General features: G+C 44.3%; 1 protein-coding gene across 3 annotated transcripts; it reads right to left on the reverse strand.

Moving 5' to 3' along the window:
- Positions 1-701: 701 nt before the first annotated feature.
- PTCHD1 (patched domain containing 1) lies at positions 702-58,728 on the reverse strand. Of its 3 annotated transcripts, XM_044235119.1 has the most exons (4): positions 58,681-58,728; positions 57,910-58,261; positions 19,394-20,054; positions 702-7,580 (listed from the first exon to the last, which is right to left on the reverse strand). In XM_044235119.1, the coding sequence occupies exons 2-4, from the start codon at positions 58,258-58,260 to the stop codon at positions 5,926-5,928; spliced, it is 2,667 nt and encodes an 888-aa protein (XP_044091054.1). In that variant the 5' UTR covers position 58,261; positions 58,681-58,728; the 3' UTR covers positions 702-5,925. The 3 variants fall into 3 exon arrangements, with proteins under 3 accessions (XP_044091054.1, XP_044091056.1, XP_044091055.1); XM_044235121.1 differs by lacking the exons at positions 57,910-58,261; positions 58,681-58,728 and adding an exon at positions 22,412-22,476; XM_044235120.1 differs by lacking the exons at positions 57,910-58,261; positions 58,681-58,728 and adding an exon at positions 20,632-20,756.
- Positions 58,729-72,089: the final 13,361 nt, after the last annotated feature.

Consider the following 72,089-nt stretch of genomic DNA (forward strand, 5'->3'; position numbering starts at 1 on the left):
TATCTAGCTTATGGCTAGGAGTCAAGAAAACTGGGCTTCTATTTGCCTATCTGTGTCCAAGACACACCTGTCCTTAAATGTAACCATATGTCCATGGCCATGATTTCCTATTGGCCTGCTACAGATAATCGTGATGAATGAGACACATGCTCTCCCTGTTTGTTGGTGAGGCAGCTGCTCCAAGTGTGTGCATGCATGCCTCATGTAGACATCTCAGAATTGCCTGGGAGCAGCCCTTCTAAGTATGTGGTATATTGCTGCCCCACAGCTGGTACCTATATAACTTGGAAGTAGGTTCTTCTGACCCTGGTTCATTGACAGGACCTACTTTCATATGATGGTTTCGTTGGATGCCCCCTCTGTATATGTATGCGTGTGGACTGTGCTTACTGTAATTTTGAGGCTACAAATATGTTGTTGCAATAGTGAGAATGTAGTAGCAACCTGGTATTCTTTCTGTCAAGAAGAGCACAGGCAGAAGGGTCCTTTCCTCAGTTCTTCCCTGGAGAGTACGTTTAGCTGCTGCTGGAACATAAATATGCAAAATAAATAAACAAATGAATGAATGAAGAATAAATGAATGGAAGTAGGCACTTGGATGGGCATGAAGGTACCAATATTCGGAAGTAGTTTTGGCTTCTTGGAGAAAAAGTGGTTGAGGAACTCTTGATTGCCCATTAGCCAAAATGAGGACACCAGAATCACACTCCCATTGAGGTCTTTATTAATTTAGGACAGTGGTTCTTCACCCTTTTTGGGTCACGGACATCTTTTAGAATCTGATGACAACTATGAACTCTCCTTTTAAGAAAATGCACATATTAAACATATACACACATTTTTGCATATAATTTAATTTTAGGGAGTTCAGAGTCCTGCCCTCCCACCAACTCATTCATGCCCCCCAGGTTAAGACCCCATAATTTAGATACATAGAATTTGGCAGTAAAGTGGCAGAATGGAAAAAGGACTGAGGCTAGGAGACTAATTATAGTCCTATATCTGCTTCTAACTAGCTCTGTGCACGTCATTTCACTTCTCTGGGTTTCGGTTTTCTCAGGTGAAAAATGAGGGAGTAAGTGTAATTCTCTCCAAAGATTCAACTGGTGTCAACATTCTGGAGGGGGAAGAGGCTGGCACATTCCACAGCAACAGCATTCCTTCCACCAGGGTTCCTCTGTGGGCTGCCTCCTTGGTATACATTGCTTTTATTGTACTTTGAGAAGAAGCCTTCTTTTCCTACCCAGTAAGCTCTTCTGATTGCTTGTGGTGCTAATTTTAATCTAACTTGAAAATCTGCACAGAGGCCATAGCTCTCTGGTTGCCTCACTTCCTCTTCCTTGCATGGTACCCTTGTAGATAGCAAAGAGGACTTCAAACAGATCACCTGGGCAGAAGGGGGGCAGGGGAGGGGGAAGACTGGGGAAGACATCCTGACACTGCCTATTCAGGTGAACGGATTCTAGCTCATTCACTTTCCTATTTGCTAGCTCGTGGACTGGCAGGAAACAGAAATCAACAGTTGTAACCACCACAGGGAAGAACTCTGCCATGTGCTGGCTGCAGCCATCCTCAAGTCTTTGCCAGAGAATCCACTAATACTAATTTAATATTTTCCTCCATGTCACAGCTTTACCATGCTTTTAAAAAGTGGGAAGTTTTTCTTCAGCTACCTGGTGCTTTTTGTGGAGAACAAACTTAAAAGCACATTTCCCAGCAGGAGTGTTCAAATATCTTCAATCAAGTCAGGCATAGTAATTAAATAGCAAGTGGCCTTCCCTCCCGACTCTTACCCCCAAGTGCCTATATCCCATTTTTTTAAAGGATTACAATCCAACCCCAACATCCAGAGCTTGTGCCCTCTTGACAGTTGCCCCACCGAATGGTGATCCAGCCAAATTTTGAATGTCCTGAAATGACCGGGAGAACTAATTGCATCTTCATATAGCCCTAGTTCTGTGCCCAAATCTGCAAAAATTTACTTCTCTGAGCTTTATTTACATCACGAGCCCTAGGCTACTGTATGGGATAGAGAAATTATAAATAATATCTTGAGTTTCTTCTCTACACCAGCCCTTGCCATGAGCACTTTCTCAACATCATCTCCCTTGACCCTCACAGTAAATCAAATGTAGACTCTCTGAGGGCAGGTTTACTTTATCTGTTCACTGCTCTATCCCCAGTCTCTAGAATAGTATCTGGGTGGTATTAGCACTCAGTATGTATCTGCTGAATTTAGAGACAGTTCCTGTTATTATCCCCATTGAGAAAACAGATTCACAGAGTTCAAACACTATTAAAAGCTGCAGGGCTACTTTAATAGGATCCAAAGGAATAAAGCCATTATGAGGAGGATATCATTTGTGTTCAGGAGGCTCTGCCTCTGCCACACCCCCAGTGTGGCTGTCCAACCCACCTGTTCTTGAGATAGACACAGCCACGCTCCACTGCTGGGGCTGGAGGAGAGTGGTACTGGGGTCCCGGAGTGCCACTTAGAACAACTGGGTGGTGGTTAGTTAAAATAACAGGGTTATTAAGGGCCTCATTTAGAGTAGCATTTTGCATAAATAACCATATCCATGGAGGATGGCATCTGATTATCTCTCTTCTGAGTGAAGATTGAGGGGGTGAAAATGGTAGGAAAGACGGGAGCAAAACAAGGAAACACAAACAAACACTACAAACCAAAGCAAAGCAGAACAAAACCCAAAACTCCAAAACCAAACCAAACCAAAACTTAGGAGCTGGAACAATAAAGAGGGAGTTTCATGAGGGTTTTTGTCTTGTTTTTTTTTTTTTTTTTTTTTCTGTGGAGAAAATGGCCTTCTTTTAGCACAAGGAGCCCTCGTGGTACTTGTTGGACCATTGGTATGGGGTTAAACAATAATACCATGTTTCAGTATCATTTTCTTTGTTGCAAACCCCAAGCTTCTTGTAAATTTACATATTCTGCAGAGCTCTATTCAATGAAAGAATATCACCCTGACCCTTTCCTTTTCTTCGTTATGACTGGTCAAGAACACCCAAGTATCACAGTTTTTTAGTTGACCAGGAGAAATGTTTTTGATGAATGGAATATTTTCTTTGGTAAACAAACACCAACTCAAAACCAACCAATAAGTTTCTTTGGTAAAGTGAACATTAATGTCTTGGTTGGAATTAATTGAAACTAAAACTTTTGCAAGTGTTTGCTAGGCTTGTTCCTTCCCTCTTTATAGCAATTGAAAAAGAAAAACTTGATGAAGTAAAGATAAAGACTTAAATTTTATGGGGATGTGATTTGGAGTTGCTTCTCAAGTGTCTTCTCCATGATAGGGTTAACCCAATGCTGTCAGAGCAGTAATCATTAACGAGTAAATAATAATTAATGATTAAATAATAATGATCTAACAATAAACAATAAATCTTGGCATGCAGAGTCCCCTAGTAAAAAAAAAATCATTCCATAGTCAGAATTCCATAAGCCTTGATTTCAAGTGCTGAAAAGGGAAGTCGACAAGGTTGAAAATGCCCTTCGTCTAAAAATACAATATTCCAAGGTATACAGAGACTCAGTCAAGTTGGGAAACTACTATCTGTCATAAAACAAAGTTCCACAGCAAGTCATTCTGTTTCATCAAATTGAATGATTAAATTCTCAGCAAAATCCATTTAATTGGTGTGTGTATTTTATCAGTGTTTGTGGAGTCGCTTTAACCCGAGGTGCTCCACGTGGCCGACACTAAATCAATGGCTGATTTAGAACACACTGCTCAGAAAATGATTTAGCAACATATGATTTAAGAATAAAACCAATCCCCTCTTCAGCTGTGTTTTATAAATAATAGCCTAGTTGCAGGCCCCTTGGAGAGAGAATTGATCGCAGATCTATTATGCGAACTTGCCCTTTTTCGAGGACTGTACTTGTCCTCAGATTAAAGCTCATTATCTTCTAGTTGAGTGCATAACACGTTGGTATGATCGCTTAGTGTGTCTGCAGGAGAGACTGAACAAATGTGTAATGCACTAGCTACGTATTGAGAATTGAGTGAACGACAGTACAGGAAATAGAAAGCACAGGTTTGCACTTGGTGCATTTACACTGGAATTATTTGGGCATTTTTGCTGTTTGGAAAGACAATGGCAAACCAAAATCCCAAACATTACCCAGACATTTAAAAAAAAATATATCTGCCATGTGGCCAATAAAGTCCTATGTTCTTTTCCTTGGAAATGTACTTTGAAGGGAGTAATAGCCCTCTTAAGGGAAAATCTTAAAGTGGCTTGCCCTGTCTTAGGCATGCTAAAATGATGGAAACCCTCTAGTGGTGTGACCCTGGCTGAGTCGCTTTACTCTCCTAGGTCTCAGTTTCCTCCTGTGCGGAGGATGGGGAAGTTGCACAGTACAGAGAGCAAAGGTGCTTTTGGGAAACGCTTCCCACTATAGATGTCTAAATAAGCTACATCTCTAAAAGGGAAAAATACTGTAGACATTTGCCTCAAATGTGACCAGGAAATAGCGTCATTTTTATAGACATAAAGAAATGCAGAGGTCTGGGGCAACATACACAGCCTCTTCCAGTCAAAGTTGTTTCTGTTTAGAGCCTGTAAATACCGTGACCAACAGTATAAACATCTAGGCTCGTTAATGTACAGAAGGGCCGTGCAGTGCATTGGACGGGCACCAGCAAAGGTATGGGGGGGCGGGGTGGGGGGCACCAGGATGATGAAAGTGCAGCCAGCTTAGCAGAAACGTTTGACCACCATCACTGATAAACGTGTATTGGTGATTACGTCTTCCAGTCATTTCCATCTGTCTCCCCTTCAGTCCTTCATCTCCCTGCCTGCACTTCTATGAAGCTTCTCAGTTTCAGGACTTAGAACTCACCAAAGAACTTCCTTTTCTCCTCTGTGTCTCTGAGCAGCCATGACTTGAAATGTTATGGCAGATGACCATGTCAGTGTTCATTTCTCCTTCCTCAGCTATGCACAGGCAGATGTTGCTTCTGGGCAGCCACACAAACACTGCATGTAGGGTCAGACCACAAACAGCTGTACCAGTTGGCCATATTTTTTGTTAAAATGGAGACACTGCCTCTGGGTTCAAGTAGACACCTGCTTTTCCTTCATCCTGCCAGGTATTTGGGATTGGCTCTGCAGCTTTGGGTACCCGGAGCCTCCTGCCAAGAGCTGTAACTAATAAAGCAGATCCATTTGGTGACAAGCAACAAGATATTCCAAAATAGAATTGCTCCAACTCTGCAGTGCTGGAGCTGTCATTGGTTTAAAGGTGTATTCACCAAATCATACACATGGTCAAAGTATGCTGATGGGGGGCTATGATTTCTTCATTCTGCACAAAAAACTGCCTCACCTGGGCGAATTTGGGAATCACTCAATTTCATTCCATGGGTGATGGCCACTCTACCATGGGTCACTTCCAAGGTTGTGGCTTGCCTTTGCTGGCTAGAACTTTTGAAAGCATCTCCTTGGGGTGCTGGGGAGCTAGATGAGACAGCTAAGATCTCAAACCACAGACTCTGCCCGGAGCTACTGCTCTGCAGAAGTTCTGGAAGCTTTATTGTTTGAACAATGCTTAAAGCTATTTCTGCTTTGGCAGCTGACCTTTCAATCAGTAGGTTTTTGTCACAATACCAACAACATCTGCAGTGTGAATAAAATAGGATTCTGCTTGCTAATAAGCTTTCTTCTATTTGATCTTAGTTTAAGAGATGTGTCTGTGTGTGTATGTGTGTGTAAATTCTTTCTGGTAGCAGTCCTTTTGTTTAAAAGACTGAAAATATGCAATGCCCATTTTCCCCCTTGTCCTTTACTTTGGCAATGTCTGTTTCTTAAAAAAGAAAGAACAACTTTGAATTTGTTTCATTAACATAATCTCTTTGCTCTCGATAAGACCTAGGGTGAAAATATAACAAGCAGACTCTATCACACTGTTGTAATTTGGTCAACCACTCGGGTACTGTCAATATCCACCATTTCCACACATTCGATTTCCTCCCGGTTTTCAGGATTTTTCTTCTCTTTCCTTTTTTTCTTAGAGGGTGGCAGGAAAGTCAGTATCACAGGTAAAATGGCAAAGCAGTGAAAGAAGGTGACAAATGCTATTAAAAACAAGCACCTGAACAGTGTACAGGTCAGATTTGAAGGCACAGCTGCGAGAGGAATCAGACCAACGATATAGCAGAGGTAGCTCTGTAAAATTGCTACCCCGTGCACTTCCAGGGCATTCTTTACCCATTTAGTTCTTGTGAAATCCTTGCCCAGAACAAAGGTGGATAACAGTGGAGCACAGTTGTCAATTGTGTAGTTAATTCCATAAATTAAGCATAGCACAGAAATGCAATCCAGTTCTACTTTCCATAAGGTCATGAAACCTATAACTCCAAACTCCACGGACACAACCGTTAGAGTGAGCCAGACATTAATCAGAGAGTCTGCCACCAGGAATGCCGAGAAGAAGAGCAGGAACAAAGCACTGATGCAGGAGTTGTGCAGGGGGGCTCCCAGAGAGGAGGCATATCGATCCATATACACGAAGGACGGGTTGAAGACAATGAACTTCACCTTAGAGGTGACAGAAAGTCTCCTGAGGGTCTCCAGGAGATCATAGAGTTCTTCTCTGTTAGTTTCCATGGTCTTGGCCACCAGAAACATTCTGGAGGCCACTACATCAACCTCATCATTGTACTTTTTAGAGAAGATGATGTCCTCTTGAAAATGTGAAAATTGGGGAGCTTTCAGGAAGGAATTCCTCAACATGTCTGTGAAGTTTTTCTTAGGCAAACCAGTGGACACATTGAGTTTCCGAAGGTAATTTAAATAGCTCTCAAACCAGGATATCCGCACGAACCCCTTGGTGTATTCTAGCACATCTTCTTGGACACTAGTGTTCCAGTATTCTATGGACTCGTATATGTAAAACCCAATCACCGGACTGTAGTTACTAAAGTACTTTTGCTGGGCAGTAGTGTACTCAATGGTTTGCGTCGCAGTTGCTACGATGTTACTAAGGTCTGACCCTTCACTGACCTGCAGATAGCCCATTAAGGCAAAGGAAATATAAATAAGGTAAAAGAGAACTACAAAAGGCTTGACATAGGTGTTGGTTATCCAGTCACAGTAATAGCGTTTGAGGAAACATACCAATAGGTGACTCTCGTAAGTGTTCGCTTCCTCGCCGTCGGTTGTGTCCTCACTGAATCTGGCTGTCAGGAGAAACCTGTACCATGCCGGCTTCTCCTGCAATGCCTCGGGCTTTGGGACTTTCCTACAGAAGATACTATGCTGGTAATTGTTTTCTATGTAGCCAGTGAATACCAGGCTGGAACCATAAAACGAGAGTACATAGAGGTAGTTGAAGAAGATTGCAATACAGGAATTGCAGCAGAAAATCCTGGCTGCCTCAATGTTCGTGAAAGGGCTGGCCCCTATGCCGAAGGTGACCAGGTACATGGCAGTGGTGAGAGAAAAGGAGAGCATGGAGTCTGCATAGACTGCTGCAGTTCTCTCTTTAACATGTTGGTCTTCTCTAGTTTTCCTCCAGGAGGATAACATTTCAAAAGTCCCATACAATCCATGACCTGAGGGGGCAGAAAAAGACCAGATCAAAAAGTTTAAAAGACTAACCTCTTTCAAGAGAGGAACCGACTTGGTCATGGGCAACTACCGGGTCAAGGGGAGTACAACCAGCCTTGGTGGTGACAGATTGTGAATGCCAAGAATTTCTTCCGTGGAAGAGAGCCCTGTCTTTTAGTGAATCCTAAATGTTAATGGCAAGTGAAAGATAAGGAGGAGCTAAGATCTCCATTGCTCCTTTCTGGCTCAAGAATGTGGGCTAGACTTTTGCCTATGGAAAGCCGAGTAGACTGGCATCTGTCTCTTGGGGATTATATACATCGAGAGGTTAGGGCTGTTGGGGCAGCTTGCAGAGTTTTTGCTTCCCTTGCTTGGTGGAACACTCCAGAGAAAGCTCCTGGCCACTCATCAGTTGGCTTGGCATCCCCATAAGTCTGGCTGGAGGTCAGCACAGAGGAAGGCTGTGGGCAGAGGGTTCTGAGTTAATGTCTCATCATCTCGTCTATGTTTGGCCAAAGGGAGGGCGTTAGGAAGAGAAAGAGGCACTGTATTTAATTTGAGTCTTGACGGGAACCTAAATCACAGCCTCTTCCCCCCTCCCCCACCCCCAAGTATCAGTCCAGGGAACAATAAATCTGAGACACAGAGGGAAGCACAATAAGTAGCACTGGGTTTCAGTGAATAGGAAAGATAGAAACTGCAACACGGTTCACATGATCTCTCCCTGCCTCTGATAAAAATTAAATTTCTGCTTGTAGATGTATAGTTTGCGCTTTGTCTTTAGGGACCTGTTTGACCAATTTTGCTTGTTTGTAGATGACGTATCAAGCAGGGGCTGACCCTGCTGGCTTCTCTGCACTACTGGGCAATGGCCTCTGAGGAAGAGACCCAGATCAATAACCCTTTCCTTAACTACTTAGTGCCTTGGCCTCCTTGGTTAGTACTCCAGAAGCACGGGAATAGCAGAGGTATGGGAAGTGCCCATGTTTTGATTCCATTCTCCTGCTTGAGACTAGATCTAGCTTGCCTTCCCCCACCTCTCCTGGTTGGAGGTAGACACTCTCCCAATGGTTCTTCCTGGGTTTCCAGGCTCTTGTGACACTGAAAAGCCACCGGAAGTGACCTGTTGTAGCTTTCAGTCACCCCTATCTTGGCTCTAGGATCAGCAGATCTAATTTTCTGCTTCTATGCCTTGGCATATTCAATCCCATTATTGAGGAGAATAAAATCTTTACCCACTGGTACAATAGTTTTGTTTTTAAAGAGGTATTAAAAATCTCTGGCCAAGCATAATGCTGAGTGAAGTGAGTCACCGTTATCTTGTGTGTTCAGTAACTGGGTGAACACCTTCCCTCATGCCCAGGCTGGCATTTACATCCTTATTGTGAAGTCTTGTTCGCTCTCACACCCGTTGTCCGTTTTGTAGTCGTGATACAGGCCTGTTTTCTCAGAAGGATTTGGCATTTATCTGCATTTACTAGGCGTCATTTTGCAGCCACTTTGAGAGGGCAGGTTGGGACTGTCAACCCGATAACTAGCACTGTGGCCCCCCTAAATTGGAGGCACCTGAACTCCCCAGACATGCAGCCAAAAGTGCACTCATTGACTGGCATCCTGTTAATTATGCTTTAGAAAGTCAATGTCTAGTCTCAGAAGGGAAGACTATTTATTAAGTCTGTTTCCACATTGTTCTCAGGAAGGACTGACCGACCTTTGTTCCAGGACAATGAGAGTCAAAAGAGGATTAATCCCTCCAAGGCATCTGCACCCTGGGCAGACAATACTGACCATTTCATCTGCAGCCACGTAGACTAAGTTCTCTTGGACTTAAAACACACTTTAAAGTTTCACTGAAAATGGCAAATGGAGTGTTGTTTTTTTTTAAACAGTGTTTATATGCTAGAAACAAGAAAAATGTTTTAAAACAGGGCTTTAGTACTGAGTCATTAAATATGTTAAGAATATAAGAATGCATATAGCAGGATTACAATTAGTCATATAGTAGAATTTAAATTAAATCTAAGTCAATGTGATGTTTTATAACATTATCTGATTCCGACTCCTGTTGAAAAATACCCTAAGAATCCCATTTCTCACAATGTTGTTGGAGTAGTCTTAGAGGCTAAGTGAGGAAAGGAATTGGAATTAACAAAGCTATTACGTGAAGAGTGAGGCTCGAGGGTCCAGAATGAAAATAATCAGACTCAAGGAAAGCTGGAAATAGACTGTGAGCTTGTCTCCTGAGTTCTGTTGCTGCATTTTAAATGCTTTGTCCTTCTACAGTTTGATCATTTTTATTGAGTCCTGACTCTCTTTGCATATGATGTTGTTTCTCGGGGCAGCTCCAGAGAGAATTTTCCTTTTATTCTTAGGGGCTTTTTGGAAACTATACGTTTCCTTCTTTCCTCTCGCTACAGGGGTATGCATGTAGACACTCGCAGAGGCAAGAAGAAGAGGCCCCAAGAAAGAATCTGTTCCACTTGATCACTCAGAATTTGTTGCTAGTTATTGTTGTTCTTGCTTCTGAAGGCCCCCACTATCCTTCCTGATAGGCCAGATTCTTGTTTCTCAAGCCATACCTTTCTGGCAGATGCTTACACCCTAAATTCCAAATTGGAAGTATGCAGTGTCTTTGAAGAGCTCTTTGGATTTCAGGGACAACTGCGGACACCATAACTGGGCCTCCTTCCTGAAATTCAGTCAGTCAAGAGGAAGATGAGTGCCAGCATAGCTGGACCAGCCTGGAGCACCTCGCTGTGCCTAGACCTGATTCAGACCTGATTCACAGCAGGTAATTATGTTGAAGAGGTCAGTCTGTGACCCTAAAGGAAAGCTGAATGATGGGGTATCTGTTTCCTGGCCTGGACTCAAGGGGAGTCATATTCTAGGAGTCCTAGGACACGAGGAATACCCTGCCTGCTCCCGCAGCCCCCCAGAATGCCTTCTCTGCCCATAACTATAGCTGAATTCCCTTTGGTTTTGGCCTTTGAGGGTGTTCTTACAAACGCAGACCCCTCCGGGACAGTGTACTGTGTCCTGAAGCAGCTTCCCTTCAGTCTGGGGGGGTGGGGAGACAGGAAAGAGGAAATTAGAGGTAGGTGGATTTCACAGAGACTAAATCCTTGGCAGTTTTTCTTCCAGCCAGCCCTGGCCTTATCTTTTGTAGCCCATTTCAGAAATGGGCTAGTGAAATCAAGGAAAGGCAGGGAAGAAAGGTTTTGGTAGGTTCCTTTCCTCTTCACTTTCCTCTCTCAGCAGGTGCCTCCCTACTTTAGTGTCACCATCATCCATCACCCTCTTAGCCTTGGGGCTGGGGTCCAGCAAGTAGGACTCTGAGGCCAGATCGCACAGATGTAGGCAAACAGATACTGCATGTGGACTGAAGATACTTTTCAGAGGTTTGGCTGTCATTTCCCCTATTTTTAAAAGGTGCTTTAAAAGCAAAAATATTGCTATCTTCTTAGCATTGTAGTTTTTAAATTTTTCTCTATGAAGTCCGAACTCTGTAAACCTCTCTATCAAATCTGACCAAGGGGTGTATGTCATTGGTGCAAAGCATCATTCTAGCAAGGGACCATTATCCATCTCCCGAGTTGCAAGCCTGTTCACGAGCACTCTCTCGTAGCAGCACTCATGTAGGGAGCTACCCAAACCTGAAGTTCCAAACAGACTTCGCCTTTGGTGACCGGAGGGCCTGTGGTGGTTATAGGAGGCGGGGCTCAACGTCACAATGGCAGATCCATGGCCCAAGACCCGGAAGTAAAGACTATCCTGGTGAGTACACCAGAAACCAATTGATACCCCACGGGATTCCCTCTCTTACAGTCACAGTGTTTAAGGCTGAGGAGTTGCCAAAGGGAACTGTTAAACCACACATATTGATTCTACCAAATTCTTAAGATAAACTTCTAAAGTATTCACTTGTCTTTTAAAAGCACATGCAATATGTTTGTTTCTATTTCGGTACACTGCAAGTCTGTATACTTCCATGGGTGTCAGTATGTGTCACACGTACAGGCCCAAGTTCTGATTATTCATGAGGGAACACTTTGAAGCAGTGGGGGCTTTTAGCCAGGTCTTGGGGTGAGGACAGTGGAGTTCTTTGCCAACATTGAGATATAATTTGTACCAGGAGTGCAATTTACGTTTTATTAGCAGTAGACTTTGGGACTATCATCTAGTAAAATTAAATACTAGAGGACTTAGGCTAATCATTTGTCTGCTTTTCCAAGTGATTTTATATCTGTATGTACACATGACTCTCAGGCTTTGGAGCCATGAGGAGAGAAAGCAGCACAAGTGATAAATAGCACTAATGGTGGAAAAACCCCAACTGGCTAATCTTCCAGTCACTTAGGGTGAGGCTCAGGAACACTCCCAGATCAAATCTCATCCTTACCCAGACCCTTTTCTGGAGCTGACCAAGGCCTTCAGGGTTGTTTATAATCCACTAATGCAGGAATTTACCAACAAATAGTTGAGAACTAATCCAACTTTACCCAGTAGTTGTGCTTTGGGAAAGCTATTCATAAAACAAATATTTTCAATGTATGTAATGGTTTTGCTATCAGAGGCAGTCTGGGTGATTTGTTTATTTTTTTGCCAATGAATAATTGCAAGCAAATTGATCTATTTTGTGCATCTGGATACTGTAGGGCAGATTTTTCTCCAAGCCCAGACTCTCCTGCCTTCCCCGACACACACAGACATAGCACAGAGGCTGATGCCTTTGGGCACTACTCACATTTTCATCCTTTCCATACTAGCAGGATTTCCTCATCTGGAGTTCCAGAACACAAGGAGTAGCTGAGAAGATGAGGAGGTGAAATGGGATGGCTTGCTGGTGGATGATCTCTTAGTTTCAGTGTAAAAACATTTAATATCAAGAGACAATGAAGCCGTTTATAGCATGCTTGGGCAGTGCCAAATTTCTTATGTGAAAATAAAATTACTACATTTTTCTAGAAGAACCAGAGTATGATGAATACAGAATATGATGATTTTATGTGAGCAAAATCTGCTTAAAACATATTTTACTCTTAGATGAGCCTCACTAAGTAGCTCACGTTCATAAAATACTTTTCTTTCAGTGACATACCCATAAATTCATGATTTGGGGTTTTTTTTAGAAGAAATTTAAGATGTATGAATGTCAGGGTTGAGTAACATCTATTTTCAGGGGGAAGTTCATTAATTGGGTTACATTTACACTTTGACAGTTATAAACATTTACTTTCTATGCTGAATTGTTTGGTTTATCCCAGCCTGTTTCGTGTCACAGTTAAGAGTGAGAGTTAAGGAAGGTATACTATGCTTAAGTTAAGAAGGATGTACACATCAGGGCAAACACACTCATCCTATGCTTTCTACCAGAGACTTGTCACAGTTTGGCAATTCTAATCACAGCATTGGATTTTAATCTGAGAAATGCTTTTCCTTCATTAGAGAGCTGCAAATAAGAGTCCAAGAAATGAATATGCAAATAGCTTTTCCTTGTTGAAAGAAAGGTATTTAGATACTGAGTGTGTGAGTGTGTGTGTGTGTGCACTATATGAAATCATGTCTGCAAATGGGGCCCGCAGTATATGCTGTGGTCATTGTGTAATATCTTTACATATAGGTGACATATGTAATATATAAATATATGCATATATGTCATATCCTATTCAAATGTTTTATATATATACATATAAAATGTGTGAATACATACTATATAATAGGGAAATATATAGTATTTATATTCAAATATTCAAAAAATATATGCTACATAATGTTATAAACATGTGAAATGCATATGTATGCACATGAACTTATTGCATAATGTATCATATTACATATGACATATAATATAGCTGATATGTTATATACCATGCACACACACACACACACATATGATGGATAGTACGCTGATTTGAAAGTTATTTCGCTGGTGAGGAAGAGAAATGCTAGTGCTACTATACCATCAGTGCAGAGAAGAGGCTAGAATCTCTCTCTTATGTTCCATCTACATTTTGGTTCTTGGCTACTGAAGTAGCCTAGGTGAAATTCAGAATTTCCTTGACAATGACTGTGTATCTTCTTGCATTGTGAGCTCCTATAGACCCTTTTGGTCACTACTACTTGGTCCCAGCAGTGACTTTCTGAGATGCTGGCCCAGTGCAACACCAAACTAGGTATTTTTCTCCATAGCCTGTTATTAACAGCTCATTGTCCTGCTGTTGCCTTTCCTTTGTAAAATCTGCCATTTCCCCAGTCTCTAGACTAGGTGGGGCTAGACCACCTGACTGTACCAAGACCAGGGTCAGAGAGGAGGAGTCACTGCATTCCTCTGCCTCACTGAGCTCTGCATTCTTGGACCTGACCCATCAGTCCTGTTCTCATCCTCCTTTATGGTTAAGAATAGAACAATAGAACATGTTTTGTACCATTTCCCCCAGAACCATTTCTCCCCACTCACCCTTTCATGGAATATGATTGGTGAGGCATAATAAAAGCGTGAGAACTACCCACAAAACTAGATTGCACAATCTCCTTGTAAATGAGTTCCCAAATAGCCACCGGACATTCCAAAAAAGATACCCAGGGAAAAAACTTTGAAACTATTATATGGAATTACTGTCTTATTTTAAATCACATGTAAACAAAACTGAGAATAATAAAACCCCTATCAACTAGGGTTTTTTTCCTCCAGAAATTACTGAACCAATTAGTGATTAATGCTCCAAGCAGAGCATTTCCACAGCATTCTACTCCGTCATGTAGACTGTCATATTGTTGCAGATAATGGACTTCTACAATAATGTATTAGGTTGAACCATAAGAAATTACTGCTTTTTAGTTCAAAAATGGCTGGTTATTTGTACCAATTTTGTAGGTCAAAAACAGTTAAATATTGGCAATTTCCTATGGCTCGAACTTTATAATTATCTGGTTGATTTCCTCACCCCACATGTCTCATGGCTTTAGAAATATGTCAGAATATGGGGTGCCTGGCTGGCTCAGTCAGTAGAGCATGTGACTCTTGATCTTGGGGGTCCTGAGTTTCAAGCCCCATATTGGGCATAGGGATTACTTAAAAAAAAAGAAGAAGAAAAAGAAATATGCCAGAATGCTCAACCAGAAAGCAAAACCTTTCAGGTCTGCTTGAGTTTAGAGCAAAAGTAATTAAGAATTCTGATTTCTCAGAACACAATTTCCTGCACAAGAACTTTCACCTCTTCAAAGCCTAAACTCCTTATACTGCATCATATTCCAGGTGGCATCAGATGAGAACAAATTCTCAGAAAACTGAGCCGATCTTCTGGTTTCTGTTAAATACAGATAATCTTGGAATATACTTGAAAAGAACCAAATGCCTCTGCTATTATTCTCCTCCTATCACTTAATTACATCCTTTCTTCCCTTCCTATCCTTGAATTTGAGTGGCCAGGCTTGAAAATTCAGAAGGAAGAGGGCACGCTGGATGTGGCATTTGACCTTCTCAAAAGTCCCAAACACTTGAAAGAGCTTTGAATCCCCAGTAGCTCACTGTGATCATATAGTGGTTAGCAATCTGTTACGAAACGGCTTGAGGAATATTTTTTTGAAGAACATTTTTTTGTCTCATCTGATCTCCATGGCTTTTGTATCTTGGTAAATGCAAAGCAACCCTTATAAATTAGATTACCACATACAAACTAATACCAAAACTGTCTTTCACCACAACTTCAGTTCTCTCCTTTCAGCTGGTCAGAATATACATGAGGTCACAAACCTTCCACATTAAGAAGGAAGAAACCTTCCTTCGGTTCCCTCCTATATTCTCCAACATTCCATTCCCTTCCTGATTTGTATCTGACCAGGAAAGCTGTGCAAATAGTAAGCCTGTAAGGAGAGCTTGCATGCACAAAATCTTTGCCAATTTCTTAAATCATAGCCAAGTGGAGGGCAATGGTGTAAAGCCTCATCCTTTAAAGGAAGTTCCATAACAGGTTAAAATGATGAGTGTTCGATGTTTACAAATGACAGTTCAAATACTTCAGTACCTGATACTAATGTAGTTTGGAAAGAAAGCATAGTACTTTATGAATAATGGGTATGGATGAGACAAACTCTTTTCCAAGTTTATAGTAACTAAAAAATGTCAATGGACATTTATAATGAGGTAGACCTTTAAGGATTTCAGCTCTGAATAAACTGATCTGACTCATACGGACAGGGGTTTTGGCAGAAGTGGGTTTGTCTGATATGCATGACGCTGATTAAAAACATTCTAAATCATGATGTATCTATGCTTACATCATTGTCAAAATGATTCATCTGTGTAGGATATATTCTTATTGCCAGAGATGTCACGTATCGTTTTGGCTAGAAACGCACAGTCACATCCCATTATGGCGAACTCTCAGAGTTTATCCCAATTCTTTCCTATTCTGGAATTTTGTCAGGTTAATACTGCTTGACACACGTGGTCTTAAAATTTTCCATTCTAAGTCAGTCTACTGCCATTTTGGCATTTGGCTGGATCTGGCCTTATGTGACCGGCATCACACTGAGAATGTTTAGTTTGTTGAATTTTAAATATAATGTTTATTACGTTATAGACCTGTTGTTGGCCAAGGAAATCTGTATAGAGGCTTTTTTTCCTGAGAAGCTTTTCCTTTTAAATGAGGCCACAGAGTTTTACATTTTAATTTGATATTGTATTTATATAACATGGAAAATCAAGAAGTTTTGCTTAAATCTTAGCTTAGGCATAGCCATTTTATATTATAGACAGGCAGATTTTAAAACTGGGTGAACAGTTTATTGACTCATAATGCCAAACCCTTAGCACCACATTTTTTTCTTGGTCATTTGAAATATTTATTGGTGTTTTGGGACTGGTCATCAAAAATCCAGAATTAAACATGGGCTCTTAATGCAGCATTTATGAACATGCTCTTGCTTATATTTCATTTTACAATCAAATTCTGAGAATGAAGAGTTTATCTGTGAAACACAGGCACTGTTGGCTTTATGAGCATATTAAGCACCCATTACATGGTGCAAACTATTTATTGCTGATGGGCCCCAGCTACTAAAATGCATAGCTTCTTTTGTTGTGACTAAGTAATTTGAGATCTCTTTGGGCTGAAAATGTACAGGAAGGTTGCATACTGACTGTCAGCAGGGAAAACTGCCATCAAATCAATGCATTTAACTTTCCTCACAAATTGCAAACAAGAGAGTATTGGGTACCTGCGGCGCTTGGTCTCTTTCACCACGAGCACCAGCTTTTTCTGAATTGAACTCTGACGTCAAGTTCAGTGATCCTAGGTCTCTGTGGAGTTGCGGCGCTACTATTTCTGGATTTGTTTTCTAAGGCCATTTCTTGGCTAACAGCATCCACTCTCTTACGTCTTTCCTTGCACCGATTCTAGCTGGTATATTCCTTTTTGTGCTGGCTTTGATTTACCATGTTTAAAACTTCGTTAGGAAGTACCAAAAGAAGTTTGAAGAAATCTTAAATATCATAACTTAGTTTACTTAATAAAGTTAATTTATAGAAGTTTCAGATGATCCATTTCATTTTACTTAGTGAGATCGATTTTTTTTTTTTTTTGGTGAGGTTAATGTTAAGAAGTTTTGACTATTGCTATGTTGTTTTACATTTTAAGAATTTTAAGAAGCTCTAAATATTGAAGTTTTATTTTTTTATTTTACTTAATGCAATTAGTTTTTAAGAAGCTTTAAATATTGAATCATCCTTTGGCCTCAGCAATCACAACTTGAAGTGTCATCAAACCTGGGCCAATAGTCCTTTTTCTAGCTCTGACAGTCTTTCTTCTTTGTCAGAGAGAGAGAGGGAGTGAGAGCGAGCACAGACAGACAGAATGGCAGGCAGAGACAGAGGGAGAAGCAGGCTCCCTGCCAAGCAAGGAGCCCAATGTGGGACTCGATCCCAGGACGCTGGGATCATGACCTGAGCCGAAGGCAGCTGCTTAACCAACTGAGCCACCCAGGCGTCCCTGACAGTCTTTCTTCTTGATCTTAAAAACCTACTTTCTTCAGTTCTCTGCTCTTTCCTTATTTCTGTTTTCTCTTCCTCCCGCAAAAAAAAAAAAAAAAAAAAAAAAAAAAATCACAAAAACCACTGCATTTTTCAAACAAAAAGCTGAAAGATAAAATCCAAGCATGGGACTAATCATGGGTATAACATGTTCATTTAAAGAAACCTTGACTCAAGCGTCCATGGAAGCTACTACCCAGTGACACTGAGTCTTCAAGGAACCAACATGGAGCCCACCATCGGCTCACATCGTCTTGGGGTTCAAGAGGCTAGTTATGCTGCCTTCTTAATGGACTGAATTAAGGAAGAAGTATGGCAGCCCTCTTCTGTGTTGTGTTTGACAGTGATGAGCAAAGCGACCTGGTGAATGTGCGACTTGCTCGGTCTCTGCAGTGCCCCCTTTCTCTTGAGCTACCATATACGTTTTTATTGTCCAGGTCTGTACTCCCACAGGCCTCAGAGCCTGGAGGGCAGCATGTTGTTTTGTGACCTTGCAGCCCTGCCACCTGCTTATCATTTAACTGTAAGGCAGCTGAGGTCTCCTGAGTAAATCCTTTTCTTTCCTTCTACTACTCCTGAACTGGGCATTAGGGATTCTAATGAACTCAACCATAGTTCTTTCTCATTCAATGAAAAATGCCACTTCATTTGTCATGTCAGTATCTGATTCCAAATGACATTTTAATTTTGCTAAAGGAATTGATGAGAAGTGGCCACAGAAAAGGGAGAAGCCAGCCCCTGGAACCCTTGGCCTGCAGGAACCCTGCCATCAGGCTTGCTGGGCATGCCATCTTCAATACCAGATGAACAGAGCAACTGGTGTTGTACTAGAACCACTCTGGCTTTGTTTTCACTGTGATCTCTATCAGGAAATGCTCGCAGCCCCTAAGAGAGAATATACTGGGATTCTCACACCATCATTTTAAAACATTCTCCTGAGGTTATAGCAAGGACAGGGAAAAAAGATACCTTCTTATTTATTTCTCACTCGTTGCTTTCAAAGTTCTTGTACATTTATCATGTCCCTTTTTGTGATATTCCCCTCCATTCCATCACTAGGGTGGAGAAACTGAGGGTAGCAGACCCTGTCAGTGCCCAACCCATGTGCCCTCCGATTCACTATTCCGCAGCTCACGAAGGCTTCTCGTGACAAACACCATCCACCTGAGGGGTTTTGGGGGCTGCAGGATTGTGCTCAGTCTTCCCTGGGGAGAGCTGTCAATGACTCGTCCACAGGTTTCTGGGTACATGGGCCAGCTTTCAGCTTCCTTGCCCCTCAAGGAGGACCTCTCTGAGGTGCGTTCTGTTAAGTCTCCCAAAGGTCCCCTGAGGGATTGAGCCACTGGAGCCTAAAGCAGTAAGCGGCCCATAAACACAGCCCGAGTTGTCTTCCTTCCCTGACTTGTGTTCTCACTCCGACGCCGGGGCTTCCTGGGCTCACCTCCCAAATTAAAGACTTCTATCTAAATCCTTGTGTCAGGGTCTGCTTCTGGGGAAGCCCCACCAAAGACACTGCAGCACCAGAGAAGATTCATATCATCTAATTGCCACACCGCTACTTACTGGAGAACCAGGGCTGGGACCCATGGCTTGGGACTCCTGGCACATTTACCCAATAAGGTTGCCCCTTGCCAATGGCCAGAACATTACAGAATTGGTCCCAGGACTTTGGGCAAAAGGAAGACATGATAAACAAAACAGAGTCATTAGGTGGCTACTCTTTGCCATTTAGGAACCCAGTCACCACCAGCAGCAGGAGGAAATAAAAAAACGAAGAGCGGTAATTACCTAGCATGACGAAAGGGACTCCCAGGAAGGTGGAATTGTATTTCCCACCGGTAAGATTGATGATCCCGGCCGCGGTGAGCGTGGCCAGGGTTATGGTCACCAGCCCAAGCAGACCGAGCCAGGGCTTGCTGCGGACGCAGTCCTGCATGGAGCAGCACAGGATGGCCATGGTGACCACCAGGATCAGGCTGGTGACCAGGTAACGTTCTGATACACGGCTGGTCTTCTGGAAATCTTCCCTCAGTGAGGAGGACGTGTAAGGGTACATTTTGACTTTGCTGTTGGATTTCTGGAACAGTCGGACAGTGTCGCAGAAGCTGGACTCCCACCTCTCAGCCACCATGTCATTGAGACTGTTGATTGACTGCAGGTAGTAGGTGAGCTGGACGGCCTCTGCAGATTTTACCCGGTCCTTGCTGTGCACAGTGACGCCTCCAAGCTGGTGTCCATTGTACACTGCCCTCCCGTCCTTTAAGTGAGTGATCGGGTATGTGATAGCAAAATTGGTCCGGTTGGTGGCCCGAGCGTTCTTTAGCTCCTCCAGGACATGCACTATGTCATCCACGATGCAAGTCTTATCATTATTCAGGATACATATGTGGGCGAACGTGTAATTAAAACCAGGCCTTGGGACCTGGATCCTGGTCACAGCCGCATGCAACTATGGGAGAAAAAAAAGAAAGTTAATTTATTACCAAAAATAAGACCTCGACGCATGACCTTAGCTCTGTGGATTCAAATATGTCCATTTGGGGGGGGGGGTGGAGTCACTTGTGTCATTTTCAAACTGAACAGTTCAAATGAAATGTTATAAACTTAACAATAGAAACAGGTAGCAAGGATGCAAAACCAGCACCAACACAACCCAGGAACTTGTCAGAGGTGAAAACTGTCTGGTTCCACCTCTGACCCAGTAAATCAGAAATCTCTTGGGTAGGGCCCGGGAATCTGGGTTTTCACAAGCTCTCCAGAAGATTCTGGTAAAGGTACAGTTTGAGAAGCACTGGCGTAAAGCACCAGCATTATTTCCACGTGTTCTCTTCTTTATTTGTGACTCAGTTGGTCTGTAAGTGTCTGAAAATCTCACATACGACCACCGTCTTGAAGATATAATGTACCAAGTGAACTAAGGCACAACTTCACGTGGAGGCTGATCCCTTGCTGCTGATCTCTAGGGCCCCTAAATGACTTCCCCATCCAATTCAGTCACTTGGTGCCATAAAAGACAAGAGGCTCACCTTGAGGGACCTCATATTCTCCGGCTTTCCTCATCTGCTTATATGGGAGGGGAGACAGAACTGCAAGAGTCTGGGGGGTATATACGGAGGTCATGCTAAGGAAGCACAGTGGGATTTATTCTGCACACCTCATCTCAAGTCGCATTTGCCATGTCCAAGCTCTATACACCTGTGATCAAAGTGGACACTGGGAACACAAGTGCTCATTTAAAAAAAATTCCTTATTTTTTAATTAACATATTATGTATTATTTGCTTCAGGGATACAGGTCTGTGATTCATCAGTCTTACACAATTCACAACACTCACCATAGCGCACACCCTCTCCAGTGTCCATCACCCAACCACTCCATCCCTCCCACCCCCTCCCCTCCAGCAACCCTCAGTTTGTTTCCTGAGATTAAGAGTCTCTTATGGTTTGTCTCCCTACTGATCCATCTTGTTTCACTTTTTCCTTCCCTGCCCTCCACAACCCCCTGCCCTGCCTCTCAAATTCTAATATCTGAGAGATCACATGATAATTGTCTTTCTCTGATGTACTTATTTCGCTCAGCTTAATGCCCTCTAGTTCCATCCATGTCATTGCAAATGGCAAGATTTCATTTTTTGATGGCTGCATAGTATTCCATTGTGTGTGTATATATATATATATATATCTCACATCTTCTTTATCCATTTATCTGTTGATGGACATCTAGGTTCTTTCCATAGTTTGGCTGTTGTGGACATTGCTGCTGTAAACAATTTGTGTGCACGTGTCCCTTTAGATCACTACATTTGTATTACAAGCCTTCATTTAACAGCTCCTACTATATGCCAGGCACAATTCTAGGCCTTTTACACAGATTAGCCCATTTCACCCTTATAAGAGACTATGATGTAGGTACAAGTACTAGGCTCATTTTACAGATGAGGAAACTGAGATGGTTGCTAGCCCAAGGTCACACACATAGTCAAAGAGAGAGCCAGGCAGCCTGGCTCCAGAACTTGTGCTCCTGGCCCACAACCTCAGACTTCTAGGTTAACAATGCCAGTAGTTGAATCAAAGTTCTTGCTAGCAACTAATGGCTGAATTGGTGCTTGCACTGCCCAAGTGCTAAGGTGGCCTAAAAAATCACGAGTGCTCAAGTTCAGATATGTAGGAGTATATGTATTCTACAGTCTAAGGTGAGAAAATTAGGCCTTTTCACTGTAAAATGAGCCCAGTCTACAACACAAGGCCAGTGGTAGGCATGTAATTGAGTGTTAAGTAATGAATGTGCCTGTGCCTAGCACTGAGTGCGACCTTGCAGGAGCAGAGATAGTCACTCTGTAGCTAATGAACAAAGAAAAACATTTCATATGTAAAGGGAATCAAGTTTAACACCCAGTTGCCACACCGTGACTATGCCATTGGAAGTCATTACCTTCTGAGAGTCTCCATGACCCTGATATATTTTCTCTTAAATCTGCCCAGATGGATTATTTGTGAAGATATTTTGCTGTGCATGTGCCAGGGTGAGTGGGATATTTATTATGCTTTTTGAAAATGTCAGAGGGGTACCAGCTGTCAAAGTCCTTTAGTTAGCACAGAGAAAGAGTTGTTAATCCTAATTCTCAGTGTGCCCTCCCCCACATCTCCTCATGGGCACCAACCCTGCGGTTCAGGAAACACTTCACCATATTATGTTTGGCTGAAATAATTCTGAGTTCTTTCCCTCATACACACACACACACACACACACACACACACACACGATCTCCCAGAGATACCTAAGATATTATTTTCACAAAACTCTTACCATCTGCTAAATTTTTGCTTTGGTGTTTTGGAATTAATGATGAGCAAAATGTCTTCAGTGATTTTTAAACTTTGAATGTGTCTTCTTATCCATTCTTCTCTAAGTATGGCCCACTGAATTTTGATTACAAGAACTTCTAACTACAAAAAAAAATCCCAAATACAAAGTTATTTTAGGGGAGAGAAGAACCAAGGGGGAATTTAAAGACAAGAGGGTTTTGATAAGTGTTGAAGAAAGACTTTGGGGAAAGATTCAGAATAGGCTAGAAAAGGAGTGGTATTGAAAGCATGTATATGTGTAATATTTAGTGCTTTGTTTGTTCCTACGAACAGTCTAATAAATCTCCCTTAGAATGATTACTAAATATGTCAAGAGGAAAAGATTGCCAAATAAGATGGTGTTAAGCCACAGGGCTGGACCCAGTTATAGCAAGGGGGATATTTTCCATCTAATCTCTAAGGCAACCGTGCCCTGCTGGGTGGGGAGTTAGAAACTATTTAGTGACCTGCCAACTCGGCAGATCTGCTGCTCCCATCCCTGGGACCACAGACTGAAGAAAGCGGACACTCTGAACTCCTATACCACCAGACCGTAGGAGGGAGACTTGGGAAAGGAGACCTTAATGAAGTTTTTGAGAAGGAACGTTTCTGAATTCTCAGCACCAGAGCTGCCGTGAGATGTAGCTGCTTTGAATTTCCAATGGAGAGGTGGGTAGAGTATGTGTCACTCTTGCTTCCGAGTGGCAGGGAGCTGCTGAATGACAAAGCAGCCAGAGAGGGGGCATTGGCTGAGGCCACCCACCTGGCTGGAGGCGTCTGTGGGATTCTACTGTGAGATAAGAGGTGAGAAGATAATAGGAGGGATGGAGAAAAACCAAAACACCTCAGTTCTGATCTCTGGTTCTTATGACTACATATCAAGCATACACATGTGTGTGTGCTTGGCCATGTGCGTAGCTGTCCGCAGGCACATTGCACATGCTACCTGGGTAGCACCTTGTTGGGGTTCTAGAATGCCCTGATTTACTTTCCTAAGGGAGCCCCACTGAGAACAGCATACACATTAATAGGTGTCCTTAGATATATTCCCAGGGCAAAAAGGAAGCCAGAGATTGAAGCTATGCTCTTTTTTGCACCGCCCCCCCCCGCCCCGTATACTTACTTTGAATTTCTGCACTGGGAAAGGAAGGTGAAAATGATGACAGGTTAGTTTATAGTGACTTTATCTTTGCCTTTAAATTAATGTTTTCTCTTGGGGCCAGAAAGGGGAAAGCGAGCCAGGAAAACCTTAGGTGACTAAGGTGACTAAGACACCTCTGTCCATGAAATGCACAACCTCCAGCCATGCAATATTATTATTTAGTTCGGTAGGAGACCCTCAGGGGAAAAAAACAAAAAACAAAAAACAAGGGAAAGTGACACAAAGTAATAGTTCTGACCTTAATATAGTCTGAATCTGTCATGTGAATCAACACATAATCCATGTTTCCATAACTATGTATAGATTCTAGATTATTCACTCAACACACATTCAATAAATACTCATCAAATCTGCCATGTTGCCAATAATAGGATAATTTCCCTGAATTTAGTGTGCTCGTGCTCACACATGGAAAATCACTGAAGAGATACAACCTTTGAAACAAAGGGAATATTCTAACAGTAGACAATGCCAACCCTTTGTGCTAGTAAAGCCCAATCCAATGTCAATCCTGATCACAATATTTTCTATTCTGTATTTGCTGCCAAAAAGGCCAGAACTAAATGTTAGATTGAGATTCATTCCCAGACTCTGACCATACCATTTCAATTGTTAGCTTCTTTGCTCTCATCGCCCCTCAGGTTAAGAATGAGAACAGTAATTGTGACTAGTCTGCTAAGTACTTTCTTTACAGTTTTTAAAAATTTATTCAAAATAAGACTCGGTGGGAATGATTAAATGATTATCCTCATTTTATAGCTGGAGCAGCTGAGGCCTCAAGGATGTCAATAGGTCACCTACGCTGACCCAGTGAGTCAAGGGCAGAGGTAGGATCTTGGGGGCAGCGAGATTCGTGGCCTTAGCCCAGCACAAGTTTGAATGAGGGCTAAGAGGATTTGGGGAGGGGTGAAGTGCTGGGAGCTCATCCGGTTCACATGACTGGCCATGGCGGTGACTGAGCTGTGGGATGGCCATGCTTGAGGATCGGGAGCCTATGAAGAGAGACCAGACATAATCCTAACAGCCAAACCTCATCTGTAGATGGCAGCATTACGTGGCCATATTAACAGGTAGTGAAGGGGATGGGCTTGGAGCTTACTGCCTTTTCTTATTTTCCTTCCAGACTCCATAGCTGCCAAATAAAACTTTTCACAGACAGACTTACCAAGAAGAAAGGCTGAGGGACAGAGTGGAATCCAGTAATAAGAAGTTTTGGCTTCAAGTGTGGCTTCTGCTGCTTCTGTGGGAGTGCCAGAGACCCTAGGAATGTCATTCCTTCAGGTCTCAGATTTATCAGTAAAAAACAGGAGGCTGGTTTAGCTAATCTTTATGGACAGACCCTTTTGGTTCCAACACGACATAATTCTAGGATGAGTGACATCCACATACTATACAATCAGATGTGGGGTGAGAGAAAGTTAACTTCATAAATATCAATTTGAGATTTATTGTAGCTGCTTGAAGTATGCTTTTTCAACACATCGAAGTTCTTTTTAGGTCAATGACAGATCTCATAGTAGATGAAACCCAGAAAAAAACCCATAGGGTAGGGAAAATAGGTTTCCTGGGAAAAAAAAAGGCAAAACAAGACTCCCTTCTCTGAGTGACTTCCCGTTCTGGGGAGGCACTGGCTCTTCTAATCCCCTTCTGCCAGAGCCTGGGACAAAGCCAGTGTGGGCTGCCGGTCACGACAGGCCAGAGTCTAATTTCCTCTCTGCCTCTCCTTGGCACACTGAGATCTTCCTCAGAAGACAGCAGGGGCACCTTGTAGAGAGTACAGAAGGGATCTAGGAGGAAGGAAGTGTCTGGTCCTGAGTGGTGATTAACATAGGAAAAATACCTGTGGGTTCACAGGATCTTCTACGATACCTTTCAGCTCCTCTTTGTATTTGTTTTTTTATTGAGAAGGGGGAGGATCAAGGCCAGAAAGCCACACTGCCTGGCAGAGCAATTAACGGGCTCTAGAAGCTGCGTCAAGCTGTTCCCAGCATCCTTGCCTGTGAGGAGAGACTGGCAGGTGGTGAGGGTCCCCAGCTCCCTAGGGGGAGTCAGTCTGATGGTCCACCTTTATCAGTAGTCTTCCTTTCCTTGCCTCACCTTCCTACGCCCTCCATCTGAGGGTTACAAATGAGCTGTGCTCATTAAAACAATTTTTTAAAAGATTTCATTTTTAAGTAATCTCTACACCTAACTTTGAGATTGAACTTAGAACCCTGAGATCAAGAGTCTCCTGCTCTGCCAGCTGAGCCAGCCAGCCGGGCACCCCCATTAAAACACTTTAAAAAGGGAGGTCGTTAGCTTTTCTAACTTCCATCATTTGCCTCCAAGTACTTACCTTCAAAGTGACACTAAATCAAAACTGCTTTAAAAATGCTTTCAAGGAATATCTGCTTTTCACCCCCAAATGAAATCTTTCCTTCGTTGAATCCCTCCAAGTTCCATGTCTTAATCTGGGTCTATATTCTGCAACTGTAAATGGGTAGGAACTGACTGGCAAGGGATCCTCACCCAGGACACGAGAAAGCACCTCAAAGTGGATGGACTTGGTCTCTGCAGTTCATCAATTACGCTAGCTCCCTTGGTGTTATGTTCTGTCTTTGCATGATCTCACCCTCACCCACTCTCTTTCCTCTTCTTTTAATAGAAATGCATTACATCAGAACACCAGAAGTCGCAAGTTGGGGATTGTTACCGTGATTCATTTGTAGTGCAGCCAAAAGCAAGTTAGTCATCCCTTAATAAGTGAACAGAAATATCATTCTGCCTTTGAAACATTTCATGTTTGGAGGACACCAAATTTAAGCTGTGGATGTAGCCAAACAAGTGACTATCTGTCTACACGCTTCTTCTATACATGTGTGCCCGCTGTTGGCCTGGCCTGCTCTAGTGTCAAAAGACAAATGGGTACCTCTATGGATACTATCATGCCAGTGGCATTCTGGGAGAGTGGGATGTGTCTGTGGTTCTTCTTCTTCTAACACCAGGGGGTAAACACTCTTGTTGCTGGTGTTGACACTAAAGCAGCCAAGAGAGCCCCACATTGTAATTGCCCAAACAGGCTGTTTGTCTTTGCAGCCTTGGCTGAAAAGCAATGTAGCTTTTGATCTACAGCAAATCAATCTGAGATTTTAGAAACAAAAGACAGTAATGATGAAGGAAAAGGCAAGTATAATATCTCCTTGCAGATTTGGCCCAATTCCATGTTGGTCTGGAGGAGAAAGACAATGTGGTGAGGCAGAGGTCTGGTACCCTCTATTTCCGAAGTCTGGGGGAAATTTTCAGGCCGTCTTAATTTAAAAAATTCCTTGGTATCATACAGACCCCTGGAAATGTGTTGTGTTAAACTTTCTGATCAGAGGACACCTGGTTGGCTCAGTGGGTTAAGCCTCTGCCTTCGGCTCAGGTCATGATCTCAGGGTCCTGGAATCAAGACCCGCATCGGGCTCTCTGCACAGCGGGGAGCCTGCTTCCCTTCCTCTCTCTCTGCCTACTTGTGATCTCTCTGTGTCAAATAAATAAATAAAATCTTTAAAAAAAACCCTTTCTGATTAGAGTGATTATCTTTTAATCCCAGTGTCCTCACTTGACTTTCACGGTCAGGATTAAGCTCTGGTAGAGCAAATTTGTGGGTCATGAGTTTTGGTGAATATCTCTAAGAGGACAGGATGCTCTCAGAAGTGGTAGAACGTTAAAGGTGATTGGCCAAGAGATAAAGGGAGGTCCTAAAGAGCCACATGCCTGGGGAATGTGTAACAGCAGGGTTAAGATTTGGTCAGGAGAGCACAAGTAACTCTTGAAGGGACAGGAAAAACAGAGTACCAAGGACATCCAGGTCTGGAAAATGACCATGAACCTGAGTGGGCAGAGCCCTGGATCAGGAGTCGGAAGACTTGAATTTAAATCCTGGTTTTATGTCTTGCTGATCACATGAGTTAGAGAGAAATTTTTTAAAAATGAGCCTTCAAGAACATACATCATGCCATTTCCCTGCTCTAAATCCTCCAGTGGTCCCTCCCGGCAGTGAGAGCCAACACCTAAGTCCTGACTGTAGCCAACAAGATGGTATGCTGTCTTTGCTGACATCTTGGAACTCACGTGTCTTGCCATGTGCTAGTCACGTGGACTGTCTCTCTCTTAATTCTGCCAGGACTGTCCTGTTTCCACACGGCCTCACTTCCTTCTCTTCCCTGCTCAGATGTAATTGGCTTTCCTGACCCCCCCCCCATTTTAAAAACCAGTATGCCTCATCATCATCATCATTTTTTCTCAGAGTTTTTCACGGCACTAACTGTGACATGACGTTGCATTACACATCTCTTTGTGTCCCTTTATTCTGCTGTCCCCACTAGAAGACGAGTTAAACCACACCAGCATGTCTACATATTGGGTCTACTTCTACATCTCTACTACCTAAAACAGTTCCTACCACAGGTGTTCAGTAGCTCTGGAGTGGATATGCTTATAATAATCTTGTGAGTGACTGGATTTTATTCTGTCATGGGCAAGAGGCGGGCCAAACGAAGTCATAGAGTGCATGCATTTTGTAAATTCTAGAGGGCTCTGCAAAGGGGATTGCCGTGATTACGCAGCGGGGGAAGCCCAGGGTGGTATTTCTGCTGGTGAGCGTCTTATACCTGTCCACATCTGACCTAGAGCTGATTCCTGATCATCCTGCAGGCCCTGATCTTTCCTGGGTTTTGACAATATCTTGGGCATTTGTGGGAAGGACATAGGTTATGAGGTCAGGGTGCCACAGATGCAAATCCTGCCTCTGTGGGCGCTACCTCTGGGACCATAGCAGACATGGCTGGGCCCTGCCCCTGTCTTCTCATGACTTCAGTGTACACTGGCCTGCCTTCTGGCCCGCCTTCCAGGCCGATGTGGGAATACTGGGACAGTAACATACTGTCTTAGTCCTAAGCAGCCTGGAGTTCTGACTAAAAACAATTCATGTATAAATACCCCAGCTTCCGATCCCCAAGGTGGGGTGACTCTGTGGCATGTGTTCCTCACCGGTTCGCAGAGTTTCCCAGGAGGATTAGGCTGCCATTGCCTAGAGGGTAACTAGCTTGACAAGGGCCTGATAACTGACTGCTTGCCTTCCCTGTTGTATGTTGCCATTCTCTGACTGGTGCTTTCTGGGATTGTCTTCCAGGTAGATTCCTTGTATCGAGTCCTTGACTCTGGGTCAACTTGTGGAGGAACCCAAACTCAGACAATGACTTTATGCATTTAATTCCATTTCATTATATGTAAAGTGGGGTCATAGGGTCATTAGGAGGATGAAGTGTGGGAAGATAGAAAAGGTGTCTGCGCTGGCATTTATTATTGGATTCAGCCATATGGAATTGCCATTTATGTAGGAAACAAAGTGGTTGTGTGTTGTGGCAATTTTATGTAGTTCGTCTAACTGACCTTCAGTGAGGGGCCACTCTTCCCCGCCCTTTGACCCCTCTTCCTTTCCAAGAGTCCTGAAGGAACCAGGGCTCCCCTCATTGGCACACTAGACAATCTTATTTAGATTCCAAGGTACAGTTTCATGGTACCAGGACATGCTTTTAGGAAGAAGACAGGAGTTCTGGGCTGGGAAAGGTCTCACACAACCACAGAAAAGAGTGCACGATGAGCGCCCCCATGCAGCCAGAAGTCACACTTAGAGCAGTTTCGGCTTAAGGAAAAAAAAAGTGAAACACCATTTAACCTACATCCCTGAAATATTTGAACCTATAAATAATTAATAATGATGTGAAATCCACAAAATTATGAAAAAAGACTCTGTTGGATGAATTCTTTGGTGATTTTTTTCCCTTCCAACGATTTACTAAGTTTATCATGCGCACTGAGTTTGAGAACAGCGTAAATTATGGCTTATAAAAGAAGACACAAGAAAAGAAGTTCCACCTGATGTCATGGTGATGGCACTCCTGAATGATGGACTACGAGCTTTCTGAGACTGATCACGAGAGATAGTTCATCAAGGAGTCTATTACCTGATACTGCATTGTTTCACTGCAAATTATATACATATATATATATATATATATATATATATATATATTTGTTATCAAGCTTTCCTTTTTTTAAAAAATATTTTTATTTATTCATTTATTTGACAGGCAGAGATCACAAGTAGGCAGAAAGGCAGGCAGAGAGAGAGGGGGAAGCTGGCTCCCTGCTGAGCAGAGAGCCCGATGCGGGACTCGATCCCAGGACCCTAAGATCATGACCTCAGCCGAAGGCAGAGGCTTAACCCACTGAGCCACCCAGGTGCCCGGTTATCAAGCTTTTCTAACAAAACTACTGCCCTTAAGAATCACAGGAGTGATTCCACTGCCTTCCTTTTCTGGCTCTGCAAAGAGGTCTTTTAGAGCCAACAGTCAAGGCTGTGATGGTGTCTGTGATTCAGTTTCCCCGGGCCTTGACCCTTCTGGGAAGTGCTAACGTTGGTGGCCTAATTTGGGTTGGTGGACATAGTCTGCGTGGGCTCAAATGCTGGCCTGGGCACTTGATAATTGTGTCCTCCTGGACACTAAGCTGTAGCAGCTCTCTGTGCCTCCCTTTCCTTATCGGTGAAGTGGGCCCTACAGGGACTGTGATGAGTGCCTGTCTAGTAGGATCGCTGGAGGATAAATGAGAAACTGAATGCGAACTGCTTGATATCATCCCTGACCTACGAGTGCCACCCTGTATAGGTTTGTTAGCAAAACCAAAATGCCCCACTTCTATCCTCCATTTTGCCTTGTCGCCCCGCCCCGACAATGTTTCTTTTTTCTTTAACTGAACAACTACCAAACAACTGTTTCTCAGTTATTCTTGAAAAGCATATTCAGTGGGATGTAAAGACGTATTTTTGCTCACATTGGCACTGAGAGACTAAGGGATAGATGCACGCAATACACAGATTTGAAGAGAACAGCTGGGTTGTATGTGTTTAAAAGCTGACACTTCCAAATCCAGGATCTGCTCCAGCTTGACACCATCCCACCTTTTCCAGGTGAGCTGCCTACTTCGATCACCATGCCCATCAGATCAGGCAGAGGACTGCGTTGGGGGGGAGGGGGAGGAGGAAACTAAAAGGTTTGAGTGCCCACTACATGCTGGGTTTTATGCAGAGAATGCTGCATCTATTACCTCATTTAATCCTCGTGGCCACTCAGGAAGGTAGATGGTACATCCACATTCGCAGGTGGGGAAACTGAGCCACAAGGAGCTTAAATAACTTGCTCCTGGTCAAAGGTGTAGGTTGCAGATCAGCCCACATTTAAATCTTGGGCTTGGAACATTGTTCCCTCATGAGCGTTCCTTTAGCAAAGTAAAGACTTCACACCCTCATCTCTGTGCCTTGGCCATTTGGATAGCGATGAACCTGTGTTTGGGTATTAGGCTTTGGCATAGTCCAGCCACAGTGGGAGATGTTTAGCAGCAGTTATGAGTTGAAAGGGTGTAGTTGAAAGTTGAAAGGATGTAGCAAAGTCAAGGGGTCAGACAAGACAAAGCAGCCTAGCAGAAGCAGCGAGACTCAAGTACTGAACACGGAGGCCCAGCCAATGCCGGATATTTACAACAGAAACCTCAGGGAGAAGCCACAACCCCATTACCAATGACAGGCATGTACGACCAGCTGGAGATGAAGACAGATGTCTAAAGAGATGAGACTTTCATCAGTCCAAATAAGCATCCTTTCTGTCTTGCGTGTTTCCTGTGTGAATGCCTGCCTCTTGCCCCGTATGCACACAGAAGGAAAAAGAGAAAAAAGTACTTTACAGAACATACTAGTGGAAAGGGCTGGCAATTTGGGAATTTATTGTAAAACACTAGACTAAAGTTGGGGATAACTACAGGATGTGGTAATCACCCCTCTCCCAAGGCTGTTTAATACCAGAATATATATGTTCCATGAGGGCAGACTCTCTTTCATTCCATGCTGTGTCCCTGGCACAGAGGGGAAGTCCAACAAAGATGTACTGACTGAGCTTTCTGTGTTTGTTCCTTCTTGCTGATTTATATTTTCTCTGGTGACACTGAATGATACCTCATTTGTAGCCCAAAGGCTACTGTGCTACATGCATATCATTTCCATCTTAAATAAACAGATGACATTGAATTCAGTCCTGTCCCTTACACGAGCAGACAAATGGCTGATCTCATTAGATAAGTGGATATGGTTAGACTATAATCTAAAAAATATAAGAGCAGAAGCACTTTAGGTAAGAGATTGGGTACTGAAATAATTATATATTATACCTCATTCTAGAGTAGTTTGAATTTTTATTGTATAGCTGTTAGTTTTCTGTTTTTGGAGGGAATTCTTTTTAAATACAAGAAAGTTTAGAGACTAATATAAAAATTCTCATGTACCTACATCTAATGTCATGTCTATTTGAAGATTCTGTACCCCCTGCCTGATGTTAATGCTCTCGGTGGGTAGAGTTATCATATAATTTATCATCCAGACTGGAACACTTTTAAGAGTGCAGGAGGACACTGTTAATTTCACAGAAACACCAGGCATAGTGTGGGACCATCACAAGAGATCCACTCTCCTTATCTTTGAGTGTCTCAGGGGATGTGAGCACTGATGTGATGTCATCGACTGATGCCTCACAGTGCGCAGAGAGGGCCATCCTTTGGTTTGCAGATCCATCCCTGCTGATGCAACCTGGACTTTTACTACAGGTAACACTAACCTGTCACCAGTCTTCCAGGAAAGGAATCTGGGAAAACTACTTCTGCCTCTAACTACTTCCTACCCTCCCACCACTGCAGCTTCCTTCCATGGTGAGGCTCTGATGTTTTGCTGAATTCAGCTCTCATGTAGCCCAATTCTGCTCTCTAATGCAGAGGTGGAGTGCATCTATAGCATCTTCAGAACATCCCATCTATGTGCCCTAAGCAAACCAGCCCTGCTGGAATTGACAGATGGCTTCCACTCGGTTGTCTCGGTGACATGGTTTCACCCAGCCAGGAGCGAAGATTGCTTTCATGTCCAAAGATGTCACTCTGGGTGATTCTGTCTTGCTTTAATGCTGGCAATGGCTCACAGATTGGCTGATTAAATTTTTCAAGGCTTGCACATGTAAAGTCCGTGCTAGGCAGCAGGTGGGAGGCTGGAACATTTTTGTTTTGTTGGGAGAAAGTCTTTTCCATTTCATCACCAATTATAGCGACGAACCATTTACTCAACATGTATTAAGTCTCTACACTAAGTTGGATATTAATATAAGCCCTAGGAAGATTAAGAACATCAAGACAGCTTTACCCTCAAGAAACTTAAGAATCTAGCGGAAGGACTCCAGGCAGAGTCTCAGAATTTGTTAGCATATACAAACCACAAAATGAAGTAAAATGTTACAGTTCCATGATAGAAGCAGCTAAAGGGTGTGCAGGGGCTCTAGGGAGACCAGTATGTTGGCGTGTGTGTGTACAAGTGCATGCTCACAGCATGTGTGTAGCAGTGGGAGGGGCGCGGTGAAATACAAAGCTGGAGAGGAAATGGGGCCAGATGGGGGAAGATCTTCCCATTCACCTATTCAAGGAATATTTCTTAGTAGCTATTAGTAAATCTTCTATCAAGCTGTGTGAACAAGACAGATAGGGCTCTGCCGTCGCAGAGCATTCAAACTCTGAGAGATAAAGACACCAACAAGAAATTTACAAGATTTGCGAGGAATTCTAAAGACAGGAGAAGTGGGAAAGGGCATCTATGGCAACCTTGCTGGCACCACAGAAGACTTCTTGAAGGAACTGACTTATAAATTAGCACCTGAAGAATGAGGAGAAATTAACTACAGGCAGAGGCTTGGCATGGCGGTATGGTACCAGTAGTGACAGTTTGGGCAAAGTCTGAAAGGCACAAAATGGATGTCAGGGGAAACAGAAGTGGTTCAGGCTGGTGGGAGAACACAGGACAGCTGGAGGCAAACCAAGTCCAAATCACACAGGGCCTTGTCTGCTAAACTTGAGAGACAGATTTTGTCCTACAGGCCAACTGGGAGCCAATGAAGAGTTTCAAGCAGGGGATGAGATGATCAGAACTGTGGGCAGATTATTCTCTCTGCGGTGTGGTAGACAGCCAGTGGGAAAGCTGGAAAGCAGAGGCAGGGAGATGGAAAAAAAAAAAAGTCTGAACCACAGTGTACATATTGGCATGAAGGAGGCAGAACACTGACGTCTCTAGCTTTTTAGAGATCTGGACACCTTAGCCCAGGGAATAAGCCAGCATACTCAAATTTGATGACAATTTAGATCCATGATACTGATTCAACATTTGATTCCCATTTCCTAGGTCTGGGTATTAATGTGTCATCTGTCCACTGTGGATTTATTAATGTGCAGAGCCAGCTGATGTGTGGCCTTGTACTTTTCTATATGTACACTTCTAAAATGCAGTCATGGACCACACAGGTTCAGAAGTTCTTGGCCAGTTACTTCAATTTCCTCTGGAGCAGAGGCACTTGGCCTCCTGCTCGTATCCTCTAGTGCTTACCTCTTGAGAGCACACCTGCCTGCCTACTAATGCTGGCACCCATCTTCTTTGTCAGAGAGCCCACTTTGCCATCTGCTTGGCAGACCAGAAGTTCTGGGGCATTAACACCCCCTGGGAACAGACTTCAACCAATGACAGATGGGAGTTGGCATGGAAATACCCAGTTTCCCTCCCTATGGGTGGGACGATTCATGGGTGAGTGTGTTTTAAATTGGTTCCCAGAGCTTCCCCAGTGGGGTTATGCTCCATTTACTTCCAGCCATGGCCTGCCTGATCACATACTCTTTTAGGTTCCTTCCCCTTTCTGTCTTGCTAGCCTGTTTCACCGCCACCACCCCCCACCCCTTTCTGGTTGCCCTTCACTTCCAGAAGACACTACCTTTACTTGATTTCTTGTTTCAAGGTCAGCGTCTGTGGGAACCCAAGCTAAGATAATGTCTAACAATGGTTAAAGCCTCTAGAATTAGAGTTTCCTACTGCTCTCAAAACACTAAAGCATTCTAAAACCAACTGCTAATTTCCTGTGTATTCAAATAGGGTTATGTCCAAAGAAACAGACTCTTAACTCTAGAGAACAAACTGATGGTTGCCAGAGGGGAGGTGGGTGGGCGGGCTGCGTGAGACAGGTGAGGCGGATGAAGGAGGGCACTGGTCCTGGTGAGCACTGGGTGACGTTCGGAAGTGTTGAATCGCTATATTGTCCACCTGAAGTGAACAGTACACTGGTATGCGAATAACTAACAGGAATTTAAAATAAAAAAATATTTAGAGCCCCCCACCCAAAAAACCTCTCAAAACCCAAATATGGTTATATCAAAATAAAACAACCCATGGGGAGTAAAATCAGGGTTTTTAGAGCTCCTCTTTGACGGTGGACACATTTTGGGGGATGATCCCAGCTGCCTACGGTAGGTACGCAACAGTATTTCTCAGGTGGCTCTGAAAAGTTCATGAATGTAGATGCACTTCCCCCTCCTTTGGGATATAGTCCAGTCTTTTCATTCAAGTGTGAAGCCAATCACATGTTGGGTCTAGGGTATGCTGATGACAAGAAGGCACCATAACTCCTCAAGAAGGGCTTAGGCCTGCATCCTGCCGGAAGCAGGGAAGTGTAAGATGACATGATCTCTCCTCTTTCTTCTTGCTGATGAGAAAGGAAGTAGGCATTGCTTTGACTTTTACTTTATTTGGGAAAAAAAAACCCACTCTGAGACACAGCAGGCTCTCTGTACCTTTCTGGGGTATGTCAGCAGGTAAGGTCCCAGGCTTCAGTGTTTTCTGTTGATGACAAATGCTGGAATATTGCCCAAGTTGGATGAGAGTCCCTAGCTTTACATTTCTGGATTTCTGCTGTGATGGCGGTCTCTGTGTGGGAGAGACAGCTGATGTGCTCACTGGATTCCTTCCCAGGCAGCGATGTGCCCGGGGAGTGTGTGCTGCTGGCGGCCGGCTTTTCACGCGTCGGCCCCGCTGTGGGACAGGTGCAGACAGGCTTCATGATGGCAGTGTGTCCCATGTCAGGAAAACTGGGCTGACCTGTCCAGCGAGATTCAGGCTCTCTTCTTTGTCGTTCCCCACCATGGCTAGATGCTTTGCACTGCCGGGCTGGTAGTCTAACTCTTCGACCTCATTCACAGGATCACTGAGTAGAATGTGTGTGTGTACACTCTTCATCACTGAGGTATAACAGAGTATACACATCAGAAGAGTACAGCTCAGTGAATTTTAGATGTGCATGCCTATGTAAGTATTACTCAGATCAGGACGGGACAGCTGCAGCTCCCTTCCCAGTCAATACTCTCACCCCCCCCCCAACAGGCCACAGTTGTTCTGAGTTCTAGGCACTTTGATTCGCTTTGATTTTTCTGGAGCTTCTGATCTGTGCAGCCGTCGGTGCTGTTTGCGTCTGCCACCTTTGACTCAACCCACAGCTCGTGAGATTCATCCGTGTCGTGCTCATCAGTAGTTTGTTACTTCTTTTTGCCATCTGGTATTTCATTGCATGAAGGATACCAGAGGTCACTGTTCTTTCCTGTTTGAGGACCTTTTGTGTTGTTTCCAGGTTGGGGTTTTTATAAATAAAAGTGCTGTGAACATTCTTGTGCACATCCTTTGGTGGACATGCACAGATGTTTCTTTCAGGTATATACAGTGGCACGTTGCTACATGTTTAACAGTGAGTTCTCTAATAAAAACAGCTTTGATGGCCCAATTTCAAGCTCCCTAGGGGAAGTGAATTAGGAAGAGAAATGCCAGGGGCACCTGGGTGGCTCAGTGTGTTGAGCCTCTGCCTTCAGCTCAGGTCATGGTCCCAGGGTCCTGGATCAAGCCCTATATCCGGCTCTCCGCTCGGCAGGGAGCCTGCTCCCCCCTCCCACCCCACCCCACTCTCTGCCTGCCTCTCTCCCTACTTGTGATCTCCATCAAATAAATAAATAAAATCTTTAAAAAAAAAGTTGGGTGGGGGGAGAGAAGTGCCAGCCCCGCTCTCGGGAGCCAGTAGGGGGCGCCAGTCTCAGGCTAGCCCAGGGTGGGTAGATAGACCCAGGAGTGGAATTTAGGGATCAGAGTAAGCCTGTATTTAAAGTTTTCCAAAGTGATTGTACCATTTTACATTCCCACCAGCAATGGGTGGAAGTCCTAGTTGTCCCATATGTTCAGCAACGCTTTGTATATCAGCCTTTGAAATGTTTTCCGTTCTGGTGAGTGTGTGCTGGTATCTCATTTTGGTTTTGATTTGCGTTTCCACGATGCCTAAAGCGAAGCCCCTTTGCACAATCACCTGAGCCCCGTGGCTGTCCTCTTTTGCAAAGGGCCTGTTCCAGCCTTTTGCCCCTTCAGAGAGCAGGTTGTTTTGTTTTTTCCTTGTTGATTTGTAAGAGAAGATCTACATCAAGACAATTAAGACTGACTGGAAAGACTTCCAGAAAGAAGAGCTCCAGAGGCAGCCTGGTATGCTGGAAAGAACCTGACATCGGGGTCCTACAGACTTGTGTTTATAGCGAACTAAGTTAGTGACCACCTGATAACCCTGAGCAGAGTCCCCTTCTTGAGCCTGTTTCCTCATCATCAAAATGGCATTACTATCTAGAAGAGTCGGTGAGTTCTGAGTGAGACAGTGGAGAGAGAGCGCCTGGCAGAAGAGCACATCACGGGTTCTTAGTAAATGGTGGAACCTCTCCCCGCCTCAGTCAGAAAGAGCAGCTGGCACTTTCGCCCCTGGGTTGCTATTCATGAAACACGTGATAGTTTTCATTTAATGCCTGGAAATCCCATATTCTTCCTGCCTGACTAGTGGTATTCTCGTCATACGGCAGCTGCCTATTTCTTGACGTGAGGGTTTCGTTCTTTGTGAGAAGCAGCATGTGTCTTTTGGGGGGGGGTGCATGACGGCAAGGTTTGCTCTCACGATGTTCTGCCCTGCCTTATTTGACGTGAGGCAGGGAGGATCTGCAGTGCACCTTTCAGAGCCCCGCCCTCTATTTGAGGGAGGAGCGGCTGCAGCCCAGCAGCTGTAAGAAGTGGGCTGCGTTGGAAAGGGCTGCCGAGTGAGCAGTCAAGTCCCCGTCCCCAGCCCTCCCTTCCAGTTGTTAGCACTGGGAGGAGTGACGGTCCTGACTCACGCATTACCTCCTCCAGGAAGTCTGCCCTGGAAAAGCAGATGTGGTCCTCGCTGGTCCTCTGCATGGGGACACATCTGTCATCACTTGCCACATCATAAGGACACCTTCTTTCAGCTCTTTGAGCCTTATGCTTTGTTACGTCCCTCCTCCCAGCACCACGCAGGCACACCGTACCCAAAGTAGAGACATTCTGGACAAGCCAACGAACTCTCGTTCAGTCGCCTTGCCGTCACCGGCATGCATTAAACAGGTGCCATGGCTGTGTCCTGAAACCTGCTTAAATAGTGTGACTGACTGGACTGAGCAGAAGTACTAGCTAGTTCGCCAAGACTTGGTGGGCGGGGGTGGGGAGGAAGCAAAACAAAAAGGCAAACACACAAGGGGAAACGGAACAGGTTGGAAAAGATGCCGGCTACAATGAGCATATGTCCTGGTATGTGGAATGGTAAAGATGCAGCAATTTACACGGAAAACTAAATAGCATAGCAATGCTTTTCCAGCCCAGCCCTCAGGGGAATACACGGGCAGATATTAATATATGCAGCTCCTGAAAGAACAAGACATTAGAGTTAGGAATAAAGAGCTTTTTAAACTCTCAGTCTATCATTTCCACTCCTTTTCCAAGCTTTAGTAGCTTTATCAAAATCAATATAAACAAGCCTGCAGATTGCAAACTAGGTTTAGATTCATTTAAGAAATGGATGAGCTTAGGTGTTACTCTGTTACCTTGTAAATAACAAAGCTAGTAGAAAGCTGAGATGGACTAGAAGGACAAAGAAGTATCCCTGTACCTTAACATTTTTTTCACATTAACCATTTAAAAGAATAAACTCTGCGATGTGCTTCTATGCTTTTATAATGGTTACGAGTGGGTTCTGTAACTTCTCTTTTTAAGTTAAAAAATGGGCAAAGGGGCACCTGGGTGGCTCAATGGGTTAAAGCCTCTGCCTTCGGCTCAGGTCATGATCCCGGGGTTCGCATTGGGCTCTCTGCTCAGCGGGGAGCCTGCTTCCTCCTCTCTCTCTGCCTGCTTCTCTGCCTACTTGTGATCTCGGTCTGTCAAATAAATAAATAAAATCTTTTTAAAAAAATGGGCAAAAAAAAAAAAAAAAGCCCTTAAACGGGAAAACTGAAATGCTAAAGAGCAGACCATTTTGAAATGGAAGCATTTCATGGCGCTTTGCACACAACTTTATAAAGACAGCTCCCAATAGGCAGCAAGCAACTCTCAGTAGGGAAACCTCAGATTGTTATAATGAGCAGAGACTGGTGGCTTTGGCAGGTCACCCTGTAAAAGACAGTCCGTTAGCCATCGGCTGTTTCCCACTTGCGGCTCTGAAAGTTTGGTGCATGCTCCCAGAACACCTTCCATGCAGTCTGGGGGTTTAGTAGCCCAGAGTGCTGACTTCAGAGGCTCCATGAGCCTGAGGCCCCCAAGAGAGCGGGACCAACACCACACTCCACACCTGTTGCAGAGTTTGGATGGATTCCAAAACGCAGCCTCACAGGAGCAAAACCAACCCATCGGACATGAAAGACTTGGGTGGAGGAAGATGGAAAGAGTTATCTGGGTGGATTTAGGAGAGAAGTTGGGAGGGGCTTTCCAGAGTCTGCAGGAGGACCAGGAGCAGTAAAAAACAAGGAATTTCACCTCTTTGCCAAAGCATTTAGCCAAGCCTCCTGAAGATTTCTTTGTATAAGTGTTTCAAAATTTGGGGTTAACGAAAAGTTGTTTTTAATAAGCTGAGGTGATGTTTAGGTGACACAATTAAACTAAGGTTTTATTTTCAGTTAAAAATAGATTTGTTTATGTAAGGCACAAGAAGAGAGCTAGATTGCAAGGATTATGGATTTATACATTTTAACTCCCAAGTTTTACAATTTTACTCAACATAAAACAAGTGGAAGAGGAAGGGCTACCTCCCTAATTTATCCTGGCTGTCTCTTTGCTGCCTCCTCCTCCTCCTCTGCTGGTTAGCGGCAGGACTGGATGGAAAACCTGTGAGGTTTACCCTGCACTTCCCGCCTCCTCAGCGGGAGCCAGCTGCTCTCAACCCTGCTCATTTGGACCACCTGTAGAACGCTACAAACTCAGCTGCCTGGGCCCAGCCTCACCCCTTGGAATCTGAATCTCTTGGCGAGGGCTCAGGCATCTGTATTGTAAAAAGCTTCCTGGGGGCCTATACACATAGCCGGCGTTGACAGTCTTTGAGTCACTCAACAAATCCTGTTGATTTCACCTCCCAAATCTCACAAATCCATCCTCTTGTGTTCCAGTGTTCCATTTCCTTTCCTCCTGATTTGGTTCTGGCCCTGATAATCTGGACGACAGACTCCGCTTCCTAACTCACTTTTTTTTTTTTCTTTTAGTCAGTCCTCCAAACTGCCACCAGATTTATTTTTCCAAAACACAAATTCAAACCTGTCATCCCTCTGCTTTAAATCCTCCAATGGCTCCCTTCCGAATGAATGACAGAGCCTGTTTATTTCTTAGAGGATGATGGAGAACAGCTGTTCCTTATCCCAGGCAGGCTCTCTCTTTGCTTAAAATGCTTTCTTCTTAACTTTTTATTTTAAAATAATTTAAGACTCACAAGAAGAAGACAGTATACATCAGAGTTCCCATGTATCCATCACCCAGCTTCCCCCAATGATAACTTCTTATATAATGAAAGCACATGTTCGAAACCATGAAACTGACTTTGCTACACTGCTATTAACTACGGGTCTTACTTGGATTTCTCCAGGCTTGAATGGGTGGGCTTGCACATTGAATGCGCTGACATTTTATCACATGAGCTAAATACAGCTTTAAAAGTATCTCTTTTTCTGTGTAGCAGTGGTTCTCAACTGTGGTTGCACAGAAGTTCCCAGGGACCTTTAAGAAAAGTACCCATGTCTGATTGGGGAGGGTATGTGCTATGGTGAGTGCTGTGAAGTGTGTAAACCTGGCGATTCACAGACTTGTACCCCTGGGGATAAAAATATATTATATGTTTATATAAAAAAAATACCCATGTCTGGCCCCACTCTAGACTATGCTTTAGTCCGGCATATATCAGATTTTCATGTGTACACAAATCAACTGGGGATCCTGTAAAAATGCAGACCCTGATCTAGTAGGTCTGGGTGGAACCTGGGATTCTGCCATTCTCACACCGTGCTGGGGATGTCGCTGCTTTTGCTGCCAATCTGGATGTGGAGGAGGCCACCCTGTTCCCAGACACATAGAATGAGAATCTATGGGAGTGAGACCGAGGCCTGGTATATGTGAATCCCTCCAGTGATTCTACCATGTAGTCAGGGCTGAGAACCACTTAGGTATGTGTTGGAATTTGAAGACTCTGTCACCCTTGGAGGTCACAGCTCCAACCTCTGTTTGAACCATTCTAGGTCATGTCAGTCTCCTCTGATGAGTCATCCAAATACCAAGCAACTTTTAGAGTTAAGAAATCCTTCTTTCAGGGGGCACCTGGGTGGCTCAGTGGGTTAAGCCTCTGCCTTCGGCTCAGGTCATGGTCTCAGGGTCCTGGGATCGAGCCTCACATCGGGCTCTCTGCTCGGCAGGGAGCCTGCTTTCCTCCTCTCTCTCTGCCTGCCTCTCTGCCTACTTGTGATCTCTGTCTGTCAAATAAATAAATAAAATCTTAAAAAAAAAAAAAAAAGAAATCCTTCTTTCAGGCACCTGGGTGGCTCGGTCGGTTAAGCATCTGCCTTCGGCTCAGGTTGTGATCTCAGGGTCCTGGGATGGAGTCTCACATTGGGCTCCCTACTCTGCAGGGAGTCTGCTTCTCCCTCTGCTCCTCCTCCCACTCATTCTCTCAATCTCTCTCTCTCTCTCTCTCAAATAAATAAATAAATAAAAATCTTAAAAAAAAAAAGAAAAGAAATCCTTCTTTCTACATAACCTGCGTTGTTTTTCTGAAATTTAGAGCTATCCAATGTGAATTTTCTTAACTTGCCTTGCACTTCAGTTTCTTCTCTATACTTTTTGCCCATCTTGAGACAAAAGGGAAAGTAAAACTCTTGGTTTTCAAACCCAAATTCTGCTCAAGAAATGGCTTCCAATTTACTACCTGCTACTACCTCATTGCCTTGTCAACTGGCTTCCAAGCACCTAGATATTAGACAAATACTCACTTTCCTTAGCACTTGACGAGATGCATTTTCCACTACCGACCTTATTTTCTGTCTTGCAGAGAAAACCCAAGCCATCACTTAGATATTACCTTCAACTTGCTGACACCACATCTGTTTCTGTCCTCTTGTCCTGTGGAAATCAAGACCATGACCCTCCCTCTAAGATCTGTTTCTTCCACTGGACTCTGGCTTTCCTTTCCTCTTCCTAGTCTTGTTAATCTCCTCTAATACGTCCTCTGTTTCTACTAGTTCCTTCCCATGAGCTTTGAAATACACTCATGTCTCCCTCATGTTAAAAAAGAAAAAAGGCCTCAGTGACCCCACATCACTTCTAGCTTCTGCCACATCTCCCCTTCTGTAAGGAGCTCTTTACATTTTCTGTCTCCAGCTACACTTCAGAGAGTGATTCATGCTTGCTAACTTCATTTCCTCACCTCCCACTCACTTCTCAAACCACTCCAGACTAGACTCTATCCCAGCACTCAACCAAAACTCAACAATGACTTCTAAGCATGTACATCCAACGGCTACTTTTCAGTCCTCCCTTTCTTAACTCCTAGCAGATATTTACAGTTAAGGCAATAATATGGGGTCAAAGTAATACTTTAAAAATATCTAAGATGATTAAGCATCTTGACCTTTTCAAAGGGAATCCTTTGAATTAAAGCGTGGGTGTGCTTTCTTCACTGCTGCATCATCTACCATATGCCTGGCAAACAAAGGTGCTCAGTAAATACATGTGGTTTAACCTGAACCCTACCTCTCTGCCATGAGGAATTTCACGACATGACTTTCTTCTCTCCTCCTACCTCTTAACCTTGGTTTCCAGTATCTGTCTGACTCCTCTACCTTTGCCTACTTTTCAGATCTGATATTACTCAAGATTCTGTCTCTGGCACTTTTGATTTTTTTTCACATTCAAATGCACTCTTCTTAGGCAATGAATTCCACGGCCATGGTTTGGTGTTTCACCTTTATGCTGTCCAATCACAGGTTCACGTCAATACCTCACCTCTCTTCTAGACTCCAGATTTGAATTTCCAGCTGCCTCCTAAAGATTTGCAAATCCATATTACGGCACTATTTCAACTGGTATATATCCAACAGCAGAATCTTTTCCTCCAGATTTTTCTCCCACCTGCTTCCTGTTATGGTTAACAGCATCCTCTTTCTACTTACCCAGGTGGGAAACCTCTAGGCCAATGTCACCTTTTCCCCTTTGTTTACTCACACATCCAATGAATATCAAGTCCTATTAATTGCACCTCCCTATTTTAGGGACAGTGTTTTCAGTGTGTTTTGAAGCATATTAGTTCCTTGGGATGTTAGTAATGGTCACCAAAAAAGTAAAAAGTACCCATGACCAAATAAACTTGAGAAATGCTGAGCTGGACAGAGTTAAATAGATTTCCTCTGAAAGCATTTGATATGCTAATTTGCATTAAGTATGGAGGATCTGATATGGAGATACCATAAACATTGTTTCCCAATGTTATTTTGTCACAGAATCCAGTTGTTGTTGTCATTGTTTTTGCAACATCAAAGGAAAATTTCCTGAAACAAATTTTGGAAAATGGTGGTCTAGTCTAGGTCCTTTTTTCTCCTGTAGCAATCCTATTCAAAACCTCTTGCTTACAGACTTGAAGCGAAAGTTCTCTGGGTGGAGGAGGGGATCTCCCTATCTCCAACATCTTGCTTTTCCAACCTAACCCCTATACTTCTATAAGAGTTGTCCTTATAAAAATTGAGTCATGACTCTCCCCAGATTATTAAACAACCTGCCACTTCCTTCTGTCCAAGTCATCTGTATACTTACTGATTTTTTGCCTGCTTGCCCTGTCACTTACTAACAGAGGAATGTTGAAGGCTCCAACTCTAACAGTAGGCTTCTTTATCCTTTCAATTCTATCATTTTCTTGCCTCATGTATTTTAATGCCCTGTTGTTAGATGCATACATGTTTAGGATTTAATATCTTGGAGAATTGATCCCTTTATCTTTAATGTAATGCCCTCTTTATTCCTAATAATTTTCCTTGTTCCAAAGTCAGCCACATCTGTAATTAATAGAGTTATTCCAGCTTTGTTTTGATAGTGTTAACATGGTATAGTTTCCTCTATCCACTTATTCTTAACCTGTCTCAGTCTTTATATTTAAAGTGGGTTTCTTATAGACAAGACAGAGTTGGGTCTTGTTTTTTCTTGGTTTCCTCTGAGTCACTCTGTCTTTTAATTGGCATATTTAACACCATTCACATTTAAAGTAACTACTGATACACTTGGGTTAATATCTACCATAGTTGTAGTTATTCTCTATTTGTTGCATTTGTTCTTTGTTTCTTTTTCTCCCCTTCTTTTTCTGCCTCATCTGGTTTTAATTGAGAATTTTAAATTATTCCACATTATCTCTTCCCTTGGGATATCAATTTTACTTCTTTTAAAAAAATTTAGTGGCTGCTGTAGTACTTACAATATATATTTATATCTAAGTTCATCTTCAAATAATACTGTAATGCTTTATGTGTAGTACAGTTGGGTTATAATAGAGTATTTCCAATTCCTCCCTCCTGTATGTGGTGACGTGACTGACATTCATTCCACTTAATCTATATGTTATAATCACATAATACATTGTTACTATTATTGCTTTAGACAGTTAGATTAAGAAAGTTAAGACAGTTAGATTAAGAAAAAGAAAACTTAAAAGACTTTATTTCACCTTTTATTCCTTCTCTAACACTCTTCTTTTGTAGATATGAGTTTTTAGATTTTATTTATTTATTTGACAGACAGAAATCATAAGTAGGCAGAGAGGCAGGCGGGATGGGGGGAGGGGGTAGCAGGCTCCCTGCTGAGCAGAGAGCCTGATGTGTGGCTCCATCCCAGGACCCTGAGATCATGACCTGAGCCAAAGGCAGAGGCTTTAACCCACTGAGCCACCCAGGCGCCCCTAGATATGAGTTTTTGACCCATAGAATTTTTCTTCTGCCTGAAGAACAGGCAGGACAGGTCTGCCTGCAGGACAGGTCTGCAGGCAGTGAATTCTTTCAGTTTTTGTTTGAGAAATTTTTTCTATCTCCTGCTCTTTGAAGAATAGTTTTGCTGAATATAGAATTTTAGGTTGGTGAGATTTTTTTTCTTTCAACTCTTTATAAACATTTCACTCCACTGTCTTCCTACTTGTGTGGTTTCTGATGAGATGTCTGCTATAATTTTTATCTTTGTTATGCTATATGCACAATGTTCCTTCCCTTGCCCCCCACACCAGGCTTCTTTCAAGATTTCCTCCTTGTTTTTGTTTTTTTCTAGTTTGAATATGATTTGCCTAAGTGTGGCTTTGTGGGTATTTATCCTTAGGGTTCTCTAAGCCACCTGGACCTGTAATTTTGTATCCATTAATTTTGGAGAGTTCTTTGCCATTATTACTTCAAATACTTTTTTGGCTGGGTTCTCTCTTCTCCTGTTGACGTTTTAATTGTTCATGTATTATAACTTTTGATATTATCCTACGATTCTTTTGTGTTCTCGGGCATTTTCACTCTTGTATCTCTGTCCTTCAGTTTGTGAAGTTTCTATTACCTTGTACTCAAGGTCACTGATTCCTTCCTTGGTCGTGTTGAGTCTACTGATGAGTCTATCAGAACCATTCTTTATTCCTGCTACAGTTGCAATTTCTAGCATTTCCTTTTGATTCATCCTGAGGGTTTCCATCTGTCTACTTACATCATCTATTTGTTCTTAATGTCTACTTTTTCCATTAAAGCCCATAACATATTAATCATAGTTATTTTAAATTTGCTATCTGATAATTCTAACATTTGTGTCATATCTGAGTATGGTACCAGTGTTTCCTTTGTCTCTTTAGACTATGTTTTTTTCTTTTAGCATCCTTGTTTTCTTTTCCAAAGCTGTTCATGTTTTATCAGTTAATACTAACAGAGGTAAACGGGCCTTTACAGTGAGGACTTACGTTACTCTAGGAGTCAGGATGTATTTAATGTTTATTGTGGCTATATGTACCAGAAGTTTCAAATTCCTCAATTGTCACAGTTTTTGTTTATACTGTTGACTTTAGACTTCCCTAAAGTACTCCCTCTTGAGAGAATATATGTCTTGCAGCTGAAATCTACTATTATTATACTGGAAACTTGTTGATATGGTGATAAGATTTAGGGAGCGGAAATGCTATATAATAATCTCCTGATGCATTGTCAGTCTTTAATGGGCCTGTGTTTTGGGCATGACTTTCATAAATATTTCTTCAGTGGTATAGTACCCACCCCCTAACATCATCCTCTGTTTCCTTCCCTGGATGTAGTGCTTCTAGTCTATTTCCTTGCAGTCTTGACACATATGGACTCTTACACCACCCCCCACCCCACGTAGGTGAGACAGAAAGGCTGAAGGAGGCTTCGGTGGGAAGGAACCTAGGACAAAATTTCAGAATTGTGCTCTAGCAAAATCCTCTTCTCTACAGAGCAGGCCTTTGTTATGGGGAAGACCAGGTGGATTTCACAGTGATTACTCGTCCACCTCTCCCTGCCAGATCTTCACCTTGGGAATCTGGTGGGGCTTCTGGAGATGAGGCCCAAGAAAATATGAGCCTCCCGATTCCTCCCCCTATAAAGACAGTGGCTGTAGCTCCCAGGAGTCTCTCACTTTCATGCTAGTTCATACTCAGGCTCCATCAATTTATCAAAATACCATTTAAGTGTTTATACTGGAGCCTTCTGCTTCATACATCCATACAGACGAATGGATGTGCCTGCTTCTACAGATTTGGGGAAGACAGTTTCCCTGTTCTCTGTTGTGTCCAAGAGAAGTCACTGATTTTCAGGTTGTCTGTTTTTCTTAGTGTAAAGATGGGAGTGACAACTTCCAAACTCTTAACACGTTGAAGCAAAAACTGAAGAGAGGTTAAGTGACTTTGATCAAGGACACATTAACGGTTCTAGCCTCAAACATGAAACTTGGGGGCTCTGAAGTTGTTATTCTCCTACACCCAAACCAGTACTTACTGAACTTCACTCCAGCTCTACTTTAACTCTCTTTAACAGCACGGACATCAGACAGTAGCTGAAACTGAACAGTAGCTGTCAGGGCCCTCCCGGCGGATACCTCGCCTCTGGCAACCACAGAGCTGGGTCCTTGCCTCAGAAACGCAACATGCAGCTCCTATTTGTACCCACTGTGCCTCTGGTTTGATGTAAAAGAAAGTTTCTGCAAAAGCAAATGGCAGGTGACCCTGTGTGGGAAGTCTCTGGAAAAAGGAAACTTGGGCAATCACACGGTGATGGTAGCAATAACATCTACGGCATATGCGTGGGTAGGGGGGCTTTTGTGTCCTCCCCCACCCCCTGCTCCATCTCAGACTCTCTTTTCTTTCTCTCATCCCCTTCCCCCCAGACTCCAGTCCCTGCAGACAGGCAGCAGAGCAGGCCTCTCTGTCCAATACACTTGCCTTAACTTGAAAACGTAAAAGGTTCCTACTTATGAAGTAGCCTTTACACAGCATTCAGAATTAACTGCTGAGCAAATACATCCTGCACCTGCTTATACCTGTGGGCTGGGTTCTATAGACAGGGAGACTGTATTTTTGGAATTAGACCTGGCAGCTAATTACTAAGCAACTTTATAGAAGTGGCTCTTGGAGTATGTTCCCTGAACCAACAGGAACAGCATCACCTTGGGAACCTGTTAGGAATGCAAATTATCAGGCCCTATCTCAGACCTAGAGAATCAGAAACTCGGGTGAGACCCAGAATCTGTGTTGGGACAGACCCTCCAGGGGATACCCTGCTCAAGCTGGAGAGCCCCTACCTTAGAATATGGAGGCAGTTGGGGTGCCTGGATGGCTCAGTGGGTTAAACCTCTGCCTTCAGCTCAGGTCATGATCCCAGGGTCCTGGGATCGAGCCCTGCAGAAGGCTCTCTGCTCAGCAGGGAGCCTGCTTCCCCCTCCCGCTCTGCCTGCTTCTCTGCCTACTTGTGATCTCTGTCTGTCAAATAAATAAATAAATATGGAGGCAGTTAAATGGCACTGAGCGGAGTGGCTGGGTGGCTCAGTCATCAAGCATCTGCTTTCAGCTCAAGTCATGATCCCAGCATCCTGAGATCAAGCCCCATATCAGGCTCCCTGCTTAGCTTGAAGCCTCCTTCTCCCTCTGCTGCTCCTCCTGCTTGTGTTTCCTTTCTTGCTATCTCTCTGTCATAAATAAATAAAATCTAATAAATAAACAAATAAATGGCACTGAGTAATAAGTCAGGATACACAAAGACACAAAGATTCCTTGGGTCCACGAAGCATGGGTCTCAAACCAGCAGCAGCAGCAGCAGCCCTGGGAGCTTGTCAGAAGTGTAGGATCTTAGGCCTGCTGTCTCAGACGGACACTACATCAGAATATGCATGTTAATAAAATTCCCAGGGAATTAGAAAGCATATTCAAATTTGAGAAGAAGTACTAATCCTCACTTACACTGAGGTTAGTTCCATTTGAAGAGTTCAGGCTGTAGAGAACCAGGTAGGCAAGGGAATTTTCTTTGGTGGATTTGATTTTGATCCTAAATAATTATAAGATTTCTTTTATAATCCCATAAAAGAAATTTTAGAAAGGGGAAGGTAAGGAAATGCACTGACCTAAATGATTAAAAACCCCAGTCAGCAAAATTTTACATTTCACAGTTTCAAAGGGCTTTACAATTATCACTTTGCCTGGTTCTCCTGATCTCTGGCAATTCTGATGACACCTTTCCCTTTGAAGTGCTTGCAGACCTACTTATGTGGGCAAGATTGCGCAGGGAAACACTGTAGTCATGTAAATTAAGTGAGAGAGGAGAGTTATCAACTGTCTGACCTAGAGAGCTGGAGAATCCCTGTCTGGCATGCTGTGAGGAGTGCTGAAAGGAGCACTGAAGTGGGAGCCCACAGCCTCCCAGAGCTTTTAATTCCAAAGACATTTCCCTGGGCAGGAAGTGAAGGCTTCCTTTGCATGCAAAGCCCTGTCAAGCATGAAGATGAGGTTCTGAACCCCAAGGAAGCACCGCAAGGGGGCAAAATGCAATCCACCCATCCCCACTGACAGCTCTGCCTGCCCAAGAAGTTAGGAGCTGCGTGTTCAGCAGTAGGATGAATCCGGTCTTCTGTTACGACTCAGATGGAGTCATTAAAAACCAACAAATTGCCAATCTGAGTATTAAGAATGGAGACCGCACACCCATTATGGCCTGCTGGATCAAAGGGAAAACAATGCTTACATGTGTTATTTACTCAATGGACGACGATGGCTCTGGAGGAGTTGGCACTTAGGAAGGAATAACAGACATTTTCAAGGCCAAGAGCCATAATGATAACATAGGCTCCAGAAGGCTGTGTGGTTACACAGTGCCGTCATAGACCTTATCTCAGTGTGCCCTTACCGCGAGTGGGTGCAGAGGACGCTATTGTGGATGAGGAACCTGCTTCTCAGGGAGTGTCAGCAGCTTGTTCAAAGTCTGAAAGTTAGGGAAATTGGGACTTGAGCTTGGCTCCCCTGACTCGAAATCCAGTGTTCTGTTCACAAGGACTAAGTCTGAGACTTGCTACTCAGCCTTCACTCTACCGACTAGCAGCATCGCCTGAGAGCTTGTTAGAAATCCAGAGTTGCGGGTCCCACTCCGGGGCTGAAGTGGAATCCGTGTTTTCCCAAGGTGTCCAGGTGACTGGCCTCTGAAAGAGTCCAAGGGCAATTCATCTTTTACTCCACATGACCACTGGCCTAGATGCCAAGCCAAAACAAGAACAAAGACAAGAGGCAATGATAGGAACCTCACAAAAGTAAGGTATTGAATGTCACAAAGATTTTTTTTTGAGTACTTATAATAATGATGCTATAGCAGAGATGCATTTTTTCCCCTTGAGACAATTAGGATTTGGCGCAGCTGTGGTATTTGGCAAAGTTGTGGTGCCCATGGAAAAATGGGCAAAAGAATTTCACTTTCAATGTTGAAAAATTAGCAGTTCTAGTGTGACCAGAATAAATCAACATGGAAGGGAGAGCACATTTTCCATCCTATAAAGCATGAACTGGCAATATTTTATTAACTACCTGCAGCATACTCTAGGTTCTAGGAGAAATTTGGGAATAGGAGACATTGTTCCTGCCCTTGACGAGCTTATGATCTTATTTAAGAGAGAGTATCACGTGACAATACAGCACATTATGTAATAACGATATAGTTAAGCGTTAAGGAATGTGGGTATGACTGAAAGCCAGATAGACTTGAGGGAGGGAAGGAGCCATGAATGTGGGAAGGCCTCGCAAAGGAAGCACGCCAGCTGGACCCAAAGGAAGGAGTGAATGCGATTCTAGGGAGGAGAGCACCTTGTGTCCACGGGTGGAGATGGAGCTCTGAGAAGAAACCTGTGGACTTTTCTTGTATTCATGAAAAGTGGCTGGATCTGGGCCACTCGCTCCTGGGGGTTTGGCATAGAAACCCCCAGTCCTGGTGGTGTCCAAGCCCTGTTGGGAATCATCTTTACCACCATCCAGGGGCAGAACTAAAAATGAAAATGGGTTTTTGGATTCGAGAATAACGAACCAGCTCTGCTGGATCATTCTTTCTTGTAGCTTCGTGGAGATGCGGTCATGGCCATTTTGTTGAGTGAAAGGATGAACATGGCCTAGGAATGGGAGCCCTGAGTTCCGAGACGTGTAACCCTAGATGGGCTAAGACCCTTGGGGCAGACAGCCGCTGTCAGGGCCCCACTTGCACGCTCTCAGCTCCCCCTTCCCTCTGCATGCCAAGTCCTCTTACTGTAAACACCTGCAGCTTTTTGCCTGAGGCTTTCATAAAGCAACAAGGAGAATTCTGATTCTAGGGCATATACAGCATCTGGAACTGTTGGCCTCATTTAGTGCCCCCAGATGCAGCTGGACCAACTGATGATGGCTAGAGAATTGGGGAATAAATATCTGGCATCTTCACCCACCAGTGGGGTAACTTGGACATGTGTTCTACAGTGTCTCTCATGCATCCCCAGACACACCGAGCCCCAGGTGCCTGCAGTGGACCCCTGGCTCCCCTCACTGGCTGCCTGCCACTCCCTTGTTTCATGTCCCCACTTTCTTACTGGGCTTTTTGGATATCACCTCCCAAGCTATCCGCTTGCATGGAAATCCTCCTCTCGACCATACTTGGAACCCACAAGTCAAACTTCAAGTGTAAGACCTAACAATGGGGAGCTTTCAAAATACCAGAAACAACATTCTCAGGAGGATTTCTTAGAGAGCAAGAAGATAAAAATAGCTTCCCTCATCCCTCATTGCATCCTTTTGTTCAAAATATGAATTCTGAAGTTGAAGGCATGACATATTATTCAGGGCTTCCCGTATGAAATGACAACTGGTGTTGATTTCCCTTTTTTTTTCATCTTCTAAAGGTTAGAGATTACTCACCTCCCCTGCTGGTCATTAAATCAGTCTGGCAGGAGTCCTCGGAAGTTCTGCGGCCTTCCGGGCCTATGGCAGCAGCACAGGCAGCACGGCAGACAGGCCTGCTTGCTGAGATGTGCTACCAAGCAGCTGACTTCAAAGGGCTGCTTTGAGCCTATCTCAAGTATCACTTGGGGCTCACACTGAGCCCCAAAGTCAGGTACCAGATGGCGCATCTCACAAAGTTAGAGTTGATCACGTTCCCTGGTCCCTTGTGCCTTCCTGGCTCCCGGGTAGGGAGGGGAGGGGATGCTGTGCCCTCTCAGGCAGAAAACAGACAGTTTCTTTTAGCTTCCTTCTCCTCTTAGTGGAAGGAGTCACCCCTTAAAGGCTCAGCTGTTCTTTCTGTGAGGTTTGTAAGTCTGGTGACTCCTGAAAGGTTCTGTTTTTGTGTGAATTTCTTAGGATCACGTTTCTCTCACTCTAATAGGCATCTATCAAGATACTGTGTGGCATCAAAAAGGTGGGCTTCCTCTCCTGCTACGGCTTTATTTGTACATTTCAGCGTGAAGGAATGGTTTACCCAAATTTGCACCCAGTGCTCATCTGCCTGGGGAGGTAAGAGATTGCTCCCCAAATCTAAAGGAGACAAGCCTGACGAGCATTCACGGCTACTACTCACGCCACGGAAATGTGTTTAGAAGGCAGACCGCCCTAGAAGGATACAGTGCTTGGATCACTGGGATGCACCTCCTGTGAGAGAAAAGGAGAGTGAAGAGTCATTTCAGTCTCTCCTTAATTTTTCCCCTAGTGCCCAAATAAAGGGCAGAGGGCATGTGGCTGGCCCAGGAGCTCCACACACGCTGCCCCTTCAGGCTCAGACTCCATCTTTTCTCAGAGTACCTGCCGCTCCCAGAGCTCACTGAGTGCTCCAATGGCCATGGCACCTGTCACCAGGAAAAGCGCCTTGAGATGCTAAGAGCAGATTCCAGTGTCAGCATTGGCAGAGGTGACCTTTAAGGCGGCCTCCAAACCCAGGGGCCTTTGGTCCACTGTTCCTTGGATACAAGCTCGCTCCTTTCTCATTTTGTGTTTGGAAAGCCAAGCACTTGGACCAGGCAATAAAGCACTGCTTCCTGCCTCCTCAGGAGGTCACCGCTCCAGGGGGTGGGGGCTTACACGCTGTCAGGAGGAGCCCCGCCTAGTGCACTAGGACGACTGCTACAGCTCGCCCATCTGGCCTGCCAGCCAGGGCCACTCAGACAGGTCTCAAGGCCAGTGTCAATGGAGCAGCTTTGCCTTTCGGGCGGCTCTTGGCTTTGGACCATAAAGAACAGAGGTGTGAGGGAGAGCAAGAAAATAGCATCTTGGGGAAGATAACACCGGAGAATCTGATCTCTGCCTGACCGTGCCTGAAAGCATCTCCTCAAGAAGTCCTAGTATTTGTCTCCAGCCGAAGTCCTGTAAGATGTGAACTTCTCTTTGGCAATTTTACATTTGACGTAATCCATGCAGCAGAAAAAGTTTAAACCCTAACAAAGCCAGAGAAACACGGAGGAACCCCTTCAAGCAGTGTTTGGGGCCGGATAATTCTCTGCTATGGGTGCAGCCTTGTGTGTGCGGGATGTTTAACAGCATCCCTGACTTCCACCCACCGGATGCCCACAGCAGCCCCCCCCCCCCGCCATCGTGACAGTGAAAAATGTGTCCTACCGTTGTTAAGTGTTCCCTAGGGAGCAAAACTACCCCTGGGTGAGAACCGCTGCCTTCCACGTGACTTAACAGTATTCACTTCTGGAAATTGCTCCAGTAAAGGGGTTTGGAAGATAGTACAGGAACTTCTCAATGTAAAGAACCACAGAGTAAATAGTTTAAGGCTTTGAGAGCCATATGCCATCTCTGCCTCATATTCTTTGTTTTTGTTTTGTTTTGTTACAATATTTTGAAAATATAAAAACGCCTTCTTGTGGAGCATAAGGAATAACATGGAGGGCCTAGGGAGAAGTGAGTTTGGGGAAATTGGAGGGGGAGAGGAACCATGAGACTGTGGACAGGGGTTGGGGGGTTGGGTGAGCCTGGTGGTGGGTATTAAGGAGGGCACGGACTGCATAGAGCACTGGGTGTGGTTCATAAACAATGAATTTTGGAACACTGAAAAAAATTAAATTAAATTAAAAAAAAAAAACCTCCTTCTGAACCCAAAAGTCAGCTGGAATTGGCCCATTCTTAGACTGTAGAGAGAGGAACAATGGTTCTTCCAGTAGTGACTACTAGTGCTGAGACAGTATTTGAAGACAACTGGAGTCTGGGTCCAGCTTCCAGGTCTTCATGACCCCAAGCGAGCAGTTCTGCTGCCCTTCTTGGAAAGCCTGAGTTAATTAATTCCAAGTTAAATGCTGTTAATCTCATTTTGCCACTTAGTTCTATTTAATGTATTTAAACATAAAAAGTCTTTTTTAATTGAAACTCAATATTTGAATTTAATAAGATTCCTCTGTAAGCGGGAGAATGTCTGCATAGTGAGGATGTGTCCATCCATTGGTTTGGAGTAAAATATCCCAGGAGGTTCCTTCGAAGAAGAAGAAGTTGTACAAAGGAAATGCCCCCACACAATTTGAAAACTGACATACGTTTTAATAGGACTACAGAGGTTATCGAGGAAAGAAGAAGGGTATTATGGAAAAAGAGAAGCCTAGAAACTGCAAAAATAAAAACAAGTCATTTTGAAAATACATTTCAAGGTAGTTTCTATGGAGTCTTCTTACCCATCACATAAATGTCTGAATGAACTAAGGCAGGTCCCTCTGACAAGTACTGAGGGTTTACAATGTGCCAGGGACTGTGTGAGGCACTGGAGTTGAATCTCCCCGGACAGTGAACTGTGCTCAGATAGGGAATAGCTTCATCCAATCATCCAGAGATTCTGCCAGTAAAACATTTATCTTTCTATCTTTGTGTATTGTTACTTCCAAGTATCTTGTGCTTTACTTTGGGCATCTAGAGTTTCTCTATGGGGATTTTCACTGACACCAGACAGAATCAGTCAAGAAAATGTCCTCACCATCCAGTTACCACTGCTAAGATGACACTGGGAGATAGGAATGAGACTTTGGTCAAGTATACTTCATTTGGATTTAAAAAATGTACATTTTAATCATTCAAGTAGTTTATCGTATGGGGGGCAGTAAATTGTAGTGAAGAGTACTGGACCGGGAATCAAAACCCCGCCCTGTCCTGTTTCTGTCCTTGTCTTCTTTCTGTGGACAATTCAGTGAATTTTGTAAGGAACAGATTTCTCCTCTGTAAAATGGGATCACAGCACTTTTACCCTGAGGTTTTTGTTCTATTTAAATGTACTGTGTGTTTCTAATGTGCAGAGTGATATAAAGGTGATATTATTATTGTAAGGACTGGGCTAAACTGGTCCTTCATTCTACCAGATGACTCTGGGATAAATCAAGTAGTGTCTTGCTCACAGCCTAGATCAATTACCAACAAGACCTTCTTACACTTCATTTTCGGTGATCAAGAACAAACAGATTTATAAAAGCTCATGAGGCACTACTCTGAAATTTGCTCTGAGATGAACATCCTGGATTTTCTGTTAAAATATAATAGTGAGCTAAATTTAATCTTCTGGTGAAATGAAGACTTTTAGAGATGTCCAGAAATTAGTGGTTGATCCTTTACTAGCAATATCAGGTCCCACCCCCCCTTAACCTCACATCACCTCTTTGCCTTATAGACCTCAGAGGAAACCATTGCTAGGGACAGTCACCCCTCTCATAGTTTGGGGTGGAAATCTATGCTGCACAGTCTGAGCATGGCAACCATGTTACCTGCACAATTTGAGAAATCTTCTCCAAATAAGATCAGTTTAGCTTTTTTTTCTTGCTGATACTCTCAGTTGTATTTCAGAAAAATCAACCCGGACTTGTACTTTTTGTCATCATCCTTTCCCATTCTATTTTTCTCAGAAAGTAGCTGGACTAATATCCCAATGATCTCCTTCATAGAATGGGTCCAACCACAGAGAACCATGAGGAGTAAAGGACACAGCCCTGCAAGGTACTTCCTCTGGTTTCATAATGGGGCCTGAGAAAGCCTTCATAAAACCCTGCTTATGTTTTGTTCACTTCGTTTCAAATGCGATGCCATCGAATAGGCAGGAGCTGGATGGTGCTGTATGCAATGTTAGCTGTCAGGGCTACCCTTCATGCTGGCAGCGAAGTATCAGAATAACACTAGAAAGGTCCGAAACAGTGACTCTTTGACTCTTAACACCTTTTGTAAAGGACACATCTTCATCTCATGGAAGGAAAGACAGATGACAATAAGTGATCGTTCCCCCACTTCATATTACCATGACTATTGGAGGTCCATTTTTCTGTCCCCCACCTCCAAACTGTCCAGATATAGGAGTTAGATGTAGGAAGAAAAAAATGGATATATAAAATTGAGGCAATTCCCTCAGTTTTCTAGGTTTCAGTTTTTATAAACTGTATGAATTCATTTGACCAGAGAGCCATCAGCTTCATCAGCTTGAAATGGCTTCTGACCACTATTTGACTTGGTTCTGATTTTCCCCAGACACCTAGCACATGAAAAACCATCTCGAATCCGAAAACAATTTACTGACAAGACTGCTGTCCTTTAAAGTTGCCCTTTAGCCATGGAGGCAAAGACAGCCTCCCTCTTTCTCTCCAGTACCAACTTTCTCTGATAATACGGTTTTGTGTCCTGAAAAGATCAAAATCAAATAGGAGAGAAACAATCCTGTTGAAAAGAGGTCTGATGTGCCTGTTGATGTCTCATTAACCTTGAGAGTGAATGTAACCGGTGACTGCCTGTCACAGTGGCATGACGGTTTGTTGGGGGGGGGAAAGCCAGTGGAAACATCACCTTGGGGGGAAAAATACAAAGAGAAACATCATTTAGTAGATCATCTATCAAAATATAGGGCACCTTTCCAGCTGTCAGGACTGGCTAAATTATAGTTTCCTTAAGCCAGCGATGAAACTACTACGTGTTTTCTTGGGAAAGCATTTGGGGCAGTATTTTTCTGTGTGTCAGAATATGTTCACTGAAGTATTGGGACCCAGAAAAACACAAAACAACCTCACTTTGATATTGGAAGCATAATCATGAGAAAATCAAATATTTCCAGACCACTGTTACTAAGGTTCTGTGATGATGTGTGTGCCATTTAAAATATCACAAGCCATCCAACATGGGAAGGTCCTAATTCTACTGGGTCCCTGGTCGGATTCCCCTCATTACTAATTGCCGATAGGTAAAACATCAACAGAGAGAGGGAGGGAAATAACATAGGAAAATTAGTGGGTCTCCAGGGATATAGAGGGTTACCTGTAGAGGGAAAGAAGAGAGAGTTCCCTAGGTTCACTGGCTGACTCCCAGTGGCATAAGAGGACTAGAAATCTAACTGGCTTCTTCTAATCCCTGATCTGGACCAGAGACCCTCACAAAACCAGCCCTTTTTGCGCCTCTGCCCCAGGGCTCCAGCGGGGACTGGTTGTCATCACCCTCCGCACAGGGGCACCTTAAGTAAACAAGCCCCACAATTCCCACCGGGGACTTGGATGGAACATTCTCACCTATTTTTGCTTTTCTTTCTGAAGGTCTCCACTTTTCCATCTCTAGTCCTCACTCCTCTGCTTTTCTTAGGAACTTCCTGAAAGTTATCACCATTAACCTCACTTTTCACATCAAATTTCCACCTCGGGTTGACGGCACAACCTGTTTCCACAAGTGTCACCTTCTAACCAGCTGCTAGATTTCCTGTGCTCTTCTCAGGGCCACACAACCTGGCTTCTGTCCTCACCCTTTTGGCTCTGCCCCTCACCCTCACACCCAAATGCACCCAAACAAAAGTGGATTAATCGAATCCCTGTTTTCCCAAAGAAGTTTTTGCATTTCGGAAGAGGGGAGCTACAGTGCAAGACAAAATAACTGCGAATGACAGACATCATTTCCTACCCAGGAAGACAGAGATGGCCACCTCGCTCTGGAGAGAGGGCAGCAGGGCAGCCCCGCGTCCTCGCCAGGGACCACACTTGTTCCTGGGTGGGTAGGAGGCATTTTCCTCACCATCCCGCCTCTCATTCCTTTGCCCCCTCCCGGCCCCTCAGGGCAGCCTTTCTGAAATCACTCCAAAGGTCAGAGGAAGAGAGTAAAGAATGGGGACAGGGGAGAAGGGTCTCTGAATACCGCCCCCCCAAGCGTAATATTTTGTTTTCAAGTACCAGGACTTTCTAGAATGTCTTCTCTTGTTCTGCTCCTTCTTGGCCCAGTTACCCCCAAGCCTCCCTACCCCCAAGACCACTGCGACCAAAACAAGCGCACCGACCACAGTACCGTGGCTGCTGCCGCCCCAACTGTTGCAGCAGCTGCCGGGGTGGCGGCGACAGCGGCCAGGGCAGGGCAGGGCCCGGACCCGGACGCTTCCCGCCAGGAGGCTAGGAGGCTCCGGGCGGCCTCCGAGGGGCGCGCGGTGCAGGGGAGCCCCTGCGGCAGCCGCCTAGGATGGGAGAGGCGGCGCTCTCAGACCGGACCCCCGCGCAGAGCTAGCCCAGCCGCGGCAGCGGCGCCGGCGGAGGCTGCCCGCGCCCGCCCCCCTCTCACCTTTAAGATCAGGTCGGTGTGATGCTGGTCCAGCATGTTGGCTTTCTGGAAGGAGGTGACGATGACCCGGCCGTAGCGCCCGGGGGTCTGCAGGTCCGAGTAGAGTCGGTGCTTGGAGCGGTTGACCGGGAAGAGGCTGTTGACGAGGTTGCGCTCGATCTTGGCGAGGCTGTGCTGGGGCGCCAGCAGGTGCTCCACGCTCTCCTCGACCTGGTAGCGGCTGAAGCTGGCGCCGAGCAGGATGGAGATGAGCACGGGCGCCGAGGCGAAGAAAACCGGGTGACTGGCAATGAAGTGGCCGAGCCGGGAGAAACACGTCCTCAAGCCCCTGTGCAGAACCTGCCGCAGCATCCTAGAGCAGAGCGGGCGCGGGAGGAGGGCGAGGCGCACGCTCGGCGCGGGCTCGGGCGGCGGCGGCGGCGGCGGCGGCGGTGGTGGCGCCCGCGGCGGCGACGGCGGCGGCGGCGGCGGCGGCGGAGGCGAGACCCGGAGCTCTCCCGGAGCCGCGGCACCACCATCGGGGAGTCCCGCGCCGCGCCTCGGGAGGGTCCCCTCGGGCCGGAGACACGCCCTCCTGCCCGCGGCCGCGCCGGCCCAGAGAGCCCCCCAGCCTGGCGGCCTCCGCGCCGCCCCCACCCCGCCCTACCCCGTGCGCCCTCCCCACCCCCCGCCGCCTCCCAGCCCGAGGGGCTCCGCGCGGCGGGGCCGCGTCCCGGCTCAGCGCGGGAGGGGCCCGGAGCAGCCCCCGCGGCGCGTCATGACCCCACTCACCCGACCCCCAAGGCCAACGACGGGGTGGCGCGGGGAGCGGCGGCGGCGCTATCTCGGGGAGACTCTGCGCGCCAGCCTAGGAACACGAGGACGGAGAATTCCAGGCTACACCCAGTCCCCTCCCCTGCCCGCGCTCCCCTCCCCCGGCCCGGCCCGCCTCGCACGCCCTCCCCTCCCCTGTCCTCCTCCGGGGAGACCCAGAGATGAATAAAGAAATGGCCCCGATTTTCCAAACAAAAAGTAAAGAGTTCTCCCGGGGGGCGTCGGGTGGACCCGCTCAGAGCCAAGTACCCCCAGAGGCGGAAAGGAGGAGGCTGAAGACTGCGTGCGCCCGGGCTCTCGCCAGGCTCAGGTGGTGGCGCGCACTGGCTGGTGCGGAGAGGGGGTGGGGAGCGAAGACGCTCGAACGTGGAAATCACGCCTCCTCTCAAGTAAGAGCCATTTAAATTATCCCCAACACTGCAGCTGCCGCGGGACCACGGGGTCCGAATGTGCGTCTGGGGCACGTCCACCCAAAAGGCGTCTGGGGAGACTCTTTCTTCTCGCCCTTATTTAGGGTCGCTCCAGAGTGTATTGGGGCTGGGCAGTTCTCCTGTGCGCCCCTCAACCTGCGCGCCCACCCCGTCCCCCAATAACAAAAGTGCGGGTCCTGATGGTCAGTCGGTGGAGCTCCCGGACTCCCAGCTCTCCGCCCTGCCTCCTCCTCCTCCCTCTGTCGTCACAGGCGGGTCTGGGGGACCTGGTGGCGGCGGGGCTGGAGCAGGCGCCCCTGAGGGCGGGCGTAGAGTGTTTGTGTACCGGGAATCCGTAGCGTTACTCCCCTTCTCTCCAACACCCCGTCCTCTCATTCTCAAAGACGCAAGCGTAGGAGTGGGGGACACCTTATCTCAGACCTGGAGAGATACTGGTCTCCGAGCATGCGGAGCCGCAGGGGGCGCGGGGGAGCCCGGGGGGCGCCGACGTCTCGGCAAAGTTGGGCGTGTGCGTGTGCGCGCCAGCCTTGAGCTACCAGGCAGCCACTATGGTTCCCCTCGCACTCCCCCTCCAGAGAATTTCCCGGGAAGGCGGGCGCCGGCTTCGGGCCGGGGATAGACCTGCGGCGGCGGCGGGAACGGCCACGCACAGGTACAATTTAGCGCGTTTCGTTGTGCGCTCTAAGCCCCGGGGTGCATCCATTGCAACTCAAACCGAGCCGGATCTCGGAGTCTGGGCCACTGAGGCGCTCTGTCCGGCTAAGGGGGGTGGGGACCGGTGCGCGGTGAAGGGGTCCCAAGGTTTTGCGCTCGTAATGCTCGGTTTTTCCGTTCCACGCCTCCTGTCGCTCCCGCTTGGCTTCCCAGTGCCAAGGGTCAAAAAAGAGGCGGTGGCGACTGGAGGCGCGGTCCCTTGAGTGTAGTCCGCACTACGGAGCGTGGACAAGCATACTGAAGAAGAAGGAAGACGGAATAGGGAGAGGAGGAGGAGGACTGGAAGGAGGGGGAGAGAAGAGGAGAGGGAGAGAGAAATGGGTGGGAGAATGCGATTCAGGGAGGTATTCCCCTAACGTTCCCATTCCAGACTCCCCAATGCCAAACGGCCCTTCACTTCTCAAACTGAACTTGGGAACTTGCCTGTTAGAAACAGGAAGTCTTGGGCTGGGAAAGCCGCCGTTTTTGGTTTCTCTCCTCCCTTCCCCCACACCAGACCCTCCTTCCTACATTCCCTCATCAGCACCTGCAACTGCTGCGCTGCCCACCCCGGGGGCGCACCCGCTCTGCTCTGTCTGCTCCCTAGTTCCTTCTACCCATCTGTACTCTAGTCCACTTTCTCTCCTCACCCTTGTTTTCCCCACACCGATCTCCGTTTCCAGAGGCTCCCCCGGGCGCCTAGGTTCAAACAGCAGCTTCCAGTCAACACCTCCCCCACCCCCGCCCCAGCACCGTCGTCCCGGGGAGGGACACGTTGGGAGGGGCTAGAAATCCCCCTGCAACACTACCCTTGTGCCCTTCCCCCAGCACCGTAATTTCTGCTTGAGGAGATGCCGCTGCTCTGCAGCGCTTTGCTGATTCACGATGATCGCGGAGGGAAAAGCCTCTTTGACTTGTGCCCCTGCAGCTGGCGAGGCAAGAGCAAGTGGCTGCGAGGGCACACGCTTCGGGAAACCACCCACCACTGCGCAGCCGAGGTGCTAAATGGCAGGGTGGATGCCCTGCGTGGCTCTCAGCCGGGGCAGAAGGAAAGACGGAAAGGGCGGGGGGGGGGTAGGGTGGGGTGCGGCAGCAGTGGGAAATACTGCGAGCCCAGTTCTTTGCCGCTGAGCGGGCGGCAGCTGGTGGGTAGGCACCTCTCTGGAGGCCTGAAGTCGGTCTTGGCGCGGGGAGCGAACAGGGATGTTTCATATGCCCTGATGCCAGCGCAGCGACGAAAGTAAGAGAAGGGAAACCAACCGACAGGTCTCCTTGGGAGCCTTTAACATTTTGGCGAAGCTCTTTTTGTTCTGAAGTCTTTGTCCCTCCAAATGGTTCCCTCCTAAGCTTGGTTCACTCTGGTCCCTAGAATTTTCGGCCTTTTAATGTGAGCGCTCACACAGGCTGAAGAGTAGGCATCCCCTTTCTCAGAGCCTGGGCTGAATCTTAGAGCGGGGGAAGCCCAGCGTTGCTCAGCTGGCCGGGGAGGGCGAAGCGGGGGCGGGTATGTTGTTCTCCCGCACCGAGAGGCCTTTCCTTTGAGACCAAGGCGTTTGCCTCTAGTCCTTCTTACTCTGTTCCTAATCCTCTTGATGTATATGTGGGGCAACTTTCACCCCGCCTGCTTTAATTCACAGACACCTAACGGCCTCAGAAGGGATCTCGCTGCCACTTTTTATTGCGGGAAATTCAGTTAGTATTACCTAACTTGAGCTGAAGCCAGGGGTTGGGGGCGTTGCCTCCTCCCGATTTGATTTTTCTTCTCTTGATTCAGAAGTTGGGGGTGGGGGGAGCGTGGCCACCACCAAAGACCTAGGTTTGCATTTGGGACAATGACCTTGGGACTAGAGCTTCCGTTAGTACATTCGTTAATTAATTCCTTTTTCTGATTTAAAATTAATACATTTTAATTGTAGAAAATTTAGAAAATAAGAACTAGAAACAGAAGGAATCAAAACGACTCCGTAGCCCCGTTACTCGCACTGCCTCCCAAAGGTAGCCTCCGTGATCATTGATGGTACACAGCGACAGTCTAATGCAGAGGTTCAGGCTGTTGGTTGCATAGCCACTAAGTGGAATCCAGGCTCCACTACTTACTGTGATAGGTTGGGTAAGTAGTAACTTCTCCTTATGCCACACTTCCCTGTTCTGGAAAATGGGAATAATTCATGGTACCTATCTCATAGAGTTGCTGTGGGGAGTAAATTGGTTAAAAGATGTAAGGCACTTAAAACAGTGTCTGGAATATCACAAGTACCTAGTTAATGACATCTGTCATCATTCTAGTCTTTCTTGAATATGTGTGTGTGAAAAAGAAAATCATTTCCTGCCATCCTGAAGCTGGCCTGGTATTATCACTTGGGACTTGGTGTGGCTAGGAGAGCTGCCCTGGTACTCACAACTAAGCTTCCGTGTTCTCCTTTTGAATAAAAACTATTCTCCTGAATACTGTTGTCAGATAAGGTCATTCGGTGACTGTCATGGATCCAGACAAAATTCGGACCACTCCATAATCATGTCTGGACACAGATAAAGCATGAGCATTGTCCAAATCTCAAAAATGACCAAACAAGCCCCTATCTTGGCTAATAGGAGTGATTATTGTCTTAAATTTTTTTTTTAAATTTCAGCTTTAGCTTTGGTCTAGTCTTCTCTCTTAGATACAGATTTGCTTAAACACCCAGTCACAAAACTACCCCTGCTTCCTGACAGCATCCAACCCACAGCAGGCCCCACTGCCTTAAACTTTCCCCCAAATTACTTAACACAAACCCAACCCCTTCTTATTGAGATGCACTTCAGTTCCCCATGGTGCATGTTCTCCTTGGCTACAAGGAAAAATAAACTCCGCTCATTCAACTACTGGTGTGTTCCTGGTGGTCTTTGGCAGGAGGGCTTAGGCAATGTATATTAAGTATTTATACACTTTTCCTGAAACTGAAAGTCATAGTAAACGTTCTGTTTTATAAGCATTTTTTCCTCTTAAATAGATCATAAGCTTTTTCTCATATTGATTAATATTGCTATAAAACATTTTAATAACTGCATAGAATTCCACCAAATGGCTAAAACTGGATTTATTTAACTTATATTCTATTTTGGGGCATTTAAAGAACTTTTTACTGTTGGGGGGTGCTGGGTAGTTCGGTTAGTGAAGCATCTGACTCTTGATTTTGGCTCAGGTCATGATCTCAGGGTTGTGAGTTCTAGCCCTGCATCTGGCTTGTGTGCTGGACGAGGAACCTGCCTAAGATTCTCTCTCTCCCTCTGCCCCTCTAAAAACAAATTTTTGCTGTTATAAATAAGACTGAGATGAACATCCTTTACATAAATCTCTGACTACATCTCTATTTTCTTAAGGTCAAATAGCCACCACTACTTTTTAAGTAGACTGCTCCTTACAGATGACTTTATAATTATTGTTAAATTGGAAGGGACAAGGGCATTACTTCACCAGGATTAAATTTGTTGATAAAATTAATGAAATATTCTCACTTGGGAGGGGATTCTTATCATCTGTTACATTTGAAGTAAGTCTCTTGGCTCAGTCCTGTTTGGAGATGCCAGAGGGATTAATCATGGTGAGGAGGGAGTGTGGACTCAAAAAAAAAATCGTATTTGGTTTGATAAGGTTAGAAACGTGGGTCTACTCTTGTGTAACAAGTGTGTCACCCATCACTTTCAATAATCATACTACCATTTTCTGCCAGAGAAACAACACAATACCTTCATGCATATATGTTAAATCTAAACAGTTTGATGTCAACCATGACATCACTATACGTAGCAGGATCATGCAAAGGATATTTGGACAGCTGTAATTTAGGGTGGCACTTAGGATAGTGTGCTCATCACTTCTTTATGCTATTCCAATCTCAGTAACACTCATATTTTTTAAGTGTTGGGTGTTGTGCCATCCTAAAGGAAAGTGTGCTAATTGAATACCTGTGTTTTTCAGGGTATTCCGCCAACTCAGTCAGTATCATCATGAGTCTTTTAAAAAAGCGATTTATCATCACATAGTGAAAAAAAATGTCACGCAGAATCATTTTCCTGAATAAACATAGGACTCAGGACTCAGAGAGGGCTATTTCATGCACTCAGTCAGGGAGAAACATTTTTATTTTTGTTTTGTTTTGTTTTTTTGTAGATGGGATTTTAAAGATTCCTTCCTCCCTCCCTCCCTTCCTTTCTTCCTTCCTTCTTACATTCATTCATTTGTTTATTTAAATTTTAGGTAGTTAAAATACAGTGTAATATTGATTTCAGGAGTAGGATTCAGTGATTCATCACTTACATACAACACCCAGCACTCATGATAACAAGTACCCTCCTTAATGCCCATCACCCATTTAGTCCAATCCCCACCCATCTATCCTTAAGAGTTTCTTAGGACTTGTTTTCCTCTCAGAAAGAGATGTTTTGGACCACACTAGCTGAGTGTCTGTGGTCATCCAGGTCCAAATCTGTGCTTCACTTTTTTCTCCTAACATAAAACATGGCCTTACCTTCTCTTCACTTTCCAAAATCTTTCCATCCTTCAGGGTTCTCTTAAAAATCCCAGCCCACAAAGCTAATAAGCCTTCTTTGACTGGCACACCAACATTGATTAATTTAACTAAATGGAGTAATTTTATTCCAATTAGCAGTAAGTTTATACAGTAGTCAACAACTTGGAGAAATAGAACAAAGGATTCCCTGCCCTCGAGGAATTTTTAGTTTAATAGGGTTGGATACATCTACTGAGGATTAAAATATGAACCTGAGTAAGGGAAATGCCAGAGGAGAGAGGTCACAACAATGGTGTGGGGTCTCAAAAAAGGCATAGATGATACATGGTTAGTCTCTAGTTTTAGAATGCCTTTAGTCTAGAATTAGCATCTTGTTGACTTGAACATCTTTGTTATCTAATGTTATAGATATCTACATGCTAATGATATTATGTGTCAGGTTTTTTTTTTTTTTACAGCCTTTTGATCACTTGGCTGAACTGCTGGAGGACCCCTTCTCTCTTCCCTTGGGATCATCTTAAAGTTTTGAGAAGTCCTGAGTAATACCACTTTCTTGATATCAAACTAAGTGCAACTCAGGTTTTTTCATGAAGTTAAACTAGCTTTCCATCCACCACACCTAAATGAGGAGAGTTTATGTACGTTTTTTTTTCACTTTCAGCACCAGGGACAGGTCCATTTAAACCCAGCTACTCCTCCCCCTTCCAACCCTCATCACTTCTAAATTGTTTTTAGAGAAAAATTAGAGCTAAAAAAGATTCTTTAGAATAATATAATCCAGGGTTTGATAATTTTTTTCCTAAGCCAGGCCAATTAAAATGGAAAAATATTTAAATTAGTGGAACACTTAATCTAATAGGATCATATTTAAAATTGTGCCCAATACATTTATGCCTTTGTGATGTGCTTGTATGGGGAGAGGGACATTTATAGGGATACAAAAGAACTGACTTTAACAAATAATCTCTTGAATTTTCGGAGTAATTCAGCAGAAAACTTATAGAAAGAATAGAACATGGGGGAAAGAACATTTTAATGGATTTTATGTGCTAAATTTAGCCCTACGGGGCACGTGGGTGGCTCAGTGGGTTAAAGCCTCTGCCTTCAGCTCAGGTCATGATCCCAGGGTCCTGGAATGGAGCCCTGCATCAAGCTCTCTGCTCAGTGGGGAACCCACTTCTCCCTCTCCCTCTGCCTCCTTATCTGCCTACTTGTGATCCCTCTCTCTCTTTGTCAAATAAATAAATAAAATCTTTTAATAAATAAATTTAACCCTAGGCATTTCCCCATATGTTAACTTTGTAATTTGCAAAATTACAATGGGCTATTAAGAATTGTCAAACCTATTTTAAAGAGAGAGAGGAGACTGAGGATTAAGGAGATTAAATATCTTGTGCAAGATTTTACTTCAATGGAAGTATAAATAGAACCTAGGCCTATCTGATATCAAAATCTGTTTTTCTGTTCACTCATTCTTCTTCTCAGCACAATTGACTTAAATCCTTTCCTAAAATGCCTTGACTGGATATAATAATACATCAAACACATCTTAATCAGATAATATAATATGCTATGAATATTATAAACAATTTTATGTTATTTCTGTATTTCCTATTCATATAATAGTGTTGTAGAGTGGCAATTTTGTGACCTCCTATCCATTAATTGGTTTTTCAGTGTTTGGATTCATGTCTGATGTTGGTATTCCTCAGAGGAGTTCTGTGGACCAACAAAAATATTGTAATGGAACCCAGAGTGTTTGCTGATCTAATTCAACCCACTCTTTTTTTTTTTTAAAGATTTTATTTATTTATTTGTCAGAGAGAGAGGGAGAGAGAGCGAGCACAAGCAGACAGAGAGGCAGGCAGAGGCAGAGGGAGAAGCAGGCTCCCTGCTGAGCAAGGAGCCCGATGTGGGACTCATCCCAGGACGCTGGGATCATGACCTGGGCCGAAGGCAGCTGCTTAACCAACTAAGCCACCCAGGCGTCCCAAATTCAACCCACTCTTTTTGCAGATGGTAAAACTTCTGCAGTCCTTGTCTGGATTTTTCTACCAAGAAAAATCCCTCAAAGTGTTAAAATGGAAAACCATTAAGTGGTTTGAAAATACATAATAAAATAAGCAACCAAATAGGCTGACCTTATGCCTGTTGAAGTTCTTTCATTTTTTAGTGATAGTCACTATACTGCAGAGGGAAAAATTCTTTAATTGTCTTCCTTTACTTTACTGTGTAAAGTGAATAGACAACATTATAATCACCAGATCCATTGTCTTATGATTGAACATAGGGGACATAAAAAAGCAGGGGGTTTCCTGATACAACTCTTAGCTTCAGGGCAGTCTTTCTTTGATGTTTATATATTTAATCCCTTTAAAAATTGTACTCCAGAGCATAACCTAAGAACAAAGCACTTCATCCCTTCTGTTATTAGAACTGTGTACTTCTTGCTTTGACTTTTAAAAATGACAGAGCTACAAGGCATTCTGTTCCCCATGGCTGATCACTTCCTTCCAGTGAATGGCATTATGTTGGTGAATTAATTAATAGTAAAATCTGATTTACATATTCACAAATATTAGAATTGTAGAAAAATTACATTGGGAGACAGTTCCTCGGAGAGGCTAAGTGAGAGGAGAAAAAAAAAATCAAAAGTTCCTTTTTCAGATATAGCACAGGACTCAGCATTTCTAGGCCTGCTTTGCTTCCACCTTCAGGCATCTTCTGAACATTGTAAAGTGGATTATTCTAGATACAGAAAAGTTTGTTCTACCATGGGTTGAAAGATTTAGCCTCAGGTGAATGCCATTACTCCCTGTAGTGTGCCAAGGAGCAGAAACTAAAGCAGTTTGGCTATTGGCCTCGCTATCAGCAAATGTGGTCCTTCACCTAGCTGTGTCTCATCACTGTACTTTAGGTTTCTGTCCATAAAATCAGAATGATAAAGATGATGATGCTTTCTCTCTGGTAAGGAGATTTGCAGGTGTAAAATATGATAATGAATATAAAGTGCGTTGAAACAACCTCACACATTATTGGGCCAGGTAGGAGGTCCAAGGCACTTCCCTTAATGTGGAGTGTGAAGGCATATAAAGGCCTTGCCTTTGAGGAGTCCAGTGTAGTGGACTGAGGCCAACAAATGAAACCGCAAAGTTGCGGAGTGTGGCAAGGACATTGGTGCTATGGGACAGTGAGAATGTTCCCCTAGCCCAAACTGAAAAGTAGGAAAAGTCAGAAAAGCGCACATGGACGTGCTGTCTGGTCCTCCATCCTCACCGTCTTGGCTTACAAGCTCATTCTAGGTGGTTCCTATATACACTAACGGCTTCCTGCCTTTCTCTGTTTGAGATATTCTTTGGCCATGGGGTAGGCTGGAAGTGCCAGGGCGCCTAACAGCCCTGGGTGTGACTCTCAAATAATGAGGAATGGGAAAATAAGTACCCCAATTTCTTTGCCTCTCTGTGGGACAACTCAGAGATGTGTTTCACACAGGCTCTAAAAGACTTCCCCACAGGGCTGACCACCCTAGTTGCCCACAGCAGTAACCCACTCTCAAGCACACACTTTGTCGGCTTTTCTCTCCTTTCCATCTCCCATCTCTATGCCCTCACTCTGTTTTCTGGGAACCCCCTCCTACATAAACCACTTCCACCCGCAGTTTGTTTTGAGATCTGTTTTTGAGGGAGCCCAATCAAAAGCAAGAGATGACATCCAAATGGAGTCTGAAAGGTTAGTGGTCTAGCCTAGCGAATTTCATGGTGTGTAAATTAAGTTATCAGTAAAGCTGTTTGAAAAAGAAGAGAATTAGCTACCCCCCCACCCCCATGCAGGGAAAGAATATTCAAGGCTGCTTGGAATATTCATGGCAGAGGAAATACCATTTTATATTCTAAGGATGGGATAGATAGAGAGCTTAGCTTGTTTTGGGAACTACGAACAATTCAGGATGGATCGGCAAGAGTTGGGAAAAGTAGACAGGAACTGGGTTAAAGGGGCTTGTAAGACTACATAAGGAGCTGGGTATTCACTCAGAAGGTGATGGGAAGCCATTCCAGGGCTTTGAATCGGGGGAGTTTATGGCCAAGCTTATGTTCTATAAAGTTATTCCAGTGGCCGCATGGAAGCTGGATAAAGGAAGGGCAAGACCAGAGACAAAGAGTTCAATTGGGAGGTTATGATAATAATCTGGATGAGAAGAGATTAGGGCCTGAAGCAAGGTAGAGACCAGTGTGATGGAAAAGGAAGGGTTGATAGGTTTTTCAGAAAATAGAATTGGCAGGACTTAGATGATTGCAGAATGGAGCTAAGATACTGCCTCGTGATTTCTGAAGACACCGTTGTTGTTCCAAAGAGTTATGCTAAACCATACACAACCCTAGAGATATTAGTGTGTTTTATCAAATTCCAGTGGAGATCAGAGCCTCTTGTCAGAGTGAGGAAAAAGCAATGGGGGGGGGGACTGTGTTAAGCTCTAAGCTACAACAAAGGAGGGTTGAATGTAAAGGTTTAGGTATGAGAGCTGGACAGGAGAGGTCAGTGGCCTGGAGGAGTTTACAAGGTGGAGGTGAAAACTGATCAGGTCAAACCCATAATATGGTGATTCACATGGATTGATGAATGTCCTTGCTTCAAAGGGAATTGAGTTATAGCTTAGGGCTGTTGCTTACCAACGGCAATTTCATCTAGAGGAGAAGGAAAGGAGATCAATGAGAAGTGGGGGTTGGGAAAATGAAATGTGTGGCTTTCGTGGGTGAGATTCCCCAGAAACCTCCCTCTTTGTTTCATCTCAATTCACTTCATCTTTATAATGCACACTGCGGTTTCCCCTCTGTTGATTCTCTGGAACCCATCCCTGGAGGGGACCAAAGAACATACTCTATACACAGAGCCCCATTTCTGGTGACACCTTATACATTGTTAGGTCACACAGACACACACACACATTTCACATGTGTGTACTTTAACTGATACAATTAGCGATCACACTGAAGGCACCGATATTTTATACTATTAGACACTCATTCTTTCACTGACACCTGTGTTGGGACACTGTAAATAGGAGACCATATTAATGAAATATTTTTTAGTCCTATTATAAATAATGCTGCTGTTAACCTTTATGTGCAAGTTTTTGTGTGGGTCTATGTTTTTGTTTCTTTTGGCTGTATAACTACTGCTGAAAGAGCTGGGTCCTGTGGTAACTCCATGCGTCACATTTTGAGGAACTGCCAAGTTTTACAAGGACCTGAACCATTTTACATTCTTACCAGCAATGTTTTATGTTTGTTTGTTTGTTTTAATCATTATGATATAATCTTTTTTCTCTACTTATTGTTATATGTTAGTTTCACAAAACCTTTGCAGTCTCTTTCATTTGTCTTCCTTTTAAATTCTTTTTGGTGAAATACTTTTCTTTAACATCTTAGAATGTTAGTTGAAAATCCCAATAATAACCTAATAAGAATTAGGATAATGAGATTATCTAGAAATTATACTAGACTAGACGAGTGTATTACTTAGCTCATTGTTTGGGGATTCTCAATTTCAGATTGCAGTGTCCACATCTTACTGTGGAAAGCCAAATCTTCCATAAAGTCTCCAACTTGGGGGATTTCTTTTTTTTTTTTTTTAAAGTAGGCTCCACACCCAGTGTAGAGCCCAAAGTGGGGCTTGAAGTCATGATGCTGAGATCAGGACATGAGCTGAGATCAAGAGTCAGATGTCCTGCCCCCTCCCAAGGGGAGATTCATTTAAGCCCTGGAATAGCAAAGATGGAATATCTTCCAAAGATGGAATATCAGACCACTGTGATGGTCTCTTATTTTACACTGAGAAGAGGAAAGAAAGGAGAGAGGGGAAAATGGAGGTGAAAGACTGAGAGGGAATTGGGCAAGGCCACAAAGATGTAACGTGCTGAACACTGTTATAGCTTCGAACTTAGCAGGAGGCCAGCGCCCCAGGTACAATACTGGGTCTTGTTCTGACCACTTGGAAGCTTGCTCATTTCACTTCTGCTTTCTCCAGTTCAGCCCACTCTCCCCAGTTTACTCCTTCTAGTTCCACCTTATATTTCTCCATCCATTCCACTCTGGCCAATGGCTGGTAAGGAAAACTGGGGAATGGGAAAAAGAAAATTGAAACGTTTGTGTTCATGACACTTCCCCCACTTCTTCAGCTCCCTATTTATTATCAGTCTGGTAGGCGTTCTGTTTAATTTGCCTAACCTGAAGCAGTAACACTTTGATCTCTATGAAGCAGTAGAGTCATTCAAGCCACGGTAATGAACTGCCCTATAGAACAATAAAGGTGAAATAAGGTGGTAACAAAATCCCACAGGAAAGACTATTAACTAATGTTATTAGGTGATACTTTCTTAGTGAAAATTCCCTTAACTGTAATATTTCATTATTAATAGTCCTTCGGAGTTTAAAGAAAAGCAATACCTTTTTTATTTCTCCAGCTTGATCTCCTGGTACTCATAAAGGAATCTAGGCTATGCTTTATGATGCCAAAATCACCGGTCAATCCAATTTCGTAATAGAACAACAATCAACCACGTTATTTGGAGCTATGTAGACAAAACAGCTAATTGTTTGACTGAAATATTCACATGCAAATCAGTTATTTTGACATCATATGGGCACAGTCCAAGTCAATATTTAAATAGTAATTTGAAAAATCATTAATTGGAGCCATATTTGTTGATTATCTCATGTATACAGGAATCTTTCTCATTAAGCAGATGGCTTTGCATCAATCCCATCTTAGAAATTAGTAAACACAGATTTTTCTAATTGTAGAAAGGAAGTAAATACATAAGAAGAGGCCAAAGGCAGAAGGCAACCTAAAGATAACTCTGAAAACAGAGGCAGTGGTAATTCTCTAGCAGTGGTAAGACTCTCGGTGGAGGAGATGGCACTTGGCAATTTGCTCATTGGAGGCTGCAAAGATTAATCTGCTGTATTAGTTTCCTAGGGCTTTCTTAACAAAATTCCCAAGACCGAGGGGCTTAAGCAACAGCAGTTTATGGTCTCACAGTTTTGGAGGCTAGACATCCAAGATCAATGTGTCAGCGGGGTTGGTTCCTTTTGATGGCTGTGCGGGAGAATAGGTTCCATGCCTCTCTTCTAGCTTCTGGTCGTTTGCTGGCAACCTTTGGCTTTCCTTAGCCAAGACTCCTCATGTTCATGCGGTGTTCTCCTGTGTCTTTCTGTCTCCAACTTTCCCCTCTTCTATGAGGACATCAGTTACATTGAGGTAGTTACTGACCCACTCTTCTCCAGTATGACCTCATCTTAGCTAATTACATCTACAATAACCCTACTTCTACATAAGGTCCTGGGGGTTAGGACTTCAATATATGAATTTTGGAGGGAGGGGGCTACAATTCAGGCTATAACATCTGGTAAGTGATTAATACCACCTCCACAGAGGCCCAGAGGTCTCTGTCAGCTCTGGCAACAGTCATCTTTGATTTGATTCTTTTGGGTGAAAATAAGGACAAAGTAGAAATCATTGTCACCCGGATGCTAGGACCATTTAATCATATTTTTTTTCACTTAATGCCCTTCTATACTTCTTCTCCACATTTGAGAGGACTGGGACTAAAAGTTGCTTTAAGATTTGGGGTCCAAGAGAAGCTTGAATTTGGTGAATCTCTCACAATTTCTGAGGGTGCTTCAGGTCTCCCCTAGGCTTGAAGATCATAATCCAAGTATATTCTTCCTTAGCT

Source organism: Neovison vison, chromosome X (assembly GCF_020171115.1).
Source record: "Neovison vison isolate M4711 chromosome X, ASM_NN_V1, whole genome shotgun sequence".
In the NCBI taxonomy this organism is placed as follows: Eukaryota; Metazoa; Chordata; class Mammalia; order Carnivora; family Mustelidae; genus Neogale; species Neogale vison.

Bases quoted from the DNA above. Each gene is read 5' to 3' on its own strand.
- PTCHD1 (XM_044235119.1), bottom strand. From the start codon at position 58,260: ATGCTGCGGCAGGTTCTGCACAGGGGCTTGAGGACGTGTTTCTCCCGG. The intron at 20,055-57,909 runs GTGAGAGGGGGG...TTTCTCCCATAG, and splicing joins ACACCGACCTGATCTTAAAG to TTGCATGCGGCTGTGACCAG. The intron at 7,581-19,393 runs GTAATTACCGCT...CTGCCCCCTCAG, and splicing joins AGTCCCTTTCGTCATGCTAG to GTCATGGATTGTATGGGACT.